At 40.6% G+C, this 72,089-nt stretch overlaps 2 protein-coding genes across 3 annotated transcripts; one reads left to right on the top strand and one right to left on the bottom strand.

Annotated features, from left to right (window-relative positions):
- Nucleotides 1-11,817: 11,817 nt before the first annotated feature.
- On the top strand, nucleotides 11,818-15,838 carry LOC131256649 (BURP domain-containing protein 3-like). The gene is made up of 3 exons (XM_058257605.1): nucleotides 11,818-11,959; nucleotides 14,552-14,660; nucleotides 14,783-15,838. The coding sequence occupies exons 1-3, from the start codon at nucleotides 11,918-11,920 to the stop codon at nucleotides 15,658-15,660; spliced, it is 1,029 nt and encodes a 342-aa protein (XP_058113588.1). The 5' UTR covers nucleotides 11,818-11,917; the 3' UTR covers nucleotides 15,661-15,838.
- Nucleotides 15,839-21,650: 5,812 nt separating this feature from the next.
- Nucleotides 21,651-57,585, bottom strand: LOC131256638 (kinesin-like protein KIN-13B). Of its 2 annotated transcripts, none has more exons than XM_058257583.1 (12): nucleotides 57,255-57,585; nucleotides 56,948-57,148; nucleotides 55,023-55,220; nucleotides 54,655-54,762; nucleotides 46,023-46,100; nucleotides 45,850-45,935; nucleotides 25,075-25,230; nucleotides 24,683-24,985; nucleotides 24,372-24,590; nucleotides 23,319-23,811; nucleotides 22,680-22,745; nucleotides 21,651-22,251 (listed from the first exon to the last, which is right to left on the bottom strand). In XM_058257583.1, exons 1-12 carry the CDS (start codon nucleotides 57,420-57,422, stop codon nucleotides 22,072-22,074), a joined length of 2,256 nt encoding a protein of 751 aa, XP_058113566.1. In that variant the 5' UTR covers nucleotides 57,423-57,585; the 3' UTR covers nucleotides 21,651-22,071. The 2 variants fall into 2 exon arrangements, with proteins under 2 accessions (XP_058113566.1, XP_058113577.1); XM_058257594.1 differs by having other exon boundaries at nucleotides 56,948-57,145.
- Between the last annotated feature and the right edge of the window lie 14,504 nt (nucleotides 57,586-72,089).

The following is a 72,089-nucleotide window of genomic DNA, read 5'->3' as shown; positions in this document are numbered from 1 at the left end:
TGTTGTATAGATCGTGGTTTTCAACGTATTCAATTCCTTTTCTACTAAACCATTGGTACCACAGCTTAAGGCCCACAATGGGGTGATTTGATCCATCCACCTTGTCAGCCAGCTTAGTGTGGGCCCAAAAAGTCTTAACTTAGGCAATGTCCACATCTAACAAACATCACAGTGAGCCTAGAAACTTTCAACAATCACCATTATTTTCTATTTTGTGGGCCATAAAAGCACTGGATCAAGCTGATATTTGAGCCCTAACCCTAAAATGACATGGCAAAAAGGATGGGTGGAATGGATTATACACATATATTAGTGTGGGCCCATTTGGGTCGTGGTTTACATAGGTCATAGTTGCTATATTATATGGGTCGTGGTTGTCGTCTTGTATGGATCATGGTTTTGAACGTGTTCATGTCCTTTTTTATCAAACCATTGGTACCATAACTTAAGGCCCACAATAGGGTAATCCATTCCATCCACCTTGTCGACCTACTCTGCGTGGGCCCAAAAAAGTCCTGACTTGGGCAGTATCCACTTCTAACAAACATCACAGTGAGCCTGAAAGTTTCAATAGTGGGTTTCATTGTCACCATTATTTTCTATTATGTGACCCACACAAGCTCTGGATCAGGCTGATATTAGCTCTAAAATGACACGGCAAAAACGATGGGTGGCATGGATTATACACATATATCAATGTGGGCCTCACGAGCTTGGTCCTTGCCCGCACGCAAAAAATGATTCCGTACACATCACTTTCTTGGCATTAAATACCACGTAACTTCTTTTTCCCTGAAAAACCATACAACTACTGAAACAAGGACAAGGGAATTATGGTCCAAGTAATTTTCGGAAGCATGTCAAAAGGCCCTTCTTGTAATATATGGAGAGAGAGAGAGAGAGAGAGAGAGAGAGAGAGATCATATTTGAAGCGGAGAAAATGTCTAGAGCTAGACCCAAGTATCAAAGTTATCTATCAATCAAACTATTTCCTCACACGTGACCTACCTGTATGAGATACATGCTATTCATATACATGGCCATAACATGCTTGGGCCCCACCCAAAAAACCAGATCGATTGGATGATCCCATCCGCTGATGTGATGACCTCTTTCATTCCAAATGTACAGATAGAGGAAATTCAAACAACAGCTATCATTTAATGGGCCAGAATACTCCAATTAGTAGCTCCCAAAATTCAACCACTGTGATTTTTGTTGTATACCCCATCCATATATAGTACGGCCCAAGAGAAGAAGGGCCTAGATCTCACACACGATAGTCAAATGGAAAGAAATCGAGTGCTTGGGAGTGCTTGCAACTAACCTAAATATGTTTCTAGCTCTGGATCCTTCCATGATTGTGATGGTAATAGATAATAAAGCAATTCTACTGTAGTGTTCCTTCACCGCCACTCTCCCTCACACGACATGGGACTTGTCTCATTATCTTATCTTAATCTTATTTTTCTTGTATGTCTTTTCATGCATCCAATGCCCACAACAACACATGGGACCGTCTCTTTTCATGCTGATGAAGGTACACGTAAGCTTGAGAAAGTGGTAGCTTGATAAACGGTGATGATCTATGTCGTAAAATAAAGTCCAGTCCGGAAAGATCGAGATGCCCATTGGATGAAGTGTTTGTGGGAGTCAGAGACTCATGATTGGATCGTTACTGAAATGATAGACTAAAATTCAAGAGCCTCATTGGTCTGCTGAAATTTAAGGGTTTTGATTGGTTGGTTAGTCTCTAAGTTGCTCAACAACATTAATGATATACCTACCAAATAGACAATCTTAAGTAAGATTTCTCATATATGTTCACATGAAATCTGGGGCGGATTACGTGTTTGAAGTCATCTACAGTGATATTATTTAATTTGGTTGCTAGGCCGTCGGGTATTTGAAGTCATACACTCAGTGAGTGATGTTTGGTGGCCGATCGAGTCCAGTAAAATTACATATAAGCTATTGTGGATGGTTCATTTATTGGTCATGTTCATATTAGTGAGCTTAGCTAATAAGCCCACAAGCGTGTGCAATAAAGGTGAAGTACACACCACACGTGCCAGAAACCGAATTTTCTATCAGAACGGCACAATTACTATATCGATACTCTAACCTAATCATAAGGTTTCCCACTAGAGCCACGGTTTGTATAACAAATATACACCTTTTTAAAAAATCTTGGCTGAAGTCAAACCATGCTCGGCTTTTCAATGTTGGGTCCACATGCTAATCCGATTGGATTTTATTTTTGGGTACAAGGTCAAAAAACCTGGTGGATGGATTGGATATGCACCCATGTTGTCACATGTGTGGCGTGTATACGAGCTTTACTGCACACGTTTGTTCTTCACTTTATTTAGCTACGGTAAATATAGCTTATTTTTGGACACTTGTCCATGACTAAAATACCCGCATTGACACCCTGATCCATAGCTCAAGTGGTAGACTAAGTGAAAGAAATGCCGTTTCAACACTGAGGTCTTGGTATGGATCCCTAGTGGGGGTGGCTAACACTGAAGTGTGTACGGACAGTGGGGGTGTACTAAGAAGCTAACAGAAAATAATTTTATATAAAAAAAAATACCCATATTGGATTATAAAATACTATCTAAATACCTCAATTAATAGCTAACATGCACTCACCATTTCATTATTCACGTGTGACCCACTGTGTTGTGCATGTGCATGCCATCCCACCGCTCCATTACCAGAGACCTTATGAGAGGCCCACCGTGATAATGGGATGTCTCAAAAATTACACTGAAAAAAATCAGCCTCATCCACAACTCAGGTGAGTCATAACACAGGGAACAATGGGAATGGGATCCCAGCCATAGGTTTTGGTCCACGTGATGGGTGGATTGGGTTATCCACACCCTTCATGGTGAATGGGCTTGATGACAAACACCATGGTGGCCACACATACAAACATATGACCGGCATCCCATCCCCTTTTGTTTTATGGCAAGGCCTACCTAAGCTTTGAACGTAGCCATTTTTTGTCACCATGGGGTAGCATCAAGCAGAGAACCTAATGGACGGAATCAATCTATATGTACAACATGTGTATGCCACGAAGCTGGGGTGTTTTACGTTCTGCTTAAATCAGGTAGAGGATTCCGGTCCGTACAATACAAAAAACCAAGCCCCACCCTACCGATTTTGTATATATGATGAAATCTTTGTTGGGCTTGACAGTATTCTCAGAACAAATCAAAAAATTCAGTAAAAAAATAAATATTCAAAAACACACAATTTTACTTGAAAAAACTTTTAAGAAAGAAAAACCACGGCACAAAGTAAAAAAATTAATCTATAATAATCAGAAAAATGTTACAAGAGATTAAACAACTTTATAGTAGAAATCCCAACTTTCCTCGAAAATCCTAAAGTATTTGGGCTATGCTTCAAGATCCACTTTCCACCCATTGTACTAACCCTAATCACAATTAGCGAGAGTATTTATACACTCTTGTACATAATTAGGAAATAAATGGACATATATCGTGGAGGGTAAGTAGATCCGGACCGTCCATCTCTTGTGTAAGATACATGGATCGGCACACGGTTGAAAACTACACAAAACGTACGGTTCATTATTTCTTTACGAACGGTTGGCACTCAGATGGTTGGACAATGATGAAACTACCTTCAATGCAAGAAGCCAATGACCAGGACAATATCCATTGAGTGTGATTTTATTAAGGGCTGCCTACGGACAGGACCTACTTGTTGGAGGGACAAGATCCACATCTGGACTGGCCATGTGTCAGGTCGTAATGGCAATGGGCCGGGCTCTGGCCAGGCATAGGTTGTCCCTTGCCAAGGCCAGAGTTAAGAAAGACTTTAATGACCAAAGGTTTGAAATAGCCAAAGAATTTTATTTGGGTTATCCTCCATCTACAACGAGTCCCATCGTACCCATGGTTTGGATTCTTGAAACATGACCCGTGACCAATCTTGTAAAGTGATGTAGAGCGGGTTGCAAATAGTTTCATGGCCAAGAAGAAAAGGCCCGATCAAAAGCAGAGGTGATCCAGACTGTCAAAACTTAAAATTAGGACACTTTCTATTTTTGACCGAAAACCATACACGCTAGTAGGAATCACGGCCCTCTATAAATGATAAGCTTACTATTTATAGTAAGTTGCAAATTCTAAGAGTTTTAATTGTAGTTTAATTCTGAAAGTTCTTCCTAGGCCCCTGAATCTGAAATCTAAAGCCTAATTATGAAATTTGAAGGCTGAATTTGAAATTTGAAGTCAAAAACCTTGTTTGTTAATTATGAAATCTAAAGCCTGATTATGAAATCTAAAGCCTGATCTAAGAGTTCTAGTTGTAGTTTAATTCCGGAAGTTTGAAAATTAAGTACCGAATTTGAGACAATGTGTTTCTTAACAAACATCTGAAATGTCTGAAATACGTTAATTTGATGCATTTGCCCCTATCTCTAGTTTGGAAATGTTCTACGTTGTAAAAAAATTATTTTTTTATTAAATGAAAATAAAATTATTCTATTTAATTCAAATAAACTTAGTAATTGAGAGAAAATTAAAATATCATTATTCATAAAATAATTTTAAAAAACAGATAAATACCTTATGAGTAGTATCCAAAACTTATTTTAGGACATTGAACCAAAATAAGGAGTATCCAAAACTTAAGTAGGCCATACAAGATAAAACAATAAGAAAGAAATGCCTACTGTTAAAACCTTCCTAGACTCGACCTTGATGTTTATATTCCATCCAACCTGTTTATAAGGTTATTTTGAGTGAGATGAAGTGAAAACATCATGAACTTAAACCAATACAAAACTTTTGTGGCCATGTAAATGTTTCAACAGTGGTCACAAAATCTCTATTATTTCCTATCGTGTGGCCCATTTAAGTTTTGGATACATGTCATTTTTGGTTGCATATACTAAAATAAGCTTAAAATGGATGGATGGACTTATTTTCTCATGAACATCACATTAGCCCGGAGACTCGCGTCTGAAGTGACGTCACAAAGTTCGGTGGGACCCACCATGATGCATGTGTTGTATCACAGCATCCATCCATTTGGAGATATCATTTTAAGGCATGAAACAAAGAATTAGTAAGATCCAAATCTGGAGTAACCCCACCACATAAAACAGTGGGAAGAGCTACGCCCACCATTGAAACCTTCCTAAGGTCTACTATGATGTTTATGTGAGATTTAACATATTTATAAGTTAAGATAGACATGAAAGAAGGTTTTTAAAAAAAAAAAAAAAACATATTTCAGCTTAATCTAAAACTTTTGTGGCCCTTAGAAATTTTTAATGGTGGACGGCACTCTCTCCACTGTTTTCTGTTGTGGGGTCCATTCGAGCTTTGGATCTGACTCATTATTTGGCTCATACCCTAAATTTATATCACCTAATGGATGGACAGCGTGGATACAACACATACATCATGGTGGGTCCCACATAATTTGGTGACATCACTTCCATAGCCATTCTCGCTAATCAAGCTAATCCGCGTCCTTGGCGGGAAATCCGGGAAACGGATTGGCTACTCCCCTGACACTAGCCAATGGCTGATGGTCGGTGCTCTATGGGGCCCACCATGATGTACCTGTTTCATCCATTCCATCCATCTATTTTAGAGATCACTTTACTATCTAAAACCAAAAATGAGGTATATCCCAATCTCAATTGGACCATATTACAGGAAATAGTGTTGAATGAGCGTCAACCATTAAAAACATTCTAGGGGCCATAAAAGTTTTGGATCAAGCTGATTTTTGTTTTTTCCCTTCATCTGGGCCTGTATGACCTAATCAACAGATTGGATGTCAAATAAATAGTGCAGTGGGCCTTAGGAGGATTTTAATGGTGGATATCCAATCACTATTGTTTTCACGTAGTGTGGTCCACCTGAGATTTGTATACCTCTCATTTTTTGGGATCACCCTAAAATGATATTTTAAAATGGATGAAACACATACATCATGGTGGGGCCCACAGAGCACCGACCACTAGCCACGGGCTGGTGTACGGGGGGTAGCCAATCCGTTTCTGAAAATCCCGGGCGCGGATTAGATACTGAAAATGTCAGTAGCCAAATCGCTACTAAAGTGACGTCACCAAGCTTTGTGGACCCCACCATAATGCATGTGTTGTATCTATACCGTCCAATCATTTAAGAGATCATTTTATGGCATAAGAAAAAGAATGAGATAGATTTAAAGTTCAAAGGGACCCACCACAGAAAACTGTGGGATAAGTCACACCCACCGTTGAAACATTTATAGGGCCCACCATGACATAGTTTTTAGATTCAACCTATTCATGAGTTAACATAGACATAGATGAAGTGATAATTAAAAAATATAAGCTTGATCGGAAACTTTTGTGGCCTTTAAGAAGTTTTGAACGGTGGATGTCATTGTCCCACTGTTTTCTATGGTGGGGTCCACTTGAACTTTAGATCTATCCCATTATTTTTCTAATGCTATAAAACGATCTCTCCAGATAGATGGACGGTATGGATACAATACATGCATCATGGTGGGTCCACAGAGCTTGGTGACGTCATTTCAGTAGCCATTTGGTTACTGACGTTGTCAGTATCTTAACCGGGCCCGGAAATCCGCGTCCAATCTTGACGGAAGCGGATTGGCTGGTGTACCACACACACCTATACATGTAACTGGTGTATTGACGTTCAGCAAGTTCCGTGGGTCATATAATGAAGTGTGTGTTATATCCAAGCCGTCCATCTACTTTTCGAACTCTTCTTAAGGCTTCAGCAGAAAAATAAGGCAGATCTAAGGATCAAGTGTACCACGCTGCAAAAAGCAGTGGGCAATTGAACGGCTACCACTGAAATCCTTTTGAGGGTCACGGAAGTTTCAGATGAATATGAAATTTGTCTTTCCTCTTCATCCAGATATTTTTGACCTCATGAACAGATTGGATGAAAAATAAACATTATGGTGGGCCCTACAAATGTTTTAACCGTGAAAATCATTATTCCGACTGATATTTTTGGTGCGGTCCATTTGAGTTTTGGATATGATTCATTTTTTGGTTAATGCTCTAAAATGATCTCGGAAAATAGATGAACGGTGTGTATATAATAAATACATCATTTTGGGCCCATGTAACTTTGATCTCCTTTGAACCGTTCACACAACTCGGAGCTCGAGGAGCGTAGGCGCTTGTCTTCCCACGACACGTATTTACTCCCCTTACCATCTACGGTCGGCACTCTGTGGGCCCCATCATGATGTATATGTTTCATCCATTCCTTTCATCCATTTTCACTAATCATTTTAGAGCTTCCCACAAAAAATTGAGAGGGATATAAATCTCAGGTGGACCACACCACAGGAAAACAATAGTGATTAGATATCCACTATTAAAATTCTCCTAAGGCCCACTATACTGTTTATTTGACATCCAATCTGTTGATTAGGTCATACAAGCCAGATGAAGGGAAAAAAAACAAAGATCATCTTGATCCAAAACTTTTATGGCCCTAGAAGGTTTTTAATGGCCGCCTTGAGTTTTATTCAATTTCCATTGGTTTTTATGGTATGGCCCACTTGAGTTTTACATATACCTCATTTTTGGGCTCATACTCTAGAATGATCTGAAAAAGTTGATGGACAGTGTGGATCAAACACATAAATCATGGAGGGGCATAAAGAAGTTTCATATGTTAAAAGTTGATTTTGTACCACACAAACAATTTAAAGAGAAAAATATACCATAGTAACTTAAAAGGAGTAATTTTGGAAGCAAAAATTTTTGTTTAATGAAAAATTTATTGAGTGCATTCTGTGTTTATCATTAAGTCATACTCCTATCACAGGAAGAATTCAGTGAAAAACCACTTAGTGCTTTCCTTCTTTCGCGTTAACAAGGTATTAACAAACACCACTAAACACAGAACATTTTTCTAATTCCGTATTAAGTATAAAAGTTCAGCATTAACAAACAAGCCCTTAATATCTCTATTTAAAGGGGGTATAAACTCATTTATTCATTCATCAATTAAATTATGAATTTTATAGAATTTATTTTTATTTTTCTTACATTTTTTTTATCGTGGATTCGAGAAGTCCATGTGAGTACAGAGAAGCTCTCTGTGGATTCAGAGTAGTTATCCGGAAGGAATACCGTGATCAACCTCATCACGTTCATCCCTGTGTCATAAAGGGTGGCCCACTTGATGATCGGACTGGCCATGCCAGGCCACTCATCATGGTCCAGACACTGGGCGTAAATTTCGAGCATGGACCCTGACCTGGACGGAGTTCAGGGGTTCCGGTCGGGTTGCCTGGGCCGGGCCGGACCACCATGGCCATTGCGGACCCTTTTGTGAGGTTAGCGAGGGGGTATATCTAAACCGCCCATTGCAAGTCCAATCATTTGGATGGCCAGGGGTTGAAAATCACACCAGATGAACTATACTAGCAATAACTTCTTCGATAGAATGTTGATTGTTTGCTAATTTCATTTTTACTGCCCATTTCAAGGCCACTGCTATTCTTGAGGCTTGGATTATTGACCGTATAATTTGAGCAAAGCCAATCGATGGAGGCGACCCACTAGATGGACGGTCTGGATCCAACCCTCCAGTTGCATCATCTCAGAGCAACGGATGACCTTTTATGATCCGGCGTGGCCAAGGCAAGATCTCTTTTATATAAGTAGGCCAGTTAATCCGACGTGTTGGAATAAGTTCATCGCCCAACACCAGACACATGACAGGTCAGCTGGTGGATCTGATCCATCCATCAAGTGGGCCATGTTGGTTGAATCCAACCAAAGACACTGCCTGTATGTATATGTACAGGATTGTCTATTTTGCTTGATTTTCACCTACGAGGCTTACCTGGCAATGACTGAATTGACCGTTGGTCTTGTTCACCAAACCACCAGCCACGTGTACATGCCACAGCCACTCTCATCAACTCAAAACGGGCTTGGTGGTTGATACAAAATCCAGGCCTCTCTTATGATGAGCCAGATGCTTAGATCTAAACACCACTCAAAGAAACAATTAGCAAAGGTTAACAAAAGCAACAGGGAGAAGACTAATCTATAAGGTCCATTAATTTCATGGGAGCTTCCCATGAGGTCGAGCTCCGTGGGCCCCACCATGATGTATCCGGACATCCACAACATCAATCGGATGAACCCTTCCATGGTGGGCCATGGGCATAAAAATCAGGGTAATCCATAAGTTAGGTGGGCCACACCACATGCAACAGTTGAGAGTGGAATCTCATCCATTGAAGACTTCTAGATTGTTTATAATGTCCACTGAGATGAGGTTCAGAAATTCAACCCATCTATTTGTGTGTCCCACTTGGATGAGGGATCACACTAAATTTCAGGCCATTTCAAAACTCAGGTGGACTCTGCTCAATGTTTTTAGATGTTTTAGACATGATTTGAGATGGTTTTAAATGGTCCAGCACATCTGACTTAACGGATATGGCTGATTTTTGGAACATCTCGACCAATTGCATAGTATGGATATCCAGTACACGTCATGATTTTTGGGATATCTCGACCAACTGCATAGTATGGATATCCAGTACACGTCATGGTGAGTGACATCATGGGAATCTCCCATTAGGTCAAGCTCTATGGACCCCAACGTGATGTATGATGGAAATCCATACCATCAATCAGATGAACCCATCCATGATGAGTCATGGGGCTAAAAATGAGGCCAATCGATGACTTATGTGGACCACTTCACAAAAAAGTTGAGAGTGGATGCCTACTCATTGAAACCTTCCTTATAAACTTACTGTTTATAGGGCCATTGAGATGTGGTTTAGACATCCAACCCACCCATTGGGTGTGTGCCACTTGACTGAGTGGTTACACCAAACTTTAGGCCATTTTAAAGGGATCCACCAAGTGCTTTTTAGATGTTTCAAACGTGATTTCATATTATTTAAAATGGTGTGCCTGTCTTAAAGCTCCGGATACAACTGATTTTTGGAACGTCACATGACCTAGAGCAGGCCCAACAATATTCACAATGTGGATATCCAACACATCACGCGGGCCCCATAGAGCTAAACTTCATGGGAAGCTCTCATGCATGGATTAATTAATGTTAGTAAGTATAAACACAGAGGAGTTATTTCACATTGCTCTAGAAATAGGCGAAGGCTCGGGAGGGCCCCTCGTGATGATGATGATGTGAAATCTACCCCAACCAACAGGGGTCTTTACTCATGCCTTAGTGGTAGACAGACAAGAGTTTCAACATGAGGCCATAGGTTCAAGTAGCCATTGTGGTGAAATCCTACTCTAGTGTGAGTCTATGAGTGTGTATGGTGTTGTAAAAAAAAAAATAGACGCACAACCCAAAAATTATGATTCCGGTGGACCACACAATTGAAAATAATGTACAAGGCAAAGCTCACCCTCCAAACCATTTTCCATAGTCTGGCCGACCTGAATCATGGATGGGCGCCCCCGGCATAACTTTTAGTATAGCATCTAATGATTGGAGTGGATTCATATTGTCATCATGTGGATCCTATAAAAATCAAGGGTGGATGTCTTTCTCTCAACTTTTTCCCTTAGTGTGGCCCACCTAAATCGCATGTCAGCCTAATTTCTTTGGCTCTGGACTTAACATGGGACTACACGTTTGGCCGAAGTGGATCCCACATATGCATCACCCCGTCAAAAATCGAGGGTGTGCATCCATGAGATTGAGCTATGTGGGTCAACCCCATGTATTAGAAATTCATATCTAATATCACTGTCAATCTATGCACTTTATGTAGACTACGTATAACAGAGATAAAACAATCATAGTAAACTATAATAACTAATATAGCAATCACACATAGAAAACAATAATATTTTTATGTGAAAATCTTTTGTGGGAAAAAGCACGCCACAAAACGAAAGAGATCCACTATAATCAAAACTTTAGAGTTTACAGGCTCATCTTTTTCAATAACAAATATACCAGTTCTCCCCTTGTGATGCACAACCCCTTAAGAAAACTTACAAGTATTGGAAACCCCTCTCACATCGTGAAAACCCTCATCCTTAGAGAGAAAACTCGAAAGTATGATAATACCAAACCCTAATTGCACTTAGGACTTAAATAGCCCGATTTGCACAACTCTGCATAATAGATGTGATCGGACCGAACATAACATTGAGTCGGACCAAATCGAACCGACTGAAATGTCGATCAAACTGAAATTGACCAAAACTTCACAGTGAGCAATCTTATAACTCTCCAATTTCCGATCAAACCAAAAATAGCACCAGTGAAATCAAACCAGAACTTCACCGTAAAACAAATTGGCAGGATTCTAAGGCATCTGCACAACGAACTCAATTAATATTAGCTGGGTACTCAAATTAAATGAAGACTTCTAACAATAGCTATGTGCTGAGAAAACCAAACAACAAAACTCTTGCTAGCAATAGAAAGCAACAACTAAAACACATTTGTGGAGACTTGGGGACTTGAAAAGTCCCATTTAAGGTCACTTTCTTATATCCATTACTTCCAGTGACTCATGAGAAAGACAATGTAGCCGCAACCATGGACCTGAAAATTGCTAAATCCACAATAGAGCAATGGCCCATCAGGCATCCTTTTAGTGTCCTTTATCCTCAATCGTACGTCATCCATCAATCAGCAGGCCCTTTGGTTTTTCTACCTTGTACAGACCTCAATCGTCATGTGGCCCACCTGTTGCAACCTCGGCTGGTATGCATTTATAGCCAAAGAAGGGGGGAGTTGAGTGTATTAACTGAAGTGTCTTCGTAGGTTGCTACTCCTCTCTTTAAATCACATGCCCACCTCACTTTCTTTCCTTCAATGTAAGCAGAGCTTCTTTTGAACTCTCTGACGCCCCTCTCTCAATCTCCATGGATCACTATCCACCTCTCTTCTCCTTTCTTGCTGTTCTGGTGAGGTCTTTACTTTCTACCTGGATCGTTTTGATACTGAGAAAATATAACCATGTCTATAGTGTGTTGATACGCCTAGTCCATACATGTGGGGGCAATGGCTGGTTTCTCTACACCGTTGATCTATCGGAGATTAACTTGATCAGGGATGCCCCTAAGATCTTATTGAAAGATCCCAACTCCTCCATTGGTAGTCTGGTCCCAGCATGTTATGCCATGATACAATTTTTATTATAATGACTTGTGCATTGTTTGTTAGCAACAAAAGTTTAGTTTAAATAAGATTTCTTTATTTTTATCTATATGTTTGTTATATTCTTGGATTTTCCAAACAGAATAAAAACAAAAGCTGATGAAAATTTATATTTTTTTTATTATCAATGAAACCTCCTTATATTTCAAATGCTTTGATATTCCTTATCTATATGACACTACACGATGGTAAAATAATTAGTTAAAAGTACAAGTGCACTGCAGACGCCAATATGTGGCAAGTGCTACGGTTTATCTTTAAGCACCAAAAAATTGCTACACTGGACCTTATCATTGCTGGTGCTACATGCGCTTATGTATGGGTCACATGTGCCAGTGTATATTGTGAATTTTTTTACTTATACCACGTGTAACCGTCGCATGTGCAAATTAGAAGTGTACAGCTGCCATGCGATGGAAAGTCTTTCCTTAAGAGATGCTTGATCATATAAGGGTTTCATGGGGTGCCGCATCACATCAATTGTTCGGATTTTAGGCCATGACACATGTGCAAAGGTGCGCACATGCACAAGTGCGCAAGTGAGCATGCTTCATATAGCCCAATGCTAAGTTGGGCACTACTTCTCAAGAAAACTGGCACTAGTTCTCATGAGTTCTCGTGAAAACTTTTTGAGAACTGATCATCACACGTGATGTGATTTCAAAATTTGAACGGTCCACATGATTCACCACCCTATGAAACCCTCTAGCGCCGAACTTTTACCTTGATCTAATATTTTGGTGAGCCATGCATGGCCAAATAAATAGTTTCCTCCCTCTTTATATATATATATATATAGAGAGAGAGAGAGAGAGAGAGAGAGAGAGAGAGAGAGAGAGTCATGCTCCCCTGCGTACCTTTGCACACGTGTCATGGGTGTCTAATCTGAACGGTCCATGTGATGCGGAATCCCATAAAACCTCATGTGACAAATTTTCACCCTGATCTAAAATTCTGGTGGGCCATAGCAAAGAGAAATGCAAATCAAGGGAGGAAACTGTTTTAATTTTTCATGGCCCATAAAAGTTCTAAATCAAAGTAAAACTTGGTCCTGGGGGGTTTCACTAGGTGCTGCTTCACATGAACGGTTCAGATTTTGGATCCACATCACGTATAATGGGTTCTCAAAAAAGTTTGTATGTAACAGGTAAGAACTGGTTTGCAGGTGAGCATTTCCGTGTGTGTGTATATATATGTGTGTGTGTGTGTGTGTGTTTTGACACACACACAACAATGGGTACTCGCACTCATGACCGCTGTGTTGAAACTCTTGTCAGTGTACAACTGAGCCACCACCAGGGGAGACCCAAATCATCATCCTCTTTATCTTTAAGCACCAGAAATTTTCTACATTAAACCTCACTGTGGCGGGTGTCACATGTGTCAGGTACATTGTTAAGCTTTTCATATATGCCACATGTGCCACCATCCAATTTTCAAGCACCATACACATGTCACATGTGCAAAATTAAAAGTGTACGCATGCCTCATGTGATAGATAATATTAGTCCATATTAGTAGTCCCGATTAGCTTAGTCCAGGTCAATCTAATCAAAATGATCTAAGTGGGACAGAATTTTGCTTGCTTCCAAATGGGCCAATAATTCTTGCCATTTGGCTAAGGAATTTTAAAATTATCAATAGGCTCAGCTCAAACAGTTCAAAATTGGGCCGAAATCAACACAGGGCCTAACATGTTGACAGCTATTCATTTAGAGCCATGGTCAGTAGGTAGAGGTGGGCACAGGATGACTCAATCCGGCTAACTCGACTCATCCGACTCATTCAGATCCGACTCGACCCAAACCGAATGGGTGAGTCAGTCCGAACCGAGTAAGCTTCACCCAACCCGAACTCAAACCGAGTCGAGTTTGAGTTACCTAGTAACTCGACCCGACTCGACCCGAAATTTAATCCAATCCGAAACCCGACTTCTAACCCTACCTACCGCACCCTACCCCAACCTGATCCCAAAATCTTTTTCTCCCTCCCTCATCCTCCTCATCTTCCAGCCAGGCAACCACCATCACCCTCCTCCTCCTCTCTCTCGTCTCCACTCTCTTAGTCTCTCCCTCCCTCATCTCTCAATCCGGCTGGATGCCAACTCGACCCAACTCGGTACTTCTGACCGGATCGGACTCGGTCTGGATCAATCCAAGCCAGGCCAGACTCGGATCAAGTCAGGCATGTTGGACTCGGTATCGAGTTTGGGTCAGGCCTATTTCAAAACCGGATTGAGTCAAGTCAGCCCTAACTCGGTTCGACTCGACTCGACTCGCTGCCCAGCTCTATCTGTTGGTGTATTTCCTAAGCTGACTGCTCTTCTACACCCACCGCAGCTCACCGCAGCAGTGGCAAGCCATGCAGCTCTGCCGTCAGAAGATTACTGGCAGAAGATGCTTCCAAACACTACAATGCCAGACACCATACGAGATCTCTTACACACCGGTGAGTCTGCACTCTAAAATACATCCTCCTAAATCTGGGTTGCGAGTTGACTCGCCCGGTTTTTGAGACTTGTCATTACTAACTAGTATAACTGCTTGTTGTTTGCATTTTTTGGATTGTAGATGGGATAAAGGAGAAGTCAGGAACATCGGTCGATGTTGGTGTTGGTGTAGGTGTGGGTGTCAGCGTCGGCGTGGGGCCCGGGAATGGTGGCCCAAGTGTAGACGTAGGGAAGGGTGGGGTCGGTGTGGACGTGGGCCACAAGAGAAAGTCCGTGATCGTGCGGGTACTTCCAAAGAGCCCATTTGATTACACCTACACTGCATCAGCAGAACAGATCAACGATGATCCCACCGTTGCACTCTTCTTCCTAGAGAAGGACTTGCACCCCGGTAAGCAGATGAGCTTGTTCTTCACTAATACAACTCCAGGAGCTGCATTTCTTCCTCAGCAGGCCGCCAATTCCATACCATTCTCATCAGACAAATTGCAAGAGATCCTACACCACTTCTCAATCCAGCCCCAGTCGCCCGAAGCCGATGCAATGAAGGGCACAATCCAAAGATGTGAGGAACCAGCAATGAAGGGTGAATCCCAGTGCTGTGCAACATCACTAGAGTCGATGATCGATTTTGCTACATCAATTCTCGGGGCCCATGTGCAGGTCTTGACGACTACAGTTAGTAAAGCGGCCCCAAAGCAGCGGTACAGTATCGGATCGGGTGTGCAGAAGCTGATGGGACCTGAATCAGTGACATGCCATGGTCAGGCCTATGTGTATGCAGTGTACTACTGCCATGTGACGAGTGCCACGAAGGTTTACGTGGTCCCGTTGATAGGGGAGGATGGAACACGAGTCGATGCGGTTGCAGTGTGCCATACAGACACGTCGACGTGGAACCCGGGACACGTCGCGTTCCAAATGCTTAAGGTGAAGCCTGGATCCGTTCCTATCTGTCACTTCCTCCCTCTGGATCACGTAGTTTGGGTCCAAAGCTAGAAGTTGTAGGAGTGGTTTGGTTTTACACTGCTATAGCTATAGTATTATGCATGTTAATTATGGTTTCTATGTTTATTTACTACTTGTCGTCTATGATCGATGTATAATAAGTATATGTATGCTAGCAAGGCTGTTGTGGTTGGTGAATAAGAAGAGTTCTTCAATCTCTCTTTTGGTAGATGAATGGAAATTTAATGTCACCAAATATAAAGAGATAATATACAGCAATCTGGCCCAAAGATTTTATGGTGCTCTTTAGATTTTTCACTTTGTAAAGTAGGGCCAATGGTCCAATGATCTCAATCATTGATATTGGCAGTCACCATTGATGGCCCATTAAAAACTCCCCACGTTGGTAGATTATAGCTCAATGATATTGTCTATTTTTCTTAGGCGTCATTTGGATGTTTGGAAAGTTGTGTGCAGCTCAAGTTGTCTTGCACATGACACCCAGATCCATAGCTCAACTGGCAGACTGAGTGGAGATACCTCGTTTCAACACTTGAGGTCTTGGTATCGATCCCTAAGTGGGGGTGGCTAACATGGAGTGTGTGTACTGACATGGGTGTGCACTAACAAACTAACCAAAAAAAAAAAAAAAGTGTTGTCTTGCACATGCTGTCTTGAATGAGCTATGCACTTTGTCAGTCAATGATATGTGGGGTTGGCTTTGGCCTGGACTATGAACTAGGCCAACCTGTTAAAAACTTCTTATTTTGCTTGGCGCAAACCCAGCCCATTAACAGTTGTAAATACAAGTCATGCAATCTTGAATAAGTTGTACGTATTCAAACTTTTGTAACATGGAGTGGTGAAACATGTGGGGAGTTTAAAATGATTGATGGCACATGTAACATGCATATAGCACGTGTACGTGCAGAGTAAAACATGCAAGCCATTTAAAGATTAATGGTGACACATATTGGTGCTTGAACATGAATGGTCGCACATGTTATAGATATGCATGGAATACCATACTATTTCATGCACACTGAGGATAAGGTATTTGATCCTTACTCATTTTCCTCAATTCTTTGTTGGCATAAGTGAGCTTAAAATAAGCGGACTAGCTTTCATTATTATGATTAGGGGTTTCCTTTGATAAATTTTTGTGTGACCAAAGAAGAAGAGTGTAGGGAGAAATCTCTCTATACCATAGAAGAAACTTAATATTGACACGTGGTGACTTGGATGGTCTCCAAATGTATGATTCTCATACAACAAATAAGATCAACAAGCAATTCAAAATTTTATAATTTGAGGGAATCTATCTTAGGATTACCAATAGTTTAAAATTTTAAATTTTCAAAAATTTTCAACTATTTTGAGAACTTACCACTTTATTGTAACAAACATATACAAGGTATTTTAAAGAGCCACTGATATCTCTCTCACAACCCATCCAGAATTGGAGAGTTTTACACCCAATATTTTTAGTTATTATTTGTCTTTATATACCACTATATTTATTATCTTGTGGGAGTAAGCGGGAGAAATAAACTCTAACCTTAATAATATAAGCAAACCCACTAAACCCCACTTACATCAAACTCACTAATTCTAATAGGTTTGTGTACAAAAACAAGTTTGACAAACTAGTTATCAGTTATCTTACTAGAATAACTTGTGTTGTCAGAGTGTGTACCCTCATATCCGAGCTACAGCCCATAACTTACACACCAAGTGTACATAATTCTACTCATCATACATTTGTTTGAAGTCATAATTTTAATGCATTTTACGTTCATACTGAATTTATATTCATACATCCGCACAATCACATACTTTTCCATTACCAAATCATAATCATATAATTAAATTCCAAAATTCAACTATGTCCACCTGTTTGGGACTTTATTCAACTATAAAATCAGATATCATTCAGTAATGTCATATTCATAAACAATCTCAAATCAAACCTAGACATTAGTATTTGTATTAAAGAAAACTAAATCTTCTATCAATCAATCATATAAACAATTCATCCATCCAATACAGCGAGTTCATCTTCCACCAAATACAACCATTGATCCTGAGTTTTAACCGCCAATCGGGCCACATTATCAAGCACTTGGTTCGGATTTCCGGTCTCATTCGCTTCTACTCGATTGTCAATCCACAACGTAAAATGGCTAGGCTAGTCAGTGAACCTATCATGGTTCGTACACAGCACAAGTAAGATAACACGGGTAACATCTAGTATATATTTATGCAGGTATGAATATATATATATATATATATATATATATATATATATATATATATATATATATATATATATATATATATATATATATGTATGTTATGGAATGCATGTCAAGTGGAATGATCATCCACTTGCTTAGGTTGGATATCCGTGTACCTACATCTACACCTGACAGACTTCTACCATATGCATGTTGAAGTGATAAAGTCCCTTGATATACATTGATACACCACACTCTAAATGTAACAACCCTAAATTTTGGTACATTATTAAAAAACTAAATTAAATATTTAAAGATTTTATTTTTAAATAAAAAATAAAAACAAGTCAATAGTTGAGTTGGTAGCGAAATTCTTAGTTGAGAGAGAGGTTTAAGGATCGATTCTTGAAATGGTAATAATAATTTTTTTATTAAATATCATTAAAAAATTCAAATTCAAGATAAGGGAGGATGTGCTCATCCTATCTTATGAGAATTTTCTTTAAAAAGGGAAGGCTCGATCAGGTAAATTTTAATCGTTAGATCTTTTTAACTTTTTATTATGTTGTTAATTTCTTCTTGATCTATACAATGGATGGCATGGATCATCTACACCATCATTGTATAGGTGTGTAGAATCAATTTTAATAAAGTGATGTTTTTATGATTTTGGTCTAATTAGTAATATTTTAGGAATAAATTAAATGGATGGAATCTGATTGTGCTAAGATAGATCTGTACGAATCATATGATCCTTAAGGCCAAAATATACATGGGCCATAATTTTTAGATCAATCTAACAATCAGATAGGCCACATTAGTCAGATCTAAAAGTGTTTAATAAAGGAATCTTAGATTTTTTGCGCAAGTGTTGGTATCACTTGGCGTAGAAGGTCGAGATGGGTCATCGGTGTATGTGTGGTTAGATCCACACCATCCATCTAATGTGTAGAGACAAAACATGATAATACCTCAAGAATCTGAATGATCTAACCATCCGATGGACCACCCCGATGAAGTAATTATCATTCAATTTTATAATCTTAAAAAGGAGAAAAAAATAGAATAGAAATTTTAATTATTTGATTATTTTGGATCTGGCCACCTACGATGTTAATCAGAGATGGGCCCCACCATGTAATAAAAACATATGAATAATAATGTTATTGATATAACTGATAGGATTTCTGAATTCAAACCAACATAATTACCCTGTGGATTCTACACTACCAGACTCAGGTGAGTAACCCAACTTGTCTCATAATTCATTAAAATTAAAATAAATCATTGTGATTGTTTGATTTATTTACTGGTTTGAATATTTTGATATGATAATTGTACGATAAATTTATATGTGAATATTTTAATCGAGACAACTATACCAAATATGAAAAATATGCATTTACATATCATCCTTCATTCATTGCATTGCATAATGCATGGTCGATCCTAGGGGCCCTCCCTAGAAGAAATGTCGATCCTGGTAGAGCGTTACCAGATGCGGGCTATGCCCAAGCCTACCGAAAGGTGGAAGCCTACCCAACGAGTGGATGCTGGTTAACGACCTCCAACCCAAGCAGATGGACGATCATCACATCTGATGCATTCATATATCATTTTACATTCATATCATTGTACATGTATTTATGTATTATTTTAATTGCTATGATTATGAACCATGCTGGGTTGTATCACTAAGCCTGGCCAGCTTACATTTTTATTGATGGAAAAACCGTACAGAGGAGCCATTAGCAGATGATGTGACGTAAGAACCGAAAGGATCTACTGTACCTGAACACGACCTGCCTGAAACATGTCCATACCTATCCAAAGATGAAGTGGCAGCATTAGAAAATTTTAATTATATGTTTTATTTTGTTAGCATAGTTTAATTAACGAATAATGCATACTGACATTTATTTTGAGACTTTAAGCAATTATTTAGATTTATTTCTTTGTAATAATGTTAGCATGGAATAAATATCATTATATTATAATGGTATAATAAATGAATGATTTTAAGGTTTATTTTATTTTAAGAGTTGTCAAGATTTATATATGTTTAGTTGATTGATGCTAAGTATTTGCATGTGTGATTGAGATTATGATGGACCTTATATTGAATATAATTATCATCTCTGATTAAACTGATTAATGAATTAAATTAGTACACTTTGTGTACGAGTTACGAACTGAAACTCGGGTCTGAGGGTGCACACTCTGTACCCGGATTTTGGGGCGTAACACTGAAAGCTTAAGCTTTTAGAGTAAATGATTGTTTGACATGGTATCAGAGAGGAAGGTCTTATATTCGAATCTCGAGAGCACCATATATGCCTCACTAATCTATTATTCTCTGGAAAATTAGGTCCGGCAATCCTCTCCAAGATTCACGTTCTTGCCTTGATAGGGTCGCGAGGCAATAGGCATCCCCACACCTCCATTTTTATCTCACAGGTTGGACCTGCTTGGTCAGCGTACCGAAAATATTTTTTACATGCCACGTTCGTAGTGCATTCCAAATGAAAGGCCGGGATCTCTAACACGAATTCCACGCCCTCAACCACGAGAGATTTTCTCTTACACGTATCTTCGTAGAAATGTATATCCATGCAAGCATTCACGTGGTGTATGTATATGCATGCATACACCAGTGCACACAGAGTCTCTGTCAACGCTTTATTCATGTTTTGTGTAACATCTATACACAGTATCCACCAACCTTGCTACGCACATATCTAAAGCCACCTACAGTGTGGCAGGAATCTAGCATGTATTTCAAAATGACATATCCAAGATTTCACTTTCAAAAGTTGTCAGAAGGTGATCAACAAAGAAACAGGTACAAAGGAAACGCACACCGGTTAGCGTTCGAGCAAGGCACCCTTGCAAATTCTACACGTGTGGGAGCCCAGCAATCCACACGCAAGCACATTTGCCAAATACTGATACGTGTGCAAGATCTGAGTTTCAATCGACTGGTTTGACTGTTTAGATCTTCTAAATAAGCATTTCAAACCTCAAGTAGGCCATTGCATACAGATGTGGTGGATATCGCTTGGTTTGATATAAAAATGATTTGATAAGCTAGGCCAGCTTCAAGATAAGTTGGGCCTATTTCGTTTGAGGCTAACTCTACAGATGTGGCGGTAATGTCCACCTCCATTGGCACATGCAGACAGTTTTAGCAGCTAGGTTCTGTTCAGAATCAGAAGCCTTTGAATTGGGTTTTACCCTATGAAATCAATCGAACAGCCAGTTCATTTACCGCCTCTTAGGGTGCAACTTAAAATAGTTGTCTATTGTGATTATGTTCTAGATATAATATACCTTCTTGGTTAAGGACCAAAATAATCTTGATAACCAACCATCATAATCTCGCATACATAATTAGCCATGGCTAATGCGTCCCAGCCGCATGCCAGATTGGTTGATATGCACAGGTGGATTTGGGCTTACTCTTTCCAGAAAGAATAGCGACTGATTTTATATTAGCCTAGAGTTCGAACTGGGTACGTGAAGACCTGGTCAAAACTGAGTCAGCAGCTGAGCTCTGAATCAGCTGTAAAGAGGCCCACCGAAATTCTTCAGGCAGGCTTTTTAAAAGCTTCCAACCTGAATAAATCAACATTGACACAGTGTGATATCAGATGTCTCGAAACTGCCTCAAAATGATTATGGTTGACCGAAAATAAGATAATGAACATTTTCAAACTAAAAAGGTTCCCTGCATCGACTTGTATTCTTCACAGAGAGGCGCATGAAATGGCAGAGATGTCTAGGCAATGCTGTAAAAGAGAGCACTTAGCATCCGAAAGAGGTGTTGGTTTTGGTTTTACCTATCATTACAATCTTGCAGAGGTTTACAAAATAATGCCAATATGCACATATCATAGTTTACTTTGACAACAGTAGCCACAAATAACAACAAATGAACTTTAATAAATAAACTGTAATCCCTTCAATTGAATCGATAATACCAACTTACCCAAACAAAAACCGGTTAATTGAACAATCAATGACTCAACCAGCACGTTGAATCCCCCACAGCCTTCGAGAATCAACCATGAGATGTTGACGTTTCGAAGGATACTACCACCCACATTGCAAATCAGCACCAATCAACATTGGTTTGCTAATATATAGCAAGAATAGATATTGCATGAGATAATCTTCAACCACCATAATGCAGGCAAGTAGCTTCGAACAGCAAACACCAGTAAAATCACTGGCCTGCAGAAGATACAAAAACATTGTATTCATTCAAACGCTTCTGGAAATTGGCCAAACGCGTCTGCAAATTTAGGATTCCTGCAGCCTTCTGTGAAAGAATGGCATTTAATTTAGAGATGTATTCATCCAGCTGATTGCCAGGTTGGTCTGCCTCTACCAACAGCTTCATCTCCTGCATGTTAAAGCAGAATTATCAACTGCAATCATCAGGAATATACAAACCTCAGTCCATGAACACAAATTTCATCCTAGGTATTGACTTCATGAAACTAGAGCCGGTGGTCCGATGATTCAAACATATATCTGATAGTGGTCCGATGATTCAAACATATATCTGATAGGTCTCACCATGGATGGACCACACCAAAAATCTCCCAAATTGGAAGATCCCATCCGATCCAATATTTGACCTCGCTGTATTTCTTCTTTCATAAGCATCTATTTACAGGGATAGGATTATCCGCTGAAGGAGATTTTCTGGGCATGGTCGATTAACCATGGGCCACCTTGTAGGGGCTTGAAATCTGAGGCTACTTTATATGAGGACCATGCAACTCCCCATTACCAAAAGCATAATCTCAACCATTCAGTGTCACTGACCTCCCTAACAATGTCCATCGTCTCCTCCACTTGGCTCCGATGAGCCACCACAAGATCTTCCTCTTCCTAAAATCACAGCAATCTCTATACATCAGCTAGAAGGCTTTAAACAAAATGAGAAATTTGAAGTAGGGTCAATTGTATGGTACAGAAGAGCCTGTGGGCCCAACATGTGGGTGGCCCATCCACACCATACATCAGATGCAGGCCATCTGGAAAATAGGCCACATCAAAAATCAGCTGGATCTGAAATTCAGATGGGTCACACCACAGGAAACAGTGTGAAATTATGCCCAAAACATCTAAAATCATGTTTTAAAGAAATTTCAAGTAGGGTCAATTGTATGGTACAGAAGAGCCTGTGGGCCCAACATGCGGATGGCCCATCCAAACCATACATCAGATGCAGGCCATCAGGAAAATAGGCCACATCAAAAATCAGCTGGATCTGAAATTCAGATGGGTCACACCACAGGAAACAGTGTGAAATTATGCCCAAAACATCTAAAATCATGTTTTCAGCCTCAAATGATACAAAGTGGGGCCCACTTTGCTCACCCTACCACAAGCTCTGGTAGGATCAACCACAAGGTCTTTTCTCTAAATGAAAACAGAGTATCTGATATTTAACACTCTTACCTTCAACAGGGCATTCAAATCATCATCCGCATATGAACTATTTGCATCCATATCCGACAGGTCTTTCCACTTTGCCTGGACATCAACTTTCCTAGGCTTATCCTCTGAAGCCAAGACTGGGAACGTCTCTGGCTTCATCTTCCATGATGGTTTCTCTTGCCCATACAACTCCTGGGAGAAATCAAACTCCTCTCCAGTTGTATAACCTCTACCTCTCTGTTCCTTGGTATAATCTGCATATCCAGAACCTAAGTGCGCTTCTTCCCTACCACCACGGCTACGGTCCAGGATAAATGGTAGAGAGGATTCTGTTTCGATTTGTTTAGACCACCCAAATCTGTTGGTTTCTTTAGATACATCAACACTGTTACCCTCAAAGGTGGAAACTGTAGGAAAAACTGAAGACAAGGGCAGAGTAGTCGAGTCTCTTAGATTTAAGGATGTAGACAGAAGATCCTTCTTTGAGTTGCTCCCTTTCGAAAGGCTTTTAACCCTGGAAACAAAACAAATATCACATACAGGAAAGCAGAACCAAAAAAGAATGCAGATAGTTTGGATAAGGAGATTCACAACACAGACACACGCATGTGATATCCAGACCATTCCATCAAGTGAGTTCCATAATGAACATACCCTGGCCCAAAAATCAGGCCAGTCTAGTCATACGGGATATGAGAAAGGCTCTACAGGGAAAATGATCAATGTCCATATTCAACATGTATACATGGCTGACGTAATCAAGGTGGAATTCACTTGGTGAATGTCCCGGGTCTCTCACATGGACCACATCCGTGCATGTGCAACAAAGACCCTCATCAATGCTTCATGTGAAAATCTCAATAGCAGGGACTACAAAGGTTGCAATTTGCTGGGCCGGACCAGGACGCTGACTATGGGTCAGGGCTTGCACTGACCCTATTAGGCCAAGTGGTCTGGGTAGTCTTGGACTCAGGTCCTCAGCTCCTGGGTGGATATGGACAAGCTTTGGCCCAACCTGACCCAGTTGCAACCCTAACCACTTTCCTAGAAGTATGGTATTAAAAAGACCCTCACCTATCAGCATATCTTAATGTGTTAAGAGTGTGTTCACATGAGCCTGAATTTGGGGAAATGCAAGATATCATAACAGTACGCGAGTCTCCAACAAACGAATCCCTTAGAACTTCAGTCAGCTTACTCCCTCTGAAAGGAATATGATTCTGGTCATTGTCAAGAGCTCGAATACATTCCTTCAGCGCAAGCAAGCTTTTGTTAATCTCAGCACCTTCAATTCTGCATCAAAAGTTCCAGATGCAACTCATTAAGCTGATGAAAGAATGCACTTGCAGCTTCCTGTCAACAGGAAAAGAAACCCATAATCATACCTGGTCTGCTTATCATTATCTGTGGTATCTGCACCACGTTCGCTACCAGCAAGATCTATGAAGGAGAGCTTTCCAACTATGCGAGGAGGCTTCGATTCACTGCCATCAACTGACCTCTTGATTACAAGCTGAAGTATAGCATGAGAGCGTGATGACTCCTCATTTGCACCAGTTGTGCCTGTACTCCTTGTAGCATTTCCTCTCTCAATTAACTCCCTGATTGTCTCTACATTTGATACTCGAAACTCTTGCAAACCCACAATGCAAACTTGCTGTTTACCATCTTCCCTCATGCAAAGCTTTCTGCAAATAACCAAGTTGGAAGTCAAGGATATGAATTTGCAGAGACCAGCGTGTTCCCTACCAAAAGAGAAGATGATGAAATGACAAACCTCCTGTCATTTAGGAGATCAAAAAGCTTCCCACCATATATCTCAAAGAAACTGACAAACAACTGAAAACCTTGATTTCGATAAGCATGGTGCATTAATGTTAGAATATCCTGCGATGCTTTAAGTGGTAGTGGTTGCATAGTGTAAGTCTTTCCACTGCCTGTAAAAACATACATACAACAAATTCAAACTTATTTAAACAAGACGAATCAAGTACCATCAAACAAAATGTCAAAAAATGCCAAGAATACAATACAACCAAGAAAGAACAAATTTAGCTTTTCAAACAATATATTAATAAAGACATGCTACTGACAACAAATAAGACTAATTCTATGCTACTGACAACAAATAAGACTAATTCCATTAATAGAAAACTAATATTTAATTATTCCATACCCTTCTGCCAGCTATTTGGGTCAGCTACACTAATCCTGTTTTGCCAATCAATCCTATCTAAAGACGTAAAATTTCAGAAACACGTATGTTTCATAATCATATAAAGCTCAGAGGGCAGCCTGGGTGAAAGAGGAAGGTTGCTGTCTAGTGGGCAGCCAACCATAGAACTTTCGTCTGTGTACCTGTAAAGCTGACCCTGAACTGCTGGAAGATGGCTAAGATGGTGGTAGTGGTGATGGTGACATTACCAAGAGCAGAATACTTCTTAGACACTTACACATTTGGTGAGGGAGGCCCACAGAGGAGCATGGGTGCAATGTTGCACAATTGTTCAGCATCTGATAGAAAGCAACAGAAACAGATAAGCGGGTATATGTGTCATACCCATGGTTAAAAGATTCGGCAACTCGGAATCAACTTGTTTTGTCCTGAGTCAAGTAAACCCGCATGAATCGGGTCCGACTCGTCAACTATCTCTCTATTTAGGCAACTGTGGGGGCCCACCGGTATGACTATGTTATATCCACTCTGTCCAACAGTTGCGCCAGAACATGCTAGGGTGTGAGCTTAAAAATCAGGCAGATTAAAAACTCAAATGGGCCACACCACAGAAAACAGTGGGATTGAGCGTCCACCATTGAAGGTTTCAATGGTGGACGCTCAATATAACACCCTGAACTTTCCAATACTACCCGAGTATTAAAAGTCCTCAGGTTTTAGAGTAAGAATCTAATTTAGAATGTAGTGACCTGATATTTTGGTGCAAGTACACATGCACGCGAGTACGTACACATACAAGTATACCTGTGTAAGTCCACCAATCTAGCTTATGTTAAACATCCATCTACACTCTAACCTGGATGCGACCGTTGGGAGTATTCTTCATCCATAAATCAAGTTATCCGACTATTGATTTTCATGATGGACCATCACATCATCATGGAATCGACATTGAACCTCGAGAGACCTATTTCTAGGAACCTGATCATGATGAAATCTCAGATAACGCCTACTTACTACAATTGAACCGTGGATTATCAGTTTCGGGACCTAAATCACAAGATACACCGTTCATCGGGTCCACAGCAGATCATTGGACGATCCACAACTAAATTGTAAGAATTGACCATTGAATCTTTAAATCCAACCATTAAAAACTACCTAGACAGTCTTTAGGACCATAGGACTGTTGATAAACGAGGTTGGAATGATCCAGCCGTTAGATTCCTAGGTTGATCATCGGATTGCCAGATCAGCCATTAAACTGAGATTTGGAACATCTAATCATTAGATTGATCATCAAAATCGTTTATTGTGGGCCATAGGGTGCTTTGACAGCTGATAGCCCTACAACTCGGATCCAAACCGGTCTATGTGTGCAATGTATATTACATGTGCACCAGTGCATGGGCACCCACATGTCATGGAACAAGAGAGCTTGTTTGAAGTATTCTTCCCATGAGATGCAGGTTCGAACACAAACAGCATCTGAGTTTGGACTTTGCTCAACTTAGAGGTCAGCCTTGTCTGATCAATGGGGTCCACCTTAAGTTGATTTGAACCATTCAAATGGTGTCTCACCAGTCAGATCACGGGCCACTAGAGCGGCACATGCGTGCGTGTGGCTTCTAACTTGTGCGCGAAGCAAGGTTTCAAAAATCGGAAACTTCCAATTCCAGGTCGAACACAGGATTTGTTTCGTAATCCGGGAGAGAGCTTCTCCATTTATCACCACTGTCCATGCAAGAGCATCCCAGGCATTCAAACCAATTCACACTAATCAGAAGCAAACCGAAATCCACTGCAACGAATTCTCTCACATGCGAAACGGCTTCCAAAACAGAAAGTTCAATTTTGTTTCTATGCAGTTGAAGTCGGATCTAAGAGAACTTCTCCCACGATATCAGTCGTCCATCTAGGAGGATCCTGGCCGTCCAGTCTCATTCACCTGGATCGACTGTAACAGAAGAACGAAGCTGCGGTCTTCTTCACATCTCATATAAAAGGAAACCTTCTAAAACCTTTCAATTCCAACCATTAGAAATTAATCCACACTCTCCGTTTCAATGTCTTAGAGTGCAAGGAATGCCAAGAAATCGTGTATGTTCCGAGAATTATGGTACATGAAGTGGTGGACGCAAATTCCTTCAACAGACGAACCCACCAATCAAACGCCTCTTAAGCTTCATTTTTGGTGGTCCTTGAGCTTCCTAGGATTAGTCAAAGTCGTCCACAAGTAGCAAAATGACGAAAAACCCCTTGGGAAAAAATATGCCATTGGAGAGCCACCTTCTTCCACACTAAAGAACGCTAGCCGCTTATCACAATCCGGTCACCAACTCCATATCTAAGTCATTCATTGTGTGGCCCATCTGATGAATAGTCATTGCCACGGTTTTCATAAAGATCGCACAACGCTATAGAGTTCGAGACGACTAAGGTGAATTGGCTTCCAAATTTTGCAAATTAGATTCACTTTATTAGTTATTTTTATCATTGGTAGTAGTAATAGTAATTATTATTATTATTAGTATTATTAGATATTATTGTTGTTGTTATTATTGTTATTATTATTATTAGATATGATTATTGTTGTTGTTAGTTATGACTATTATTATTATTATAGTAGTATTAGTTACTGTTAGTATTTTTGTTATAATAACTCACAAATTATTATTATTATTATTAACTATTTTCATTATTATTACTATTATTATTCGTTGCGGGAATTAGATTTCAATTTCTCAAGATCTAGACCGTACATCAAAACCCTAAACCTACATGATCAAAACCCTAGGTTTTAAATCCTAACCATATAAATTGTGTAACATTGCGATCTAACCGCACAAATTGTGCTAATCTTATTAGGATTCGATCAAACTCAAAAGGTGAGGAAACCCCTTCATGCTTTCCCACCAGATTCATAGAATAGTCATAGTTTTGTAAAAAATATCATTTTTAGTTGAAATGTTATTTGCATGTGATTAGATCTTTTGATTTGTATAATCTACATGTTGCACAAACTCTAGTATACTTAACATCTTATGATTAGATCTCTTGATTAGAATAACTTTCATGCTGTTTAAATTCTAACATGTTTTATTTCATTAAATGTTTAGATGGTTGCCACATGTTATTTCAACTCTAGCAGGTTTGATTTTGTTAAGTTGTTGCTACATATTGTTCAACTCTATTACATATGAATTCGGGATATTCCTTAATTCAAATGATTGCATTAGAAATCATTTTAGTGTATTAAAATACTTGTAAGATGAGACATAGGAGTGATTCATGTTGGGAGGAGTAGATGTGGTTCATGAAATGTCGTGTAATTTGGGATGTGGATTGGATTGCCACATCAAGGACTTGACACGACCCATGAAAAGGACGTGTATGGAAATCACATTTGACAAGTCTGTGTTGAATGGTTGTATACACATCTCTTTGGGACAATATCTTGAACTAGTGAGCCTATGTTTGTGTTTGATTGAGATCACGCTTTATTGGACTATACCTTAAGCTTAGTGGGCCTACATTGTTTATGGACTTAATATCATGATAGTTTATGATTTTGATGTCACTTGGTGACTTATTTGACGTCCAAAGTGGTATGGGTGACGATCCCTTAATTTGTGTCCATTTGTGACTTGTTTTGGTGCCTTAAGTGGTAAGAGTGGCGAGCCCTTTGCTTGTGTCCATGATCGGACTTGTGATTGCAATGATTATAAAATTGATCACGGTATAATGATTAAAATACCACTAAGTGAAACGGGTTTACATAATTGATTGTTTTGAAAACTAGATTAATAAAGGATTGGATAATCATGCATTCATAGCACTTATGACACCCTTGCATGTCACCTGGGATTTCCGGGTCATGATGCCATTGTATGTCCTTTGTGATTTTCGGGTCATGATGCCACTGTATCCCTTGTGATTTTCAGGTCAATGTATAGAACTTACCGGATTGGCTAATCATGCATTCATAGCGCTTATGACACCCTTGTACATCACCTGGGATTTTCCAAGTCATGATGTCGTTGTATGTCCTTTGCAATTTCCGGGTCATGATATCGTTGTGCCCCTTGTGATTTTTGGGTCAATATACAAAACTTACCGGATGACAGCGATGTATGTCAACAATGATTTCCGAGTCATGATGTCGTTGTATGCCCTCTATGATTTTCAGGTCATGATGTCGTTGTCCCGAGTGATTTATAGGTCAACGTACAGTAGTTCTTTTGAATCATGAGTTTTACTCACTTATGCCAGCTGGATGTTCATCCACAGGCTTATGTGCATTCATGCATTAATCAAGATTCGCATTTGTGAAATGAATATTGTAATTGTTTGATTTTATTATAAACTATAGATGTGTAATCTTGAGAAGGGGGAGGGAGAGAGTTTTCACTGAGTTGGCCACTCACCCTTTCGTTGTCGACACCACAACTAGATGATGTTGGATTAGAAGAGAACTATAACGCACCTAAAGAACTGTACGAGGATTTCATGGAAAGGATGTCGGATATGACTAAAACAAAGATCTTTGAACTCAACCCATAATTGGATCCATTTCTTGTATTCTAGTAGAGCTTTAGAACTTAAAAAGAATTGTTAAGCTTTGTAATAAGTCCCCAGATGAGTGGACGAATTAGTTTGACTTCCATGGTGATTGGAACTCAATTTGAATGTTCATTTTCTCTTATTATTTTGTGTGATGCATACCATGCAAATGCAAATAGTATAAAAAATGCTATTTTATAAAGATGCATTCGTTCATTATTTAGCTAACACCCTTGAATTTAGTACCTAAGTCATCGATACTTGGGCGTCGGGTTTTGGGGCGTTACACTCAATCCTAGTCCCAGTGGTGTGTGAGTCCCAGTGTTTGAAGTATCGGTATCACTACAAGTTTCGTTGGCCAGCGAAATGCGGGGAAACATGGGGAAAATGGTGGAATTTTCAGTGAAACTTCAGGAGACGTTAAAATGTACATATTTGCATATTTAGAAATTTAAAATAAAATTATATATATAAAAAAAAAAAAAAGCAAAAAGAATGCATACATTACAAGTTTCCATTTAATAGGGCCTTAAAAGGATGTGTTGTTGTAAGAAATCAATCTAACCATCCCATCTGGCCCATTTAACCATCCAACCCTCCATCCAAACATCCATCGATATTGCAAAATATCAACAACACATGATATTTCACCAAGAAATCATCAACAATTGGAAAGGAAATGAAAAATTGTGGCCTCAATATCGCGCGTGTTGCGATATCGATAATATCGAGATATTATCAATATTATCAATGACAAATTGAACGGTACATACAACCATGTGCCCATGAAATTAAAAAAAAAAAAAAAAAAATTTGAAATAATTTTTTTTTCTAATAAACAAAATTTTGATGATATTAATACATTGGCGATATTATTGAAATATCGTCAATACACTTATGATACAAGCATTACCAAGAATTTACATAGTCAAAAATTTTGGCAATACGTTGGCGATATTGATGCATGAGCAATACAAGCGACACCTAGAATTTACATATTTGAAAATATTGGCGATTACGTTAGTGATATTGATACATTGGTGATACTTAGCGATGCATTGCTAATACCTGGAATTTCTGATACTACCAGCGTTACTGGTATCGTTGAGCTGGAGATAAAGATAATATCAGAGATATTCCGATGATATCGGAGATAATTTGAACATTGTGTGCGACCCCACTTGAATTTTGGATTTGCCTCGGTTTTTAGCATGAAAAATTGATGGATGGATTTTATTACAAATGGACATCACCGTGGGCCACATAGCTTTTGGCGTCTCTGATCATTTTTCTTTCTTAGCTTGAACACAGAGTAAAGACACCTACTCCTAAGACAAGCGAGAGAGAGAGAGAGAGAGAGAGAGAGAGAGAGAGAGTCAGACGAGTTAGGTTGGGCAAACTCGGCCATATGACTCGAGTCCCACCAAACTAAGACGAGTCGGCTAAATCCCTGATTCATGCAGGGGTGTCAATAGGCTAGGCTACGGCTGGGCCAAGACCGGCCCGTCTTGTTCAACATAAGCCCTAACCCAGCTCGGGCTTGTGATGGGCCAAAATAGTGCAGCCCAAGCCCAGCATATTTATACAGGGCCTGGCCCAAGCCCAGCCCGAGCTCGAGCCCTCTCAAAAGGAAAAACAAAGAAAAAAATGAAGAGGAAGAAATGGCATCTCAGCATATATATACCTATCAAAGAAGGAATGGAGGAATTCAGAGTATATGTCATCGACAGTGGCTACAGTGGGGGGTGTTTTTAAAACAAGGGAGATTTGGTGGTAAGGACTAGGGTTAGGGTTTGGAGGAGGTAGGATTCGAAGAGGTTTTTCATGGGGTTCGAAATTTGGTTCGATTTTGGGGGAAATGAGAGAGAGAGAGAGAGAGAGAGAGAGAGAGAGATGTGAGGGTTGGAGGTGAGAGAGAAATGGAGAGGGAAAGAGAAGGGCAGTAACATCGGGGCAAGGAGATGAGAGAGAGAGAGAGAGAGAGAGAGAGAGAGGAGGAGATGGAGTTTATGAAAGTTAGATAGCAAAACCCTAATGGGCTGGGCTAGGCTGGGATGGGCTGGCTAAGTCCAAGCACGGCCCACTTGACAAACGGGCTCGACTTTTAGGCTCGAACCGGGCCCTCGAGCCTAATACTCCAGCCCAAGCCCAACCTGAGGTGGGCCAAGCCTAGAAGCCTAGCCAATTAACAACCCTAGACTCATGGTATCAAACCAAATCATTCCCCTTTAATACTAAGTCAACTCTTCCAAGTTGCAGCGAGTGTTCAAGTTGTCGGTATCGCTACAAGTTTCGCTGGCCGAAGATAAAGATATAATATCGTTATCGCCAATAACCGAAAATGCAGGGAAAAGGGGGGAAACATGGAGAAAATGGTGGAATTTTTCAGTGAAATTTCAAGACATGCCTAAATATACATATTTACATATTCAGGAATGAAAAAATTGCAAAAAAAAAATGCATTAAATAATAAGTTTCCATTTAACGGGGGCCAAAAGGCATGCATTGTCGTAAGAAATCACTCAAATAGTAATCAAAATGAGTTTATATAATACAAATGCAAGCTTACAAGAATGCTAAAAGGCTAGGATGTTAAATCAAATCAAAATTTCATGTAACTTACAATTGAGGAAAGAGTCCGCAAATTGCGTATTGAGTAAATTCCGTGGGCCCATGGTGATTAATGTACTTTATCTACTAACTACAGATCAAGGTTATCTTACTATGGAAACATTGGAATGAGTGGCAAGAAAATGAATCAATCTGGTCCGTCCATCTAGTTTTCCTTACTTTGGATGGTTGGTTTATCCAAATTTATAAATATCCAGTTATCATATCCATCTGAAGATGGCCTTCAAGCGTTGGTGCAAGATGAAAATAGTTAATAGACAAACATTCATCCAATTAAATTGATGAAATGTGATAGACAAGATTTTTCTAATTGCTGTGATATTTTTCAAAAATATCCATCCATGATATATCCCACTAGATGGACGGCCCCGATCAATACATCTCCCTGCTACCTGTAGAGTAGAGATATGGATCTACCACATTCGGGTTCTCCAAGTTCTACCGTATCATCTCCACGCAATGGGGTGTTTGAGAGAGGCCGTGCAAATGGCGGACTCGGATCTTGCACAAGTGATGGGCAATGGCACATGATGCAAGCAGTTGATTATGGATATGTGGATAATCAAACAATCGATCTGAATCGTCCATTTCTATCATCATCTTCATCACATGGCATTTTATTTTTTTAAAAGAGTAATAGGATAATCCTAACCATCAGATCAATGACATGCAAAACAGGTAGAGACATCATTCTTAATCATCAGGTGGGCCACATGATAATTTCGGTGTTGAGACGAACCATCACATCATCATCATAAGCCCCTACTTATACATTAGGCCGACCACCCCTTTAGGGTTAAGACGAACCATCACATCATCATCATAAGCTGTCCAGTAGTCCATAATGTCTAGTTGGAATCATTCAAAATCTAACCGTTAGATGGTGGAGCATTATGAAATTGACAGGTGATCATCAAAGTATGGCCCACCTGAGTTGAGGGTCCACTTGGACCCTTGGTCTAATGGACCAACTAGGCCCTTAGAATCATATGAAAGGTGGGGATTTTCAAACACATAATGGTGGCCTCACACTTGTGTGTGTGAGATAAAGTGTAATGCACTTGTGATGTACCAAACCTACCAACTCGGTCAAACTAAGTTTGACCCGAGGACTTGCAAAAAAGACTCTCTTCATTTGATTTTCCCGCCAGCACCTGATTCAAACGGACGATGCAGCTGGCCCACCAGGATCAACTCGATGGATGATCCAAGCCTTCTATCGTGATCGGTCGATGAAACCCATCAGAACCACGCGACCCCACTTGTTCATACATGTGTGCACATGCACAAATGACAACAACATTAACGATGTACGCTGCCTTTCAAAGCTAATAACCTCATCATTTTCATTGCCAGCTTAGCGATCTACAAACGACATCCTTTTCCAACTCAGCCCTCCATTTGGACGCATCCCAGCGTTCCGTTTGGTGCCAAAAATAACAGGACAACCTCTCGATGGGAAGAAAGGTTACTGGGAAGTTTCTTGTTAGGGAAAGCTCGCTAGTGCGATCCGGACCTCCCGCCAGGCTCCGTGGATCAATCTCAATCGTTCCCTCTAGGGTAGCAACGACTCCATCGAAAGGAAGACTCCACATCTCGCGAGAAGATCTTAGAGGCAGAAGATCACGCAAGATTAATGAAATGGCGATGAATAGTGGGATTAGTGGCCCCCATGATGATCAATGGTCCCATCCGACCCATTCAAATAGACTAGATCACCATGTTAGGCCATAAATAAAAATTGACCATTAACGGCCACATCATCTTCTCTGTTAAACTGAAAAAACCCACAGTGATGATGTGGGCCCCATTTGCTGATCTAGGATACTTTTCCAGTGGGCCACGATGTTAGGAATCCATCCCGCGTAATAGATGGACCCCATGCATCCAAGAAACAAAGGAGGAAACATGAATGCAGCCACCTATCTCAACCGTTCAATGAACAGTTCGAACGTGCTTCACGGCTATAAAAGGGGGCCGATCACTTAGGTGAGGGTTCGATTCCCCTCACCTAACGAGGTTTGGGCGAATGGTCTTCACCATAGGTTTGCTCCCTACAAGTGAGGGTTCGATTCCCCTCCTTGGCTTTACCCGATACACGTGGTTGTTGGTGATTGCGTGTATCCGCAGGGATTAGTCTCACTTCAAAAAAGAGGTGGGAACACCCTGTCTTCATAAAATAAAAGGGGGCCGATCGTCTCGAGATTCTCACCAGCACTTCAGGAGAGAAAAGAGAGAAAAGATAGGAGAGAAAGGAGGAAAAAAATATGAGTATTGGCGCTGAACTTGGTGTCGCATTGCACCGAGTCGACCAGGCCAGCTCGATTCGAGTGAAGTTAGGACCAGCTCTGTGTCCAAATCCTAGGAAACTACAAAAAGGGAGGAGAGAAGGAAGGAGGAGAAATAGGAGAAATCAACAGCTGAGCCCTAGCCTATTGTCACGACCAGCTGGTCAGACCTAGTTTGAAGGTCTTTAGCTTGCTGGGTCGCTGACATGTTAAGCTCAGGAAGTAGGCTTCCTTGCAGCCACCTCCCTTCTAGGTTCAGGTGCTGAGCGAGGAGTTTGAGCTAGTGCCATCAGGTGACGGTCTAAATAATTCAATTTTTGGATTAACTCACTAGGTGCATATGATTCTAACTGTTAGAATCAAAATACACTGGTTTAATGTCAACCAGGACATTGTAGTGTCTGTGTAAGATGCTGAGTCGACTCATCAGGCACTAAGGTCAGCTTAGGAGCCCAACGACGCCCCAAGGACGTTGCTTTGGAGCTTCAGCCAGGTACTAATGTAGGATGTGATAGAATGAATCGTCTGGTTTCACACCAGACCGTGGCTGCTAAGTCAAGTTCAATGATAGCCATAACCGCTGTGTGGTGCTAGATTTACTCATCCTCAGGAATGGGAATGAACTCCGGTCTCTGCCCAAGCTTTGTAAAGGAGCTCCGCCCTCACTGACAGCCAAGGCCTTGGTTGGACCAGCCCATGCTTAAGTCCGTTGGGTCAATTGTGGTGTAACTCTGGTTACAGCAAACTTGGTGGGCTGAAAGCCTGATAGATGATCCAAACCACGGCCAACCATGCCTCATGGAAGGCTGGCCATCTCGGTAGCCCCATGTTAATAGTGTTAGGTGACAAACCCTTTATTTCAGGCTTTCTAATAGTGCAACTCGGTAACTCATCGAGTCTCAATCTAATCCAAAGTTAGACTCGATAGGAAGGCCAGTAACATACCACAGAAGGATCGACTCGAGTTAGAGGTTAAGGCCTTTCTTAAGAGGCCTCCTTCGGACCCGTTCAAATCAGGAAATCCATCCCAGTCTGGTAGGGAAATAATCTCCCCACTCCCGATGAGGATGTCATAATAATACTAGGGCCTAAAACCCCAATTTGACCACCTTAGGGTACGACCTTAGCCAAGAGAAAGGGGTAAGACTCGAATCTAACTCCATACATGCATGAATTTGGGTGGGACTCGATCTTAAGGAGCGTGCGCACCTTACAGCAGCATTATTGAGCAAATCAAGATAGAAGGTGATGACTTCTTCCCCTTAAGCTTTCCATTTCTAATTTAGTTTAGGGAATAGTTTTCATTAGAACCTCAAATGTTATATTATAACATATGGTCACTTACATTAGTTATCAACTCTTAAGGCATGAGTTACATTTGGATTACAGTTGGTAGTTTGTGAACTATAATCGCATGCGATAATTACTTACATGATAGCTTCCTTTAAAGTCCCAATTGATAGATTATATATATGAATCTTGACCTATTGCAATAGTTATGAATTTAATGTTGAGCATGTATCTGACATGTTGTAACCATACATTGTCATATGTCAATGAATTGTTGTAAGTCGCTTGGAACTCATCTCACTACACCTACTAGTAGAAAAATTCCACTTATGTATGTGAGCCCACACTTAGGATGTAACGAGACAGAATATGTTAGAGATAAACCCTCGACTTGGAGGTTATTTGGGATGTGGAATACCAATGCAGGACTACCATCCATAGGTTGTCTTGCCTACATGGCCTTGGGAATGACTTCTTTACCGCTCTGATTTAACATTGCCTACATAGCCTCTTTACCGTTTCAATTTGGCATTTACTTCATGCTACATTTTACCGCTTCGATTTAAGTAATATTTGCCCTGCGTGGCTTCGATGGTTCATTCCCATATAACCATGCGATGGTAATTCCCACGTATTAAATTTAATTGGCCACTAGTCGATGGGCATTCATTAAACATCCTAAGGCGGGAAATCTCATGAGCCGGGGATGGTGGGAATGGGACACTATGCCCGAGCTGTCAGCCTACGCTGGGTGACGAGCCCCACGTAGTGACCTTTGAGTTTATTTAAATTGGCTGGTTATAATTGGAATAATAAAGGTTTGGCTAATCATGCATTCATAGCATACTAGCGATAACGGGTGGCTAATTCTGGATGTTGTAGCACATGCCCTTAGGCTTAGTGGGGTATCGTTTCGCTAGCTCCCAGACCATCGACTATCGACATACATACGTGATGTACGATGGCTTGGTCATTATATTATACGTGATGTACGCACGTAATGTGCTACGCTGGTGACCAGTCATATGCATGGGTAACGAGCCCAAGTCCGACTGGTTGAGCATTCCCGGATCGATGTACATTCACGCATCCATTTATTTAAACAAGACTGCATGATGTATTGTTTTGAATGCCTTGTTGTTTTTAACTATGCTTAGCTAAAGCGGCGGTGTGTAATCTTGAGGGGAATTCACACTGAGTTGGCTACTCATTCATCGAATATTCAACCGCACAGAGAATGCAGGTATAGGCGGGGACAACTACAAAGCAGGTCCCCGTGACGTGGCAGCAGGATTGGAGGAAGGATACTACGAGGAAGAGCAGCAGCAAGACACAATGGAATATTATGGGCTCAATCAGTAGTTGCAGTATTTCTTTTCTTGTTGGTCTTGGTATATTTGAAACTTATAAATTTTGTACTTAAGGTCCCCATCTGAGTGGACTAGGATTTTTGGATTATATAATATTATCTACGCTTGTTATGCTATCGCACTCTGATTTTGATATACTGCCAGTTACCTGATTAATTAACACTCGGGTTTTTGGGAAACGAGTTTTGTAATCAGGTTCTGGAAAACAGGGCGTTACAAAACTTGACTGAACAAAAGCTATTTTTTGCTCTTTCTTCTGTCAAGTACCTCACTTTCTCACTAAGCGAATGAATAATTTGGTGCACTCATGCAAATGTGCTACACCTAAGAGTGATCCAAACCATTCATCGGGTGGGTCATATAATTAGCATTCCCTTACCCAAAAATCAGGCACTCCACTCTTCAGCTGAGCAATAACTATACATTAAATCTGGACCATTGATCTTTTCAGGTGACAGTTGCGAGACACATTGATTTAGTATATGTCACCCACTAATTCTAAAAATGGAAAATGAGTTGTGGGCTCACTTTTAGATGTCACCCAACACCCACTAAGTTTCTATGTAATGATTGTCGAGGACATAAACATCTGCTTATGAGTAAACAGTTATACAATCAAAAGGCCTGAAACCTTGAACATGAATGATCTATTGTCTTAGCTAATAACTGAGAGCACTTCAATTGCACATTCTCAGTCAGTTCATAATTGCGTAACAATTGACATTAAACTTAAACTATATACTAGACTATAAGCTCCACCGGATGGATTTCATTATCAAGTGGTGAAATTGGATGCGAGCAGTGTTCGAAATATCGGTATCGCGCAATGTATCGCACCCTTGGGATACAGATACATTTCGGTTATCACACGGGATATATCGTTTGTATCGCATAATTTATCGCACTTTATGGGAAACATAGGGAAACATTGGGAAAATGGTTGAATTTTTCAATGAAATTTCAAGGATTATTAAAAAAGACCTTAATACACACTTTTAAATCATAGAATCTCAAGAAAGAGGTACACATAATAGGTTTCCTTTGTATAGGGTCATAAACTATGCGTTGTCCGACTGAACTAAGACCACTATATTCAAATATGATGTAAAACATTTATAAATGTATTAAGACATGCATGAAAATACAACCAATGGATCCTTACTCTTGCTCCGGTGGTAGACTCTCAGGAGTTTCAACACCCGGTCAAGGGTTCGAGTATCCATAGGTGGTGAAATCCCACTACAGCGTGTGTGTAGGGGTGTGTGCGTGTGTGAAAAAAAAAAAAAAAAGGTCATACAGATTTGGATGAAAGACAAAAAAATATCACCTTGATGTAAACTTTTGTGGCCCACAAAAGGTTTTCAATGGTCATTAACTACTCTTTCATGTAGTGCGGTCCACCTAACACTTTTATCTTATTCATTTCTGGCACCATGGCCTAAAATAAGTTGAAAAAGCATATGAACGGCGTGGATATACAATTCATACATCAAGGTGGCCCCTACAGTCAGGGGTCCCACCCACATTGCTGGTTCGAAGGTCTCACCCAAATTGGGCTTCACTGGTATCTAGCAAGAGATAGACGGACCCAATGTTGTCAAATCGCATATGCGATTGCATGCGATCAGCATATGTTGTTCGCATATGCGATCGCACAATCACATATGCCATGGCATTATTTTTTTCAAAAAAAAAAAATTTCTAAAAATTCTATAATAAAAAAAAAAGAGCAAAAAACTCGTCTAATTAGTACACATGATTAGATTGGGTTATTTTACTTATTTCATTAGAGTTTGAGTGTTTCATTAAGTGATATATTTAATTACTTATATCATATTATATAAATTTTAACAAAACAATCAACAAGCTACATTAAAAGATAACTAATCATTATAAACTTCGTACAAAGAAATTTTAATAATAAATGGATAACTTGAAACAACTTACAAGTTATAACTTACAACTTAATTTACAAAAAGTAAGCACAACTTATAAAATACAAAAAATAAACATAATTGAAATAATTGTAGAGAGATTAGAGTAAGAAAGAAAGAGGTGTAAGAGAGAAAGAGTAAGAGATTTAGAGCTTTGGAGTAAAGAATAGTGAAAATGGAGGGGATATGAGTGCCTAATTATAGTCAAAAGTTCTCCAATTTGAAAAAACAAAAATCTTCCGCTCTTGGCTATTGGGAAATATGCGATGGCATATGCACTATGCGATCGCATACTCGCATATGCAATTGCATATTTATCGCATATAAAAGTATGCCATGGCATACTTGCCAGGATCGCATATGGCATACTTGCCAGGATCGCATATGCGATCAACAGTATGTGCATATGCAATCGCATATGCGCATATGCGATCGCATTTGATAACAATGGACGGACCTATCAGGGACAGTATGGGGCCCACTATATTATATATGTTTAATCCACGTTGTCCATACATTTTGACATGTCATTTTAGGGCATGATCCTAAAAAAGAGGTAGATTTAAGGCTCAAGTGGACCACACCATATTAAATAGTGGTGATTGAGTTATTTGTCGTCCAATTTGTTCGAAACGTTGTAGGGTCCATCTTGATGTTTATTTGGCTATCCAACTTGTTCATAAGGTCATATAGACCTAAATGAAGGTAAAAAAATAAATATCGGCTTGGTCCAAAACTTGTCCCTACCGAAAAGTTATCAATTGTAAGCGTTCAATCTCCACTGCTTCCTGTGATGTGGTCCACTTGAGCCTTAAAAAGGTCCCATTTTTTATGATTGATGCGTTAAAATGATCATCTAGATTGAATGGACAGATTGGATAAAACATATACATCAAGTGGACCCCACAGCCCACACAGGGAGTTCGTCTCTAGGTAATGCCACGAGGAAGGGGAAGCGGATTGGCGGGTGTACCACAGACCATCGACCTGGTTGGTGTGTTAACGTCACCAAGTTCTATGGGTCCCATCATGAGGTATGTGTTATATCCAAACCATCCGTCCATTAGGCGGGCTTGTCATGAGGCTTGAGCCTAAAAATAAGACAGATCGAAAGATCAAGTGGACCATACGGTAAGGCAGTGGGGGATTGAATTTCTACCATTGATACCCTTTTAGGGGTCACAAAAGGTTTGGATCGATATGATATTTGTTATTCCTCTTCATCCAAGTCTGTGTAACCTTATTAACAAATTGGATGGAAAATAAACGTTATGGTGGGCCCTACAAATGTTTTAACGGTGAGAATAATTGTCCCCACTTCTATTTGTGGTGTGGTCCACTTGAGCTTTGGGTATGACTCATTTTTGGGCTAATGCTCTAAAATGATCTTGGAAAATGGATGAACGGTGTGGATATAATAAATACATCATTTTGGGGGCCATGTTACATTGATCTCCTTTGGAACATTTGTACAACTCGGAGTTGAGGAGCGCCAGCACTGCAAAGACACGTGCCACACCAATTGAGAAGCCATTGGCTACTAAAATGATCTCATCAAGTTTTATGGGCCCACCATAATGTATGTGTTATATCCACACCATCCATCATTTTGGAGAGATCATTTTAGGGCATTAGCCAAAGAATGAGGCAAATCCAAAGCTTGAGTGGACCCACCACAGAAAACAATGGAGATTGAATGCCCCCATTAAAAACTTCTTGGGGGCCATAGAAGTTTCCAATCAAGCTGATATTTATGTTTTCCCTTCATTCATGTTCGTGTTAACTTATTAACAGGTTGGATCACAAAAAAATCTCATGATAGGCCCTAGGAAGGTTTCAATGGTGGACATCACTGTCTCTATTGTTTTAAGTGGTGGGGTCCACTCGAGATTTGGGATTGCCTCATTCTGTCTCATTCCCTAAAATGATCTCTCCAAAATAATGGAAGGTGTGGATACAACACATACATCATGGTGGGGCCCACAAAACTTGTTGACATCACTTTAGTTGCGAATCTCGCCACTCTACCTATCAATATAGCTAATCCGCTCCCATTTTTGAAATAGAAAGGGTTCCAGAAGGACTGGAACCCTAAAATCTCTCAAAAATCCCCAAATTCCCTCATTCAAACCCAACTCTACAGGATTTTTTAGCAGATTTCTCACCGAAACCTCGTGCGCAATTTGAATCTTACTTCTATTCGAAGCAAAAAGGTAAGAAATCGAAATTGTTGAATTCAAAGCTTTTTCCTGTTTCTTCTTCCTTTTTTTTTGATTTTTTTTGGTAATTATGCTAGCCAAAAGGAATAAATCTACAAATAATATCTGTGATATTGTAAAAAATGGAGCGATATCGTGAGATATATCGCACGATACATAGAAATCTGTTTTTTATTCCTGAGGGATTTCTGGTGGATATCGTGTCGCTGGCCAGCGATAACGATAATATCGGCTGATAGAATCGATATTGTGAACACTGGATGCGAGCATGTGTATCCTCAACGAAATACTTCATCTATGAAGGAATTAGACTAAGGGATCTTCTTTCCCCTCTATTGTTCATTATCATTGCAGAAGCCCTCAGCAGAATACTCAGCAACAGATAGAGATGAAGGGTTAGTTGATGGGTGTGATATTTGTCACGAGAGGCTCAATCCAATGTTTTGAATAGCATCCGTAGCGTAGCATTGCGTCTATCACGCTAAGTAGCATTAGCAAATAACGTAAATCCCCTGTAGTGTACACTATAGGTAGAGTTGAACACAAACTAAGCCAATTCAGTTAGCTCGCCCAGTTCGACTCGAACAGCCTATTCAAGCTGGGCCGAGCCAGAAATCCCAACTTGTTTCAAAATCAGGCCGAGGCCGAGCTGTACGCCAGCCCGTTTGGTTCGGCTCGAACTTTGGCTCGGTTCGGCTCATCCAAGTATGAATGCAATACCCAAAAAAAAAAAAAACCTAACTTCCAAGTTTGCATTTTATTGTTCATTTATCCTCCACTTCACTTCTTTTGTCTACAATTACAAAATCAAACCGATCAAACAAGCTAAACTCAATCCGGGCCAAAAAATAAAACTCGAATCAGCTCGAACCTGGCTAGAACTCAAACCAGCTCGAACCTGACTCGAGTTCGGCTCGATTTGATTACCAAACCAGGCCGAGCTGACCAGGTTGGCTCAATGATCAAGCCAAGCCGAACTCAAGCCAAGCCCATTGGCTAAATAAGCCGAGATGAGCATGGGCAAAGTTCGGCCCCGTTCGACTCGTGTACAATCCTAGCCACAGGGGTCATAGTGTATGTAGCGTACGTGTAGAGTATGTAGCGTACGCGTAGAGTGTGTAGCGTACACTACTCTATTTTTTTATAAATGATCATTGTATTTTCTACTTAATACTCTCAACTTATGGGATTTTATTTTCTTTTCATACTTGTGTTTTCAATTAGACATTATTAATTAAAGTGGTTCGCTTAGAAAGTTGTTTTTAAGGGCTTGCTTAGAAAGTTGTTAATGTGATAATGATTTGATTTGATTTATATATGTGGATTGACTTTTGATAAATGATAATTAATAACTTGCTTGAACATGCTTTATACTTGAAAAAATAAATCATCTTTTAGGTTTTTTTTCTTACTATTTATCATATTTTTCCTATTTTTCAATTAAAAAATAGAAGTACCGTGTAGCTTATGCTACACGCTACGAAGGGTTGAATTCTACACAACACGCTACCGCTATTTAAAACACTAGCTCAATTTGTCTCACTTGCAATTTGCAAATGATACTCTTATTTCTCTGTTGCCAAGTTGAAATATGTATTAACTCTTAGATGCATCCTAAGGTCATTTGAGTCAGTTTTTAAGGTTGAGAATCAACTTATCTAAGGGCAAAATGATTGGGATTAATTTTGGGTGTCAATGCAGTAAGAGATCTTTATGGATGTAAACCGGTATCCCTGCCAAACACTAACTTGGATACCTCTTACATTGGCAGTCCATCCAAATGCCTTTGTCCAGTGCTTGCTAGAATGGGAAAGAGGCTAGCATCATGGAAAGGAAGTACTTATCTTTGAGGGGAGGACAAGGTATTACATAACCATGTCAGCCGGCATACCATCCAATAAGGCCCATATTGGGTGTTAACGGCCCATTCTTTGGTAGGAATATTGTCTGTCGGCTAGTGTCAGCTTGACCTACTGAAAGTCAATCAAATCTGCCCTAATAAAAAATAGGGTATGTTACATACATATAAATGCAACAAAAGGAAGATGGAAATTGAAAGAAAGAAAGAAAGAAAAAAAAGGTAATGGTTTGCCCTTCTTCCAATATTTCCCTAACCAGTCCATTCCGCTTCTACCAAATTTCGTGTTTTGATCCTCAACATAGGCCTAGAACCAGTTTAACTTTAATTTCCAAGTTTCCTTCATAGTTGAAGTGAAGAAGAAGAGGGAAAATGAGAAAATTAAAAATAAAAGATTTTCAAAATTGGCCCTTTTGTGGCTATATCAGCCCCACAACGGTGCCGATACCAAATGCATCAGCCTGTATGGTCCATATTTTTCACAACGGACTGATTCAGCCACCATACTGTGTAACAAGGGTGACCGTTTCCTTTACTAGGCCTACAACTAGTTTAAATTTAATTTCCAAGCTTCCTTCATGGTTGAAGTGAAGAAAGAAGAGGGAAGAAAATGAGAAAATTAAAATTAAAAGATTTTCAAAATTGGCCCTTGATGCTGTATCAGACCCACAACAGTGCCGATACCGGACATGTCAGCCTGTATGCGTATGGTCCATTTTTTCACAACAGAGATTCAGCCACCATATTGGGTAATGGGGTAACCGTTTCCTTTATGTCTCAGCCAATACGTAAACTTTTTAACACCAGGAGGGTCACCCTAATTAAGGCTGCTATAGCACTAACGAACAGCTCTAGTCGGAATTCGAGACATTCTAATGACTCCCCATCAGGCAATTCCGAATTCAAAGTATACAATTTCCCATCCGCATTTGGACTCAATCCCAGCTGGGGTAGAGAACAAAATTAAAAAATAAAAATAAAAATCCTGTTTAACTTTCTGTGGCAAGGGGCGGAGGCGAATCACAAATTCCATTTGCTAGATTGGAAGTTTGTAAGCCAACCAATCAGGGGGGAGCTGACATAAGATCTTCAAAGATGAATGGTGCGCTTTTAGGCAAGTAGACATGGAGGTTCAGTACCAAAAAATATGCTTTGGAGAGGAAAGGGTATCCCCATCCCTCTATAGAAGCTCGGGTTGTTGGAAAGCTGTTGCATCGCTAGAGCAATCTGTTCTTCAAGGTATAGGCTATGAGATTGGAAATGTTGTGTCAATCATGTTTTAGGACAATTAATTGCAGTTGTCTTTCAGTAAGCTACATTCTGTGGCTGCTAATAAAGAAGCTAACGTGGCCAATTCTTACAAGCTGGTGGGAAATCAGATCGTTTGGACTTCTCTTTTCAGAAGAAATCTCTCTCAAGTTGAAAAGGCAGATTTTGTTCATTTACTGGCTGCGTTTTGTGCCGCTCGTCCATTGTAAGGAGGACAGTCTAGTTTGGCTTTGAGACCCTTTGTGGAATTTTTCCGTAAAAATCACTGGTCTGGAATCTTCCCTAACGCCGACAGACAGCATGCCACCCACAAGTTTGACATGAAAGTTGAAGGCTTCTTCGAGAGTTATTTTGTTTGCATGGTCAGTGGATAGGAACTGAATTCCCACTATCGATCATCTTCAGGGGATGCATTTCATCTTAGACAATGGATGTTGTTTGTGCTTGAATGACAAGGAAACTGTTGATCATCTTCTCATCCATTGTCCTCTTGCATCAGCTATTTGGAACTAGTGGCAAGAGGGCTATACCTAAATTGATTCATCTCCTTTTCGATGCTTGGAGAATGGGCCCTTAGTGCAAAGGAAGAGTTATTTGGAAGCTATGTTTAGGGGCCATCCTTTAGGCTATTTGAGGTGAAAGAAACAATCACTAATTTAACAATGTCAGCGCCCCGATCTCTACTGTTTATTTATCAAGTCAAACAGCTTGTATGCTCTTGGGCAGAGACTTCAGGCCTGTTTTGGTCGTTTCTAGCCCATGATCCCTAGCTTCCCGTCTAGCAGTTCTTCATATTGTCTTGAAGCTGTAATTTGCCTTTGGGCCTTCTCTTTCAATAAAGCATTATTTACCAATAAAAAAATGAGATTAAACTTAAAGTGCATGCCTGCAGTAACCAATAGCATGAAGGTAAAAGAATCTAAACAATGTTTCAGGTCCATGAGACTCAAGTACGTGCCTGTTTGTCCGTATGCAAAGCAAGTTGCCTTGGTCCGTTGAAAAATTGCTGGAACAATGGGCTCCACAGTCTCACGATATACCTGTAATGAGAAATAAAAATCATAACTGGCTAAATGATAGCTAGTACAAAGACGGAAACATGTCCAGCTCTTAAATTTGATACTCACTTCATCATTCGAAACCTCTTCATCAAGCACCGCATCAAAAACAAATTCATGTTTCTCAACATACTCTGTTAGATCGACCTGCAGTTCCATAACAGAATCACATTTTGGTGGGAAACCCCCACATATTAGTTGCCAGTTCCGCAGACACTTCCACCCGTATGGGAATCACAAAGTTTGGTACATTTTCCATAAAGCAAAGACGTGGCGATAAAATTGCTATACAGAATAAGGAGATGAGAAAAATATAAAAGTTCTTGCAGAAGGTCACAAGCATCAGTTAGCATCATCTAGGCCTCTGAAGCCTGTTTAGTTTGCCTTTTCCAGATGCTGGAAATGATTAGTGCTCAGAGCCCTCACTTTCCTGATTGATGTAATGATTGTTAGCGAGCAAGCAGACAAAAAGAGAACATACGAAACAGGGTTCTTAAGGGAAACACTTCCCACGCTTTTAAAACCAAAGTGAACTCTACACAGCTTGCTTTGAATTATCTACACGGTAACATGAGCAAGGGTTGGCCTAAGTAACAGAAGGAATTGTTGTAGATCTGTGAAGGAATCAATAAATCTTAAATCAAGACTTTAAGATTGTGCATGTAGGCAATTAAAGGGCGACAGCAAAATTGTGGAAAAACTTGAACTAACGATTTGCATGCATACTGTTCCAAAAATGTATGCATGTGCATTATGAACCCTATACTGAAATGGCACCCACAATCACTGAAAGTCTATGTCATAAAGCTCAAACTCTTGTTTTGAGCCTGTGAGTATTCATATGAATTTTGAGCACACACCCTTGCCATATACTGAAAATATGCACACCCACCCTTACAGAATATGAACAAAACCATTCACAACACTCACCAGCTGATTAAATCAAGACCTTCAACTCTGACCTGAGCTAAATACCACCCATTACAGAGCATGTAACATAGCCTATCACTAGAGAATTCTTGCAGAATGTTACGTTTACAATTGGAACGTTTAAGTTGATGAAGCCAGTCCTGAATATAAGCCCTTGTGATTCAACCAAGGAACCCCATAAAAATATGTAGTGTCATGCACCATGCCCCTTTATTTATTTTCACCTTCATTGTGGCAGTTGCTCACCTTCGAGAACCATCACACAGGTTGCATATTAGTATCCTCTTAAACTTATCTTTGCTCTTTGCCCTCCAACACATTTTAATAAAGAAAAAAAAATGATTAGGTGGTCTGTAATAATTGCCATAAAGGACTACTGGGCTATCATATCATTTCAGTTGAGAGCATAGTTACCGGGAAACCAAATTCCCCTCGCAAGCACCTACACGTCCTGCTTCTTGCTTCCCACATCTGTTTCATGCTTCCAACTAACCACTATAATGACCATTGTAAGTGAGACATGTCAAGCATCCATTTCTCTCATCTTTTTCCGCATCCATTCATTGGTCTGGTAAGTTTGATGCGGACACAGGTGCATTCAAGGTGTACCAACGAAGAAAGCGTCAACCACAAGTGCCGTCCTTGTGGATAGGCGAATATTGAGGAGCTGAAGACCTTTCACATGTGATTGGACATATAGAAGACCCCACTTAGGGAAGACACATGTGAAGGAAGATTGGAGAAAGAAGACCGAGCGCCCAAACTTTCCCATACTTATGTTATTTGCACGTTTTTTGACTTAGTTAGGGGTCTTTTAGTAATCTTATATCTTTATTTGCTTATCCTAGGAGTATTTTAGTAATTTTATGTCTTTATTTGCTTATTTAAGTGGGGTAAAGCCCTAAACACGAATTTCAACTATTGATTAATGAAAAGCAAACCCTTTGGTTGCCTCCTTCCTCTCTTCTCTCTAATGGTGCTTCTTCTCTCCCCTTGATCTTCTTCTTTTAATTTCTTCTTGTGCCCCTCTAACTTCCTCAAGGTAATAACTTTCTTCCTTCTATCTTTCAGTTTTGGCTAATTCTTCTTCGATCAAAATCTTGAGAACCGATCTAAACCCTAAATCCCCAAATTCTCAAATCCCTAATCCGAGAAATTTCTTAGTTCTTCAGACTAGTGATCTTCATTGATCGATTGGGTGTGACCATGCAAGATCGGGAGGTCTCATCTCTCGCCGGATCCAACCTAAGTAGTAATTGAATTCCATACTCCATGGTTGTAGTGATGGCCCGCTCCATTGCATGTTTCCTTTATGATTTTCTCAGTTATGATGATTACTGTTAGAATTTTAGATCATTTATTCATTTTATTTCCGCTGTTTAATTATCTCCATGAGCATGCATCATAATTAGGGCTGTCCTGCGTCAAATTTGGTATCAAAGCCTAGGCTTGCATGGTTTTTGTCTAGATCGAGTTATCAAATTAGGGTTTTGATTTTTAGGTTTAACTTAGGAAAGTTCCAGGTTTAGAAAGTTTTCAATTTTAGAAACTTTCCAATTTTAGAAAGTTCCTAATCTGGAAAATTTCCAGATTTGAGTTGTTTCCTGTTTCAACTTAATTGTGTCAGTTCATAGTAGTTTTGCATTCATCGCATTCATCTTGAAAGTCATAACTCCTAGTAGTCTAGTTAGGTAGAGTTTGGTTCAAGTCTTCATTGTATGCCCACGAGAAGAGGTAGAGGTTTCGGACTTCAACCTACCATGAATAACGAGCAGTTATCTAAGCAACTTGCTCAATTGATACAAAAGATAACCGCCCTAGAAGCGGGTCAAAGGCGTGAGTTTGCCCGCCTTGAAAACCAAATTACCACTACCATGACTAAGGTGGAGCAACTAGAGGCGTCCCAAAAGGAAAACCCCGCTGTAGGGGAAGATGCGCACTCCCAAGTAGAAGGAATCATTGAAGAACGTGCTGCCACACGTGATGGTAGTGAGGATAGAGATCGTGGTAACGGTCGTGGTGTGATGCGAGAGGCACGAGCCACATGTGGTCATCAAGACCGTTATGATCCAAATGAGCGTGCGATGAAGAGTGTGAGAGTTGAGGCCCCGAGTTTTGATGGACACTTGGATCCCAAGGCATTCCTTGACTGGGTTGCTGACATGGACCACTACTTTGAGTGGTATGGCATGTCAGAAAACCGTCAAATGCGGTTTGCTAAGATGAAGCTTGTGGGTCAAGCCAAGCTCTTCTGGACCAACACCGAGCGTAGGATAGAGAGAGTTGGTAGAGCCCCTATCACACATTGGTATGAGATGAAAGAGAACTTGAAGGAGGAGTACCTTCCTCTCTCATACCGTCAGAAGCTCCTTGACCAATGGCAATCCTTACGCCAAGGGCCAATGCCTGCCGCTGACTACATTGCTAAATTTGAAGAGTATGTGATGCGATGTGATATCCGAGAAGACCCTCTAGTAACGCTCTCGCGTTTTAAGACGGGCCTTGGTGCGGATCTTCAGCGCGAGCTTATTACTCGGCCCTTAACGGACTTAAATGAAGCATATCAAGTCGTGCAGGAGTTAGAGCAGTATCTGAAGGCTCCTGTCTTTCGTCGTTTTGAGTCCCGAGACTCCAATGCTAGATCTAGTTCCCAAAGAACTAGACCTAATATTGGTAATCAACCTAGGGCACAGGCGACCATTCCGCCTAGGCCTAGGGAGGACAAGGGCAAAGGGGTTCTTGGTGCCGGTCCTAGTAACGTGAGCCAAGTGAGGTGCTATGAGTGTGGCAACCTTGGCCACATGTCTAATCAGTGTCCTACGAAGAGCCGTGGGAGAGCCTTAGTTATAGGCGAGTCCCACGAGGGTGGAGATGACCAGGGTGATTATGAAGTTGAAGAGTATCACCCTGAAGGAGGACTTACTGATGAAGAAGTGGATGGAGAAGCAACGCTTGCAGTAGTCAGGCGTGTGTTAGCTCAGTCTAGAAGTAGTGCTGACTAGCGTCGAAGCACTATCTTCTACACTATTGCCAAGTGTGGTGAAAAAAATTGTAAGGTGATAGTGGACAGTGGAAGTTGTTAGAATGTGATTTCCACTAGCACCTTAGATCGCTTAAAACTGAAATCCACACCTCATCCAGACCCGTATAAAGTTTCTTGGGTTGACAAGACATCCCTACCTGTCACCCAGTAATGTCTAGTCCCCATCGAGTTTGGGTCATACAAAGAGTCCCTGTGGTGTGATGTTTTACCTATGGATGTGGGACATGTTATCCTAGGTAGACCGTGGCTATTCGATAATGATGTCACGATCTTTGGCCGTTCGAATGCGTGTACTTTTATGTATAATGGTAAAAAGATCAAACTTAATCCCATGCCACCTGAGAATACACTAGGGAAGAAGAAGGATGATAAGGCAAGTGAGCCTAGAGAAATGGGGAAATCCAAACCTAAGTCTTTACATATAATCAGCGCAAGAAAGTTTGAAAAAGAGGCTAAGGAGGATTCTATGGTGTATGCCCTTGTGGCTAGAGAAATTACACCTGAGGTTCCATCAGAGTTGCCCTGTGAGGTGACCTCGGTCCTGAAGGAATACAGTGATGTATTTCCTGAAGACTTACCGAATGAGTTGCCACCTATGAGGGACATACAGCATGCCATTGATCTTGTCCCAGGGTCTACTTTACCGAACCTTCCTCACTACAGGATGAACCCTGCAGCGCATGCAGAGTTGAAGAAGCAAATTGATGAGCTTCTGCAAAAGGATTTCATCCAAGAGAGTATGAGCCCGTGTGACATGCCTGCATTGTTGACGCCAAAGAAAGACGGCACGTGGCGCATGTGTGTGGACAGCCGTGCCATAAACAAAATTACTGTCAAGTATAGGTTCCCTATACCTACACTTGATGATATGCTTGACATGATGGCCAGGTCTACTATATTCTCTAAAATAGACCTCAAGAGTGGATATCACCAAATTCGTATACGCCCAGGAGATGAGTGGAAGACGGCGTTTAAGACAAAAGATGGGCTATATGAGTGGTTGGTCATGCCATTCGGCTTGACTAACGCACCCAGTACTTTCATGCGGGTGATGACACAAACTTTGAGGCCGTTCATGGAAAAATTCCTAGTGGTGTACTTTGCCGATATTCTTATTTATAGTACCACTAAGGAATCACACCTTGAACATTTAAAGAAGGTCTGTAGTGTCCTTAGGAAGGAAAAGTTGTACGCTAATCTTAAGAAATGTGCATTCATGTCTAACCAAGTTGTGTTCTTGGGATTTATACTGTCATCTGAAGGGATGCGGGCAGACCCTGAAAAAGTCAGGGCCATAGTTGACTGGCCAGAACCAAGGAACATTCATGAGGTGCAAAGTTTTCACGGCCTAGCAACTTTTTATCATCGGTTCATTAGGGGTTTTAGCACGATCATGGCTCCCATTACCGAGTGCATGAAAAAGGGAGAGTTCGTGTGGTCTAAAGCCGCCGTCAAGGCTTTTAAAGAAATTAAGGGCAAGATGGTGGAAGCTCCTGTCATGCATCTACCTGACTTTTCTAAAGTCTTTGTAGTAGCGTGCGATGCGTCTGGTGTCGGTATAGGTGGAGTATTGAGTCAAGAAGGACACCCAGTGGCCTATTTCAGTGAAAAACTGAATGAGGCAAAACAAAAATACTCCACTTACGACAAAGAATTTTATGCGGTAGTGCAATCCCTGAGACATTGGCGACACTACCTCCTACCGCAAGAATTCATTTTGTTTTCTGACCATGAGGCTTTGAGATATTTGCATTCTCAGAAGAAACTCAACCCAAGGCATGCCAAGTGGGTAGCGTTTCTTCAGGAATATTCGTTTGTTTTGAAACACAAGGCCGGGGTTGAAAACAAACCAGCGGATGCCCTTAGTAGGAGAGTGGCGTTGCTCAACTCCTTGAGTGTAGAGGTAGTCAGATTTGAGCAACTGAAAGATGAATACCCCATATGTCCTGATTTTGGGGGTACTTACGCGTCGCTCTCTAGTGACCAGCATATTATGGGTGAATATGTTCTTAAAGATGGTTTTCTTTTCAAGGGAGACAGACTTTGTATTCCCCGTATGTCCCTTCGTGAATTCCTCATCTGGGAGCTTCATTCAGGAGGGATAGCTGGCCATTTTGGTCGTGATAAGACCATTGCCCTCGTGGAAAATCGTTTCTATTGGCCAAGCCTCAAGCGAGACGTAGCCAAAGTTTTATGGCAATGTCGAACATGTCAGCTGGCAAAGCAAAGAAAGCAAAATACCGGGCTGTACACGCCATTGCCAGTGCTACATGCTCCGTGGCAGGACATTAGTATGGACTTCGTGCTCGAGCTTCCCAAGACTATAAAAAAGCACGATTCCGTTTTTGTCGTTGTGGACCGTTTTTCTAAAATGGCGCATTTCCTCCCATGTTCGAAGACGTCAGATGCGTCTCATGTTGCTCGTATCTTTTTTGATGGTGTGGTGCGTCTCCATGGGTTACCTAAAACCATAGTGTCTGATCGTGATGTTCGATTCACTAGCTATTTTTGGAAGACACTGTGGCACATTATGGAAACTCGTTTGCAATTTTCTACTGCTTACCACCCACAAACAGATGGTCAAACTGAAGTGGTAAACCGTAGCCTTGGAAATCTTCTACGTTGTCTAGTGGGTGAACATGTTAAGACTTGGGACCTAATTTTACCAACTGCTGAACTTGCTTATAATGGGTCAGTTAATAGATCTACAGGGTTGAGTCCTTTTGAAATTGTAAGTGATTATAAACCTAGAATGCCCATAGATCTCTTACCTATGTCTGTTACCCAAAGGTCTTCTGAGTCAGCCGATGCATTCGCACGCCATATTCATGATTTGCATACACATATTAGACAGCGGTTAAATAAGAGCAATGATGATTATAAAGTTTCAGCTGATTCTCATCGTAGAGTGCAAGAATTTCAAGAAGAAGACTATGTAATGGTGCGAATAAGGCCAGAGCGATTCTCTCAAGGATCAGCAAAGAAATTACAAGCGCGTAGTGCTGGACCATTCAAGATATTACAAAAGGTTGGGTCCAACGCGTATCGGGTTGACCTTCCATCTGAAATGAGCATTAATCCAACTTTTAATGTGGAAGATCTATTCCGTGCCCATATTCCCATTGTTGATACATCGTCTCTTTCATGGCCTTTTTCTGAGTTTGCTACCCAACCCCTTCCACCCCCTCCTCCACCCATTACCCATAAAGAAGCAATTGAGGAAATCTTGGATGACGAGATATTATCCACGAGAGATGGGGGTTTCCAAAGGTATCTTGTCAGGTGGAAAAACAAACCATCGTCTAAATCTACGTGGCTGTCGGGCGACGCATTGCAGGGTATTGATCCAGATCTACTTGAGCGCTACAAAAGTTTCAACTCGTCAGGGTCGAGTTTTTCTCACCCGAGGGGAATTGATGCGGACACAGGTGCATTCAAGGTGTACCAACGAAGAAAGCGCCAACCACAAGTGCCGTCCTTGTGGATAGGCGAATATTGAGGAGCTGAAGACCTTTCACATGTGATTGGACATATAGAAGACCCCACTTAGGGAAGACACATGTGAAGGAAGATTGGAGAAAGAAGACCGAGCGCCCAAACTTTCCCATACTTATGTTATTTGCACGTTTTTTGACTTAGTTAGGGGTCTTTTAGTAATCATATATCTTTATTTGCTTATCCTAGGGGTATTTTAGTAATTTTATGTCTTTATTTGCTTATTTAAGTGGGGTAAAGCCCTAAACACGAATTTCAACTATTGATTAATGAAAAGCAAACCCTTTGGTTGCCTCCTTCCTCTCTTCTCTCTAATGGTGCTTCTTCTCTCCCCTTGATCTTCTTCTTCTAATTTCTTCTTGTGCCCCTCTAACTTCCTCAAGGTAATAACTTTCTTCCTTCTATCTTTCAGTTTTGGCTAATTCTTCTTCGATCAAAATCTTGAGAACCGATCTAAACCTTAAATCCCCAAATTCTCAAATCTCTAATCCGAGAAATTTCTTGGTTCTTCGGACTAGTGATCTTCATTGATCGATTGGGTGTGACCATGCAAGATCGGGAGGTCTCATCCCTCGCCGGATCCAACCTAAGTAGTAATTGAATTCCATACTCCATGGTTGTAGTGATGGCCCGCTCCATTGCATGTTTCCTTTATGATTTTCTCAGTTATGATGATTACTGTTAGAATTTTAGATCATTTATTCATTTTATTTCCGATGTTTAATTATCTCCATGAGCATGCATCATAATTAGGGCTGTCCTGCGTCAAAGTTGGTAACTATGGTAATGAGAAAAGAAAATACCAAAATGATAAATTTGGATTGTGCGGATGACACAGCATGTGCCAAAAATATTATGCATACGAATGGTTATCAGTAGTATTTACATGACTCGCATCTTGGCAAGGGAAACATTTCTTGAGAAATGGATTATAAACAGGAAGCAGTTAATAATCATGCCATGCTGCAGATTCCATTTTAGAAAAATCATACTTCATTCAAATTCAACTGCATTTTCTTAAGACATGGTACAGAGGATGAAAAATCAACTAGTCACAGTGAAAATGTTTTAGCTAAAGCCTGTAACCAGCCAATAGCATACCCTGTCATTAAGAAAAGAAAGTAAACTGGAATTTGCAGGATGACTGTAAGTTATAATAACATTTTCAACCGTTGAAAAGATTAAAGATTCTAAAACAGTAACTATGCACAAACCCATCCACTCAATGCTCACCTTCAGTTTAGTCTCGTGAACTGTAAGAAAATTGGAATTGGGTTCTATTGTAATGATGTCTTCCTCTTTCTTTGATACTTCCTTTTTGTTAAGGGGCCTCTTACGAACCTGCAGTCCAGCCATCACAAATATACTATCAGAACAAAAAATAAATTAAATAGTTTTCATTCAGCTACAGGAAATCAACCAAGGTTCATATTTTCTTATGCAAAAGTTGCCAATTATTGTCACAAATTCAATTCAAAGTTTCTTCTTTACACACTCAACAAATTTGATACCCATGTTTGCTGTGATAAGCATTCTATTTATACTTATTGAGCGGTGATTTGAGAAAGAAAAGTCACTGGGCAAACAGAAAAGGATCATACCACAACTTTAATCTTGGCAACAGAACCGCTCTTTTCTCTATCCGCTGAAAAACTCTTCAGAAGATAATTTTCTGGCACCCCACGAGGAGGTTTGTTCATCTGCTTGTTGGACGAAAATCCCAGTTCAGAAGCATCAAAGCTTCCACCTCGAGAAGAATGGAAGGAGGAAAAGCCATTGTATGGACCGGGAACCGGTATCTAACCACAAGATAATACCAAAAAATCAGTATTAAAAAATAAAAAAGGACAAACTCATGTCTAAGAAAATCTAATAGAAAATTGAAATAACCATTGGCAGATTATAAGAACTTTAATTCACGGAGTCAGAATCATGAATTGAGGTTGTCCATTTATTCAACTTTGATGTACTTGTCTTGCTGAACATTGATTAAAACCCTTCATGAGTCATAATGCAGTCCACCAAACCAACCTTAATTTTACAGAAAATCAATGTAAAATTGTCAAATGGACCACTCCTTAGCCTGGATGGAGGAAACTGAATTTTGATGGATCATCAGTGAGTACCCCACTGCAGAGCGCTCAGATGCAATCAGCAGGTTTTGCCATTGCCAAGTGCTGTACACAGGGTGTGCAAGAGTAATGTAGCGGAATTTTACGCCTTGTTTCATGGTTTACAGCTTGCTCTGACCACTGGGAGCAGGTACCTTGGAATCTAAGGCGACACCTTAGTTGTTGTCACACCATCGAAGGGAATTGGGAGGCATCTTGGGAGTTCAAGAACTCCATCAAATGTTGTAGATTTATTTTATTTTTTCGTAGGTTTTCTGCTCAACAAGACGGATGCTCATGCATGGAGCATCAACCACATTCATCAGGAAGATAATGTTGAGGCTGGCACATTAGCAAGGAAAAAACTGCACACTCCTCATACTTGGTTTCAGCCCTAACTTTATTTTGTATGGTATGTATAATGACTCTTTCACATGTACTTACTTTCGTTTTAAGTAGAGGAAGAGGTTCCATAACCTCGGAAAAAGGATTGGCTCTAGGGACTGAGCATGGGGGTCCCAATCCTCAACCCATCAGTTGCTCATTGACTGTTCGAGCATCTTCTGCGCTGAGAGCGAATCACCGCATGCCAGTTGGGGAATGGACTGGGAACAGCCCCCTATATATTTTTGGAGCAAAAAGAAAATAAAAGTGCAGTCCAGCAGACAGTTTATTCAACTGAGAAATCACAATGCACTGATCATTGTCTGTCTTGTCATTCCAAGAAGGGATTGATTTATTGAGAAGGGAAAATGATTTAATTCTCATTCTGTGCTGCACAAAAATTGGACATACTGCAAGACATAAATTTTTTGTCAGAACCATTCATCAGGTGGACTGCATTAAGAATGGTCTGGGTTAAAAAATATCACTGATTGCACATCTCTTTCCCCTTTATATTTTTTTTTTTTTTTTAATGAATCACTGATTGCACAATCTTAACACTCCAATCTGCGATCAATGGATGGACAGCAGAAAGAAATAAACAATGGTCTGCATTGGACAGTAAAAGAACCACAAATTGGACTTGATTGACCAATCTTCAGATGGTGGCAACTCAAGTGGGACCCACCAACAAACCATCTGGATCACTGGAACATAATGACACGTCCTAATTTTCTGCAAGTCACAAGACAAATCCATGGACTTCACAGTTGTTAGAAAGCCCTATGGAAATGTATGGAGAGCTACAACTCATCAATGCATCAGTAATGGAATTAAAGAAATGAAACAAGTCCAACTCTCAAAAAAGCAGAGATTTTTCTCAGCACAAGCAAGATTACCAAATCAAATTAGATTTGTCCAAATTTCAAACATAGATTCAAACTCAAATTCAACAGATCCAATCATGGAATTGCTATTTAAACATTGACGCTAAATAAGAAACACAAATAGCAGAAAGAAGATTTCCTTACATCCGAGAGGAGCTCAGTGTCAAACGAGTGCAGATCCAAGATCCCAGGGCTAAGCTCACTCGGTGAAACATAATCCTCCTCCCCATTTTTCCGCTGGCTCGACGATCGGGAGCAAATAGGAGGTGTCGACGGCTCAGAGAAAAGTTCCCCGCTTCCATTGCTCCGCTGCTGCACGCTACGGAACATCCTCGAATAGTTCTGCTATCGATTCAAAAGAAAGAGAGCACATGATCAGACGATCAGCATCTGAAAAACCAGCAGAAGATCGATTTACTGAGAAAGGGAAAGAGACGAAGAGATCGATTACTGGAAGAGAAGCGGCGGCAGCGGCGGTGGAGGATTGGAGGTGTTGGAGGCCCGCGGATTGGAGCCATTTGCTGTTATTGGAAGAGGCTTCGGAGAAATTGTCTGAGTATTGGCGCTGGTGGTGGGCAGAAGTTGAAGATCGCTGCATCTGTCTCCCAACGGCATTCATCTCTTCTCTCTCTTATCTGGAGATCAGGTGTTTGATGAAAGCCCTGGGAGAGTATGAAGGCGATCTGAGCTCAAGAGCTTCGCTGCTGCCGGCGGAACAGTAAAAAAGGCAGGCAGAGAGAGAGAGAGAGAGAGAGAGAGAGAGAAGCGGCTTTTACTTGCCTCTCTCTGGAGACGAGGAATCGAAGATTTTTTCAGAGAGAGAGAGAGAGAGAGAGAGAGGACTAGGATTTAAGGAGAGCAATGAAACGGTTTGAATGTTTTGAAAGGGAAGACCGGGGACAGCTACGAGGGAGGCGTACGAGGCGATAGTAAGGGTTCCAACCAATGGAGGGGCAACACGTGGGGTTTCGAGCTTGCACACGTGTGGTGGTCGTGCAGACTAGCGTAGGGGAACTTGCAAGAAGATAAAATATACGCGTCTTATACGAGGAGGCCGATTCCTCTACAAGTGATCGTAGAGTAAGCTTATTCTACATGAGTGTGGGGCCGACCATGTATGCATCTAACCCGTTCAGAAAGGTGGCCCCAACATGCAAGTTGGACGCCTCAAAATTCTGGCCTATCCAACCACCATATGGACACCACGTGAATTTTAAGATTTTTTGAGTGGTTGTACGTTATTTTCTAATGGTACGACCTAACTAATGTGTATAGGTATTGTTGATGCGATTATCTGGTTCGTCCTCCTAGACCCTTGTATGCCTGCACAGAAAGAAAACAAAGGAGACCCTGGCTCGAGCAGGGGACCCTCCGATGCCAAAGTCAGGCCTGGACTCGGGGTCTCAAAGTATTACTTTTTAGAGAGAATTTGTTTCGTACCTTTCAAGGTGACAAGGATCCTTCTTTTATAGCTGCTGGGGCCTTTGTCGCACAAGGATTTTCCTCCTGATATTGAGCGCGGGATCTTCTCCTGGTATCACGGAGATAGGATCGTGCCCATCTTGAGCCATCATCCGATCCCGTGAGCTTCGGGGTCGGAGATCTTATCCCAAGATATCCGGGATGAGATCTGACCTAGCGACGGTCGGTCTTGCAAGGCGGTCCGCCCGACACATGCCCGGAACGCTGATAAGTCGTTCGAACCGACTCAACCATTATCTCGGTTTAGCGAACCATGCCTCGGATTTGACGCATCCTTCGGCGACCCGAGGTATCAAGTCCGAGTCCCGAGTCATTAAGTCCGAGTCTTCGGACTTGTATTTTTGCCCCCAACAGGTATAGTTTTTGGAAAACCGATGTACGGTCTCACGTGATGCACGGATTGGATAGCATATAGGCAACACGGTGGGCCCCACACAGGCAATATTGAATTATACTGGGTAGCTGGGTGAATATTCTACCGGCACTTGTACGCTGTACATGTATGCCTTTATACACTTTAACAGATCCGTTCAACTGACACTTGTATACTGTACATACATGCATTTATACACGTTATACAATCAGTTATAATAGTGGGCCCCACTGTAGATGGGTCAGAACTTGGTTTTTTTTATCATTTTCTTTTCAAGCATCTACTTGATGATTGTCGATCGGATGGCTAGGATCACTTGATCACTATGTTTTAGGGCATGAATCACCACAACGGAACCCAAATACTTCGGTCTGACTTGAATTGATATCTGCGTAGGCGCGCCCTTGTATCGTTTGCCCTACAATGTGAGTTCATCACCAATTTTAAAATGCTAGTAATCATCCACTGTATACGTGGAATAATGGACGATCAATCCCCATGGAGCATAACCTGAAATTTCAATAGCTGAACAATTATGACCATCCAATTCAGAGCCATCAAATGGACCGTTGAACTAAAATGATTAGTGTTCCAAATTCAACAGCTGAGATCAGATAGTTAAGATAGTCCAATCAGCATAATTTTTAGGATCTGGTCCTTCCCAGGGTGGATCCCACATTTGGAAAGCCCAGATTGTCATACCTGTATACAAATTCTATGGTGGATGAAACACCACCATTTAAAAAATGATAGATTGTGGTAAAGGGCGTATTGCAGCAGTCTTAACGCATATTACTGAGTTCTCCTTGATGCATTGGGACACTTAATCTAATCCATTGATCTAAATTATTCATTTGGTTCAGCCCACATTTCGTGGGCTACCTTGAAAACATAAAACTGACCTGGCAAAAATACGAACCATTTGATCAATGGCCTTTACTCTGGACGGTCAAGATCATTTACACAAAATCAGGTCCAGTCACTAATTAGATCCATTCATTTGTTAGGGCCATCATGGAATTGCTTACGTGTTAGGCAATTGTAACATCCCATCCATGACTTTGAAAATGGGCGGCTGTAGAAAAGAGGGCTGAATCGAGGATGGACTGAATCATCTGATCGGTACAATTTTATCATAATAGCTGGAAAATTTTGTTATGGGCTTAATTGACGGTTCAGATCCATTGATGGACTGTCCAAGTGAACCAACGCAACCAGGAGCACTATAACTTACATTGCTCATAAAGTACGGGAGCATCTCTTTTTTTAAATTCAAGTGCAGCAGGACTTAGAGCGATGCATGGAGAGAAACGACAGTGGTGGGCCCGAAGGTTTGAAGAGGCCTATCACGTTCTCGTGGGGACGAAGACAAAACTGAAATAAATAATTTGAGACCGTGGACCCTTTTCTCTGCGAGAGTGCATCTGATTGGCAGACGCCTCACACGTGGAAATGATGCAAGCATGTGTAACATCGGAGCTGATCATCAGGCTCCACCCTTGCAGTGCATTTGCCAGGTCTCAACAATTAGTTCATAAGATGATTAGAAGGGAAACGTGTGTACAAAACAAATGAGTGGCTAAGGGAAATTGACCAACGGTCAAATTTCAAAACTCACGTGTGGCCCACCTGTTAATAGGATCTGCCTGATTTCTGAGGCACAACATCAATAAAGTGAGGATCGCCTGATGAGTAGCTGCATGTTGCACACGTGTGTCTCATTTCCATGTAGCAGGCGAGTGCACTTACAAGTTGCAGTTGAGCGAGGGCACATGGTGCTTTTTGGAAGGAAGAACGTGGCACTCGATTTTGATGCGCTCTGTCTCTCTCCGTCTTAAGCCCGGGATAATCCATTCATTCAAATTTCGTGGTTTGGACGGCACAAAATAGTGGCGGACGAGTTATGATGGGTTGACTCGTCAAACATATCCGTGTCTCTCGCGTATCTGATTGGCCTGATAGCGTATCCATTATCCATTTGACGTATCTGGCACCAGATAGGATTGCAACTGGGCTGGGTTTGGGCCCAATGAAAGTTTTAAATGGGCCCAACCTGTATGCTCATCCAATTAGATCCAACGACTGTGATTCGATTCGGTTTTAAATGATGCATTTGGCCCAACTACACCAGCTAACGCGGACGCGGTTTGGCTAGGGACCCAACACTGAACACTTTCAAAGCTCAGCGGGCCCTATCAAGATGTATGTATTTTATCCACACGGTCTATCAATTATGCCTGCTTATTTTATGACATGAGCTCAAAAATTAGACAGATCCAGATCACATGTGGAACACACCATAGGAAAAGTGTTTTTTGAACACCCACCATTAAAAGCTTCCTGGGCCCGCTGTAATGTTTATTTGCCATCCAACTTATTGATAAGTTCACACAGATCTGGATGAAGGAAAACGCAGATATCAGCCCGATCCAAGACTTATGTGGCCTCCAAAAAGTATTCAATAGAAAATATTCAATTTCACTGTCGTTTGGCGCGGTCCACCTGAGACTTGGATCTGTTTCATTTTTGGACTCATTTCTTAAAATTATTTGAAAAAAATGGACAGATGGTGTGGATGAAACATAGACATCATGGTGAGGCCTATAGAACTTTGACACCAGCGAGTTGACCGGTGGATAGTGTTGGGGTCACTACCTATCCGCGTCCGGCTAACGCTAACATCCTTAAAAAGGAGTGAGCAGATTAGGATCCCGGATCCACAGAGGTTGGTGGGATACCTGACTGTGGGGCCCATTGTGATGTATGTGGCTACATATTGAAAGCTTGTTTTAGCGTATGATCCAAAACAATTAAGCTGATGCAAATATGAGGACCATGATACATGAAACAGTAGTAATCGGTTATTTAAAACTTCTTATGGGCACCAAAAGTTTTGGATGAAGTTGATATTTGGGTGATCTCTTCATCCAGATCTTCGTGACCTTATCAACATATCGGATGGCAAATAAACATTTCGGTGGACCCTTAAAGTTTTTAATAGTGGGGATTCAATCACTACTGTTTCATGTGGTATGGTCTACATATTTGGATTTACCTTATTTTTTTTAGATCATGCTCTAAATGAGCTTTCAAAACAGTTGGACGGTGTGGATTTAAGGCACATACATCATGGTGAGCCCCACAGTCAGGGGTCCCACCCACCTTGATCCGGGTCTCACCTAATCCACTCCCCGTGAGGTATGTGTAATAACAACTTGTTGCATCCGTTCAACAGCTCAAGTGGGCCACATCACAAGGAGCGGTGAGGACTGAACGGCACTATTCAAGCCTTCTTGGGACCCACAGAAGTTTTGGGTCAGGTTGATGTTAGGCATCATTGTAGGCCTGGAAGGTTTCAACGTTGCCTGTAGAGTGATGTCACGCGGACATAAACGCGGACCTGACAGAAATTTTTTTTGTTACACATGCTTCATGTACGATGGGTTGTTGTTAATTCTCATCCGTGGCCAAGTGCCCACCTAACAGACAATTACTAGGGCTGGATTGGCTGTCGTACCTAAGCCAAGCTCTAAATGGCTAGTTGCAAGGCTTCGAAAATGCCAAGCCAATGGACCTTTACATTTAGCTCAGCTCCAGCCCAAAGCTCAGTGAATCAGGGAATGGTCGGAGCCAGCCTAGCACACCACTTCTCCATTTTTATTTCGAAGTTGAACATCACCTTTAAAATTTCTCTTAAGCAACTAGTAGATATGGCATGTGCAATGAATATGGAAAGAGGAGTAGACAACAAAAACGGAGAGAAAAATCTAAGATAAAAGTGCAAGAAAGGTGGATGGAAAGTGTGAAGTAGACACAAGTACAGACTACAAGTAGAAAAGAGAAAGAAGGCTGCATTCATATTTTTTACACAAGTAACACGCTACAAGTAGAAAAGAGAAAGAAAGCTGCATTCATGCTTTTTCCAGTTTTAGGCCCACTCAAGTTTTTGATCTATCTCATTTTTATGCTAAATATTGTAACATAAGCAAGCATAATAGAATGGATATCTCAAAATCATCCTGGTAAACCCAATAAAACATAATATATAACATAATAGAATTGATATCTTACCATCATCTTTCAAAAAATAAAAATAAAAAACTAATGGAATAGCTTACAATCATTAATGGATGTCTCACAGTCATTATATATGGTAGGCCCTATAAAGTATTTATTACACAAGCTTCCTAATAAGAATGTGTAAGAACTCTATTTAGTCGGCCTCACTGATCAACGGTCTAGATTGTCATATAGTTGGATTGGATGATTGAGTAGACCAGTGGGCCCCACTTCAGGTGATGCGCTACGCAGTCTATCTGTGTAGCTTTGCGTATTAGGGCTGGAAAGCTATAGCTGTCTTACGCAGACAGCAATTTGAGTTACACTAGGATGCTACAATGTGGAGCGTAGGAGAGAGAGTTGTGATGGGTTTCAAACTCTCTCTCCACATATTCTATAAAAGAGAGTTGGGCCCCCAATCCTACACCATAGCAGAAATTCGAGTCTCATCTTGTGAATTGTAAAAAGGGTGTGAAGGAGAGGAAGATCCTAAGCTCTACAAGTATTCTGGTATCCTTATCCAGCTTCCATGGCGGCGTCTCAGTTACGTAAGTTATCCGACCCCTGATCGCCATGTCCCATGCACAGACAGATCCGTAGGCCTATTCCGCATATAGATTAAATCCCACAGTTGGTATCAGAGCCATCTGTGCATATGTATGGTTAATCCCATACACCAATTAGGGCTTCAAATTCGAAACCCATACAGCAATTAGGGCTTTCAAATTCGAATTCCATATCAGATCAGAATCAGGGATTTTTGAATCCCTGAATCCAAAAACAGTATAGATTAGGGATTTCGAATCCCAAATCCTAAATTGAGAATTTCGAAACTAAAACCCTAAATCCAGCTAATTAGGGAGTATTCAAAACCCTAATCCAGTTAATTAGAGAATTCCAGATCAGCCTCGAATCCAGAAATAAATTAGGGATTCTGAATCTCGTACAAATTCGAATTAGGGATTTCAAATCTCAAATTCAAATATTGGGGATCCAGATCTCAAAACCCTAAATAGGGAAAAATTAGGGATTTCAAATTCCCAAATCCAAATGTCAATTGGGGATCTTCGAACTCCAAATCCAGATATTAGAGATTTGGAATCCCATATCAGATTGGGGATTTCAAAATCTGTTCATCCAGTGGGCCGTTACCTACGATTTGTGGGAGCCGATTGCCATTGTCAATCTCCAGATTTAAAGTCGCAGGCAATAGCACGCCATCTTCCCCTCAAACCATGTTTTGGAGTCATTGCTGGCGTCGCATGGTTGAATCTTCATCACTGGAGGCCATGTCTGCCGCTTCAGATGGCATTCTTGACACCATAGATCTATCTCAACCCATCAGAACCACCTGATAGCGAGTTGCAGAGAGAGTAGCTTCTTCTCTTCTCATCAAGAAGGCAAAGATAGAGGAATCGCCTCTCTTCTCTGTTGCTTGCGGCGATAGAGGAATCGCCTCTCTTCTCTGTTGCTTGCGGCGATAGAGGAATCGCCTCTCTCCTCTGCTGCTTGCGGCGATAGAGGAATCGCCTCTCTCCTCTGCTGCTTGCGGCGATGGGAGAATCCATTTTCAGCTAGGTTGTTTATGACCTTATAAGTGGTCAGGTCTGCGGACCCGATTGCCTACATATTTCGGGTTTCACCCGCGATTGAGACCCAGATCCACCTTCTTAGTGGAATTGGGCCTGACCCAATCAAGGGCCCATTGCAGATAATGCTATTCAGACCTGTTTAGGGTGTACGGATCTGAATTAACCCATTCCAATTAGGCCCTTCTCATTCGAGCCTATATTGTGATCCGTTTATTAGATCTAAGCCGTCTGTTTAGATTAAAAATGAGGATACAATTTATACCGTTCACTAGATAGACAATATGGGAATAAGGATCCTTGATCAAGTATCTGATCTGACATTTCCATCTAATAAACACTAATGTTAGGATCAAAACATTCGTTTGACATGTTCCAATCAATCGTCTATCATGTGAATGCTGTAGAATAGGCTTATTATACTCATTTATAATGACAAGATCATATAAGAATTCTGATGCGGCCCTATCACTGGCCCATCACCCATCCTTAGGAGTTGATATGGATCATTAGAATAAATGATATGAAAATTATCAGCATGTTTCACTTTAAGTTTCCTATATTTTTCAATGATCAATACCGACCATCTTGTGGGCCGCATTAGACTAATTAAGATATAATTCATTAAGAGGCAGGATTATAATAGCAATCTTAAAGTCTATATTTGTAGTTTTGGATTTGGTTGTGTTAGCCACCATAGTGATCTCAATCGATGAAAACTTTACAGGTACAGACTTATAAAATTGGGATAAGGAGGATTGCATACAGTTGCGTTCATTTTTTTGTGCGTACGGTAGCGAAAATATAGACGATTACCGTTTGGCAGTCAAGTGAACGGGTGAAGTAAATGGTGCTGGTAATGTAAAGCTGAAAGACTCATCTCACCCACAGGTGTTGAGTGTCTCAGATTTACATAACTTACATCACTTAGCTTCATGTTCAGGAGGATCACTAACATGTTGTTGTTACCTCCCACAGGAGGAATGATGATGATGTAACAGATTCTCACCAGGATATGATGGTTGGGCCCATTTTCATCTTGGATGATTCAGTTGATGCCTCCCTTAGCAACTGAATTGATTAACTTTGCCTGATAATTTTATTTATATTCACGAAATTGATTTGTGAAACTATGAACTAATGTGAGTATATATGTATCTCTTTTATTTCAGTCTCAATTCCAACTAATCAGAATCAAGTCTCTGCCCTTAATGGATCTAATTACGCTCAATGGAAGAACACCATTGAAGTTGTACTGAGCTGTCTTCAATTGGATCTTGCCCTGATAACACCAGAACCACCAAAGCCATCTGATAATGCCACTGAAGCTGAATATAATCGATGGGTTGAATGGTCTAGATCAAATGATACATGCCTGAAAGTCATTAAGTATTCAATTTCTGAATCGATGAAGGGTGTCATGCCTGAAATAGATAAGGCCAAAGTTTTCCTGACTGAAATGAGAAAACGATTCAAGAAATCTGATAAATCTGAAGTGGGCATTCTTCTGAATAAATTGACTCGATCGTCCTACGATGGAAAAGACAACATCCGTGAATACATTGTAAAGCAGATCGAAGTTGTTTCTAAGATCCGTGCTCTAGGGCTTGTACTCACTGATGATCAACTGGTTCATTTGATCATGAACAACCTACCTCCCCAATTCGGGACGTTCCTGGTAAACTATAACACTCTGAAGGACATGTGGACATTGGATGAACTCATCACTCAGTGCATCCAAGAAGAAGATAGGATCAGACAAATGATAAAAATTCAAAATGTTAATATGGTGACTTCAGGACAAGGGCATGGGCAACGGAATAAAGGTAGAAGGAAGAGGAAACAAGGTTCTAATAATGGATTCTCTGGTCCTCCATTTGGAAATCATGAGAATCAATCTGGAAATGGATCTAAACGCAAACGGGTTAAAGGCAAACTGTGTTTTTTTTGTAAAAAGACGGGTCATCTAAAGAAAGACTACGAAGGTTTTAAGGATTGACTCATAAAGAAAGGTAATCATTCTGTTCTTATCTGTTTTGAATCTAATCTGACCGATGTGTCAGTGGATTCCTGGTGGATAGATTCAGGAACTACTATTCACATATGCACTTCTATGCAGGAATTACTACAGGCCACGCCACCAACTGATGCGGAGCGCTCAGTATACGTTGGCAATGGTGTCAAAGTTGACGTGGAGGCAATAGGAGTCTATAAGCTTAAGTTGAAGTCTGGTCATTTTTTGAATTTAGTAAATACATTCTGTATGTCGTCTATAAAGCGTAATTTAGTTTCAATTTCCTGTTTGGATAAGTTGGGATATTCGTTCCACTTTGGAAATAAAATTTTTAGTATTTACTTTAATTCGATTAAAGTTGGAACCGGCTCTTTAATAAACAACTTATATCAGTTAGACTTGATTGTCTCTCACGTCTATAATATTAATACATTGCATGGAAATGTAGTGGGATCCAAGCGAAGACTAGACTATGAGAATTCCCACATGTTGTGGCACAGGCGGCTATGCCATATATCTCGTGAGAGATTAGACAGGCTTGTGCGAGAAGGAATTTTGCATTCTCTAAACTTCTCTGACTATAAAGTATGCATTGATTGCATAAAAGGGAAACAGACTAGAACGAGAAAGAAAGGTGCAACCAAGAGTGTAGATCTATTAGAGGTTATACATACAGATATCTGTGGACCATTCCCTATAGCTTCATGGAATGGCCACAAATATTTCATTACTTTTATAGATGACTACTCTTGCTTTGGGTACCTATACCTTATCAGCGAAAAATCAGATGCCCTGGATGCTTTTAAAATCTATAAGGCCAAGGTTGAAAATCAACTCGATAAGAGAATTAAAGTTGTCAGATCTGACTATGGTGGTGAATACTATGACAGATATGACGAATCAGGACACAATCGAGGGCTATTCGCTAAATACCTGTAGGATTGTGGCATTGTTACTCAGTACACTATGCCTGGTACTCCAGAGCAGAATGAAGTTGCTGAGAGACGTAATCGCACCATTATGGATATGATGCGAAGTATGGTCAGGAATTCAACATTGTCAGAATCTCTGTGGGGTGATACGATCAAAACTGCAGTTCATATATTAAACAGGGTTCTCAGCAAAGTAGTAAGCAAAACTCATTTTAAGTTGTGGAATGGGAGAAAACTAAGTCTTCGATATCTACATATTTGGAGTTGTTCTGCTGAGGCCAAAATTTATAACTCGCATGAAAAAAAGCTTGATCCTAGAACCATAAGTTGTTTCTTCATTGGATACCCAGAAAGATCAAAAGGTTATCGATTCTACTATCCTTCCCACTCCATCAGAATTGTTGAGACTGGGAATGCCAGATTCATTGAGGACACTGAAAACAGTGGGAGCACGAACATAAGAAATTTTGTATTTGAGGAACAAAAGACTGCGAATCCTGTCATAGTCAATCCAGATCACGTGAACATTAATGATGCAGTCGATTCTGCAGTCACTACAGAGTACCATGTAGAACCTCATATACAAACCACTAATGAGGAAAATCAAGATCAGACCCAACAAGCTGAACCATTAAGAAGATCTGAAAGAGAGAGAAGGCCTGTAAATTGAGACGATTACATCGTATACTTACAAGAACACGACTTTGACATAGGGGTGAAAAAAGATCCTGAATCCTTTACACAAGTCAGACAAAGTACTGATCCTTCTCGTTGGTTTAATGCCATGAAAGATGAGTTGAAATCCATACAGGACAATAAAGTATGGGATCTTGTCGAGTTACCCACTGGAATAAGGCCTGTAAATGGATATTTAAAACCAAACGGGACTCCAAAGGTAATGTCGAACGATATAAAGCCAGACTTGTTGCCAAATGTTTTAACCAACGTGGGGGCATTGACTTTAAGGAGACTTTCTCACCAGTATCTAAGAAAGACTCATTCAGGATCATAATGGCTCTTGTAGCTCATATGAATTTAGAGTTACATCAGATGGATGTAAAGACTGTATTTCTCAATGGGGATCTGAATGAGAATGTGTACATGTTGCAGCCCGAAGGTTTTGTAGCTACTGGCTCAGAACATTTAGTTTGCAAACTTAAGAAGTCCATCTATGGGTTGAAACATGCATCGCGACAGTGGTACCTTAAGTTTCATGAAGTAATTTCTTCATATGGCTTTGTAGAAAACACTGCAGATGAATGCATTTACATTAAAACCAGTGGGAGTAAGTTCGTTATGATGATTTTGTATGTTGATGACATTCTGTTAGCTAGCAGTGATACCAGGATGTTAAGCGACACTAAGAAATTCTTATCTCAAAAGTTTGAAATGAAAGACCTTGGTGAAGCTTCTTACGTCATCGGCATTAAGATTTGCTGTGACAGAACACTTGGACTGCTCAGCTTGTCACAGAGGGCCTATATTACTAGGGTACTCGAAAGGTATGACATGTAGAATTGTGCTTCAGGAAAATCGCCCATTGTAAAGGGCGACAAATTTGGCTTATTTCAGTGTCCAAAGAATGATTTAGAAAAGAATTGAATGAAAGAATTTCCATACGCATCAGTAGTAGGGAGCATCATGTATGCTCAAGTCTGTACCGACCGGATATTGCCTTTGTCACTGGAATGTTGGGAAGATATCTATCTAATCCAAGAATGCAACATTAGATAGCTGCAAAGAAAGTATTACGGTATCTTTAGAGAACGAAAGACTTCGGACTCACATACAGAAGGTCTGATCAGTTGGAGTTGATCCGATATTCAGATGCAGACTTTGCAGGCTGCGTTGATACTAAGAAGTCTACTTTAGGATACATCTTCATGATGGTGGGAGGAGCTGTGTCATGAAAAAGGGTAAAACAATCTACCACAACCTCATCCACTATGGAAGTTGAATTTATTGCCTGCCATGAAGCATCTAATCAGGCATTATGGTTACAGAGTTTCTTCTCAGGTTTGCGGGTACTGGAGCATATCCCGAAACCATTGAGAATATTTTACGATAATTCGGTTGCTATTTCCTTCTCTAGTAATAACAAGCATTCGTCAAGGTCGAAGCATATCGACATCAAGTATCTTGTTGTAAAGGAAAGGGTTCAGAATCATCAAGTGTCCGTGGAATTCATCGGCACTAAGCAGATGATTGCAGATTCGCTCACTAAAGGGCTCCCTATCACGTCATTTCAGGAGCATGTAACATCCATGGGAGTCATTGATCCCACAGATGTTTTCAGTTAGTGGGAATTGAGCGTACTTTGATTTTCACAGACACTTAGAGATCTCGTTTTATACAGTTTGCTTGGATGATTTTGATATAAAGATTCATTTCTGCTTCTCTATATATATGCGCAAATTTTGAGTAAGTGGAACTACAGTCGTGTCTCGTTGGAGACATGTAAAAGCTTCAGGACCTCTTACGGATAGGCACATAACATCACATTAAAGTGTGTAATCTTTATACCACATTTCCTAGTTTGTGATTTATGTCGTTAAGATTGAAAGTAATTGTGATCGCGCTTAGACTCACTTCGCCTAAATGTTGTGATGACTACCGCGTTTCGATACTGACTGTCTTGATGGACCAGATTGAATAGCATTACTCATACTGTCCAACTATTTTCATTGGTTAACCATTTGGATATTTTCTTAAAAGATCAAAACTTGTTTTCTAAATAATTTTATATGACTATCATTAACGTTGCTCAATGAGGCCCAAGTGGGAGAATGTAAGAACTCTATTTAGTGGGCCTCACTGATCAACGGTCTGGATTGTCATATAGTTGGATTGGATGATTGAGTAGACCAGTGGGCCCCACTTCAGGTGATGCGCTGCGCAGTCTATCTGCGCAGCTCTACGTACTAGGGCTGGAATGCTATAGCTGTCTTACGCAGACAGCAATTTGAGTTGCACTAGGATGCTACAATGTGGAGCGTGGGAGAGAGAGTTGTGATGGGTTTCAAACTCTCTCTCCACAGATTCTATAAAAGAGAGCTGGGTCCCTGATCCTACAACATAGCAGAAATTCGAGTCCCATCTTGTGAATTACAGAAAGGGTGTGAAGGAGAGGAAGATCCTAAGCTCTACAGGTATTCTGGTATTCTTATCCGACTTCCATGGCGGCGTCTCAGTTAGGTAAGTTATCCGACCCCTGATCGCCATGTCCCATGCATAGACAAATCCATGGGCCTATTCCGCATATAGATTAAATCCCACAGAATGCGCATTACTGGCCCCTTGCCAAGATTGACTCAATCCTGACAAGGGCTTTGTGGGGGCCACCATGATATATGTATTTTTATACATGTTATCCATCCATTTTGACCGATCATAGGATATAAGCCCAAAAATGAGGTAGATCAAAGGTTCAATCTAACCAAAGTGTGGGGATTAAATGGCTATCATTAAAAACTTCTTGAGAGCAGCAAAAGTTTTTACCAAGCTAATATTTGTGTTTTCCTTTTCACTCAGGTCCACGTGCCCTTTTGAACAAGTTGCATGGCAAGTAAACACCATGGTGGGCCGTAAGAAGATTTCACCGGTGGGTATCATTATCACCATTGCTTCGTTTGTTGTGGTCCACTTAAGCCTTGGATCTGCCTTCTTTTTCAGCTTATGCCATAAAATGATCCCTCAAAATGAATGAAAAATGTGGATAAAACACATACATCACAATGGGCCCCATAGAGCTCATATCAGGATGCAATCCACATCTTCTTGATAACACATGATAGCAGGCTACTGGCATGAAAGACTCAAAAGAATAAAATATAGTTGGTTAAAGGGCCATATACATACAATAATAATAATAATAATAAAGAATATTACATCCCTTTATTCAACCAATTGTAGGGAGAAAATTAACCAAACGTTGTATGCGTTGTATACAGTGCTCAAAAAAATCTAAAAACCTACCTAAAGTATAGAAACCATGTGGTATATGGTATAAATAAAATCTAAAAACCTACTAAAGTATAAAAACTATGTGGTGGGTTGCTCAATGAGAATGTTGTATTAAATTAAGCAATGTTTTACAAATGGGATCAGACCTTAGACCCATTTTTGGGTGGTTTGAACTTTGTTCCAACTGTTTGATCCAATTAATCATGCCCAATCTACTCGTTTTTACCTAAATATCTTCTCTAAAACATAGAGATTTAACATTAGCCTTGTGATAAAAGTTCTAGCCTACCAACCTCAATGCCAATCATTCTAGTCTAGACTCGCCTCTGGCAATCTTCATGGTAGGGCCCATCTTTTGCCGAACTCAAATGAGACTCGGAATCGGTAGTGACCTCTCCAAGTACCGGGGGGTACCAGTTGGTGCTGTGGATTCCACAATTTTATCCATGCCCTCCATCCATTTTGCCAGCTCATTTTAGGGTATTATCCAAAAAAATGAGGTAGATCCAAATCTCAAGTGGACCACACCACAAATAGTGGTGACTGAACGCCTACCATTAAAAACTTCTTGGGGACCACTAGTACTGTTTTGTATGAAGTTAAATTCTGTGTTTTTTTCTGTGTGACATAATCAACAGGTTGGATGGCACATAAAAATTACAACAGGCCTTGGGAAGTTTTTAATGATGGGCCACCAACACTGTTTCCTGTGGTGTGGTCCACCTGATATTTGGATCTATTTTATTTTTGGGCTCATGCTTTAAAATGAGCTGGAAATAAATGCACAGCATGGATAAAAATACATACATCATGATGGGCCCACAGCACCGACCAGTACTGACTACCGGGGCCTTTGTACTGGAGGGATCACTAC

This window comes from Magnolia sinica, chromosome 1, assembly GCF_029962835.1.
Source record: "Magnolia sinica isolate HGM2019 chromosome 1, MsV1, whole genome shotgun sequence".
NCBI classification, from domain to species: domain Eukaryota; kingdom Viridiplantae; phylum Streptophyta; class Magnoliopsida; order Magnoliales; family Magnoliaceae; genus Magnolia; species Magnolia sinica.
Note: the sequence above shows the minus strand (reverse complement) of the source record. Positions and strands in the feature narration are given on the sequence as shown.

What these genes read in the sequence shown, in the direction of transcription:
- LOC131256649 (XM_058257605.1), top strand. Translation starts at nt 11,918, where the DNA reads ATGGATCACTATCCACCTCTCTTCTCCTTTCTTGCTGTTCTG. An exon ending in TCTCCTTTCTTGCTGTTCTG is followed by an intron (nt 11,960 to 14,551) that starts GTGAGGTCTTTA and finishes CACCCACCGCAG; the next exon opens with CTCACCGCAGCAGTGGCAAG. An exon ending in ACGAGATCTCTTACACACCG is followed by an intron (nt 14,661 to 14,782) that starts GTGAGTCTGCAC and finishes TTTGGATTGTAG; the next exon opens with ATGGGATAAAGGAGAAGTCA.
- LOC131256638 (XM_058257583.1), bottom strand. Translation starts at nt 57,422, where the DNA reads ATGAATGCCGTTGGGAGACAGATGCAGCGATCTTCAACTTCTGCCCAC. An exon ending in CTGCCGCCGCTTCTCTTCCA is followed by an intron (nt 57,149 to 57,254) that starts GTAATCGATCTC and finishes TTGAATCGATAG; the next exon opens with CAGAACTATTCGAGGATGTT. An exon ending in GATCTCCTAAATGACAGGAG is followed by an intron (nt 24,986 to 25,074) that starts GTTTGTCATTTC and finishes GGTTATTTGCAG; the next exon opens with AAAGCTTTGCATGAGGGAAG.